A 72,089-nucleotide genomic window follows, 5' to 3' on the forward strand; every position below is an offset into this window, starting at 1 on the left:
AAGGAAAAAAATGTGGATGGTTAGATTGAAATGGATGGTTGAGATTGAAATTAACAAAAAAATTATTTCACTAATCAAATTTCTATACACTAATTAATTTTTCTTTCTCTCTCTAGCCCCTAATTAATCAGTTTTGAGTTTTAGATTTCAAAAGTGTAAATGTAATGTTGTATGAGTTTTACAAGTGTAAATGTGAGGTTTTACGAGTGTAAATATAACATTTTAAGAGTGTAAATTTGATTTTTTGTGACGGAAATTTTGAATTTATATAATTTTAACATTTTACAAATGTAAATGTGAGGTTTTACGAGTGTAAATGTAACATTTTAAGAGTGTAAATTTGCTTTTTTGTGACGGAAATTTTAAATTTATATAATTTTTACATTTTACACGTGTAAATGTGAGGTTTTACGAGTGTAAATGTAACATTTTAAGAGTGTAAATTTGTTTTTTTGTGACGGAACTTTTGAATTTATATAATTTTAACATTTTACAAGTGTAAATGTGAGGTTTTACGAGTGTAAATGTAACATTTTAAGAGTGTAAATTTGATTTTTTGTGACAAGAATTTTGAATTTATATAATTTTAACATTTTACAAGTGTAAATGTGAGGTTTTACGAGTGTAAATGTAACATTTTAAGAGTGTAAATTTGCTTTTTTGTGACGGAAATTTTAAATTTATATAATTTTAACATTTTACAAGTGTAAATGTGAGGTTTTACGAGTGTAAATGTAACATTTTAAGAGTGTAAATTTGTTTTTTTGTGACGGAACTTTTGAATTTATATAATTTTAACATTTTACAAGTGTAAATGTGAGGTTTTACGAGTGTAAATGTAACATTTTAAGAGTGTAAATTTGTTTTTTTGTGACGGAACTTTTGAATTTATATAATTTTAACATTTTACAAGTGTAAATGTGAGGTTTTACGAGTGTAAATGTAACATTTTAAGAGTGTAAATTTGATTTTTTGTGACAAGAATTTTGAATTTATATAATTTTAACATTTTACAAGTGTAAATGTGAGGTTTTACGAGTGTAAATGTAACATTTTAAGAGTGTAAATTTGATTTTTTGTGACGGAAATTTTGAATTTATATAATTTTAACATTTTACAAGTGTAAATGTGAGGTTTTACGAGTGTAAATGTAACATTTTAAGAGTGTAAATTTGCTTTTTTGTGACGGAAATTTTAAATTTATATAATTTTAACATTTTACAAGTGTAAATGTGAGGTTTTACGAGTGTAAATGTAACATTTTAAGAGTGTAAATTTGTTTTTTTGTGACGGAAATTTTGAATTTATATAATTTTAACATTTTACAAGTGTAAATGTGAGGTTTTACGAGTGTAAATGTAACATTTTAAGAGTGTAAATTTGATTTTTTGTGACGGAAATTTTGAATTTATATAATTTTAACATTTTACAAGTGTAAATGTGAGGTTTTACGAGTGTAAATGTAACATTTTAAGAGTGTAAATTTGAGTTTTTGTGACGGAAATTTTGAATTTATATAATTTTAACATTTTACAAGTGTAAATGTGATATTTTACGAGTGTAAATGTAACATTTTAAGAGTGTAAATTTGTTTTTTTTGACGGAAATTTTGAATTTATATAATTTTAACATTTTACAAGTGTAAATGTGATGTTTTACGAGTGTAAATGTAACATTTTAAGAGTGTAAATTTGATTTTTTGTGACGGAAATTTTGAATTTATATAATTTTAACATTTTACAAGTGTAAATTTGATGTTTTACGAGTGTAAATGTAACATTTTAAGAGTGTAAATTTGATTTTTTGTGACGGAAATTTTGAATTTATATAATTTTAACATATTACAAGTGTAAATTTGATGTTTTACGAGTGTAAATGTAACATTTTAAGAGTGTACATTTGATTTTTTGTGACGGAAATTTTGAATTTATATAATTTTAACATATTACAAGTGTAAATGTGATGTTTTCCGAGTGTAAATGTAGTATTTGAAGTGTGTAAATTTGATTTTTTGTAACGGAAATTTTGAATTTATATAATTTTAACATTTTACAAGTGTAAATGTGATGTTTTCCGAGTGTAAATGTAGTATTTTAAGTGTAAATTTGAAGGTTTAAGAGTGTAAATTTGGTCCTTTGAGTGTGACTTTGGTCCTTTATAAGTGTAACTTTGGTCCTTTTACGATTAAAAGTTTAGTCCGACTCCGAACAAACACCACCAACGCCGTCCTCCACCACCAACTCATATCCACGAAAATATGAGTCCAAATATATATAAATTTAACGAGTGTAAATGTTCAGATATACGAGTGTAAATGTAAAGAAATAAGAGTGTAAATGTTAAGAAATATGAGTGTAAATGTACACAAATACAAGTGTAAATGTTAAGATTTATGAGTGTAAATGTAAAGAAATATAAGTGTAAATGTTAAAAAATAACGAGTGTAAATGTACAAATATACGAGTGTAAATGTAAAGAAATATGAGTGTAAATGTAAAGAAATACGAGTGTAATTGTAAAAAAAAAATGAGTGTAAATCTGAAAAATGCGTGTAAATGTAAAGAAATACGAGTGTAAATGTGAATAAATATGTAAGTGTAAATGTAAGGAAATATGAGTGCAAATGTAAAAAATATGTAAGTGTAAATGTAAGGAAATACAAGTGTAAATGTAAGTAATTACGAGTGTAAATGTAAAGTGATACGTGTGTAAATGTAAAGAAATATGAGTGTAAATGTAAAGAAATATGAGTGTAAATGTAAAGAAATATGGGTGTAACATTAAAAAAAATATGAGTATCTATTTTATAGATCTAAGAATAAAAGTAGATCTAAAAATTTTTAAAAAACTTTTCGGATTTTAAAACTGAAAACGAAATCTGAAAACGATAAAACTGACAAAAACGATAAATCATTGAACACGTAAATATGAAAACAAAAAATGACCAAACAAAACCATAGAAAACAAAAAAATGAAAACAAAACCATTGACAACTGACCAAATAAAAACAAAGACTGGCCAAACCAAAACCATGTTAACAAAATAATTGAAAACGTGAAACCATAAATCATGTTATCAAAACCATAAACCATTGAAAACATCTATACATCAACAGCAACAACGTCTACCACCAACCTTTTAAGTAAAAAAAAAAAGAAAAAAAAAAAGAAAATGAAACAACGCACACACTGGAATCAACTTCAAAAAGAAAAAAAAACATAAAAAAACAAAAAACACAGATTTAGAAGAAGAGGTAGGTGACGAAAATCACTTTCAAAAAAAGTAAATACTCAGATTTCAGATCTGGAAGAGGAGGCAGGTGGTTGTGGGTGACGGTTGTGGGTGACAGAAATAGAGGAAGAGGCGCGGCAGAGGAAGAGAGGGTGGCGGTTGTGGGTGACGGAAATAGAAGGGAGGCGGCAGATCTGGTGAGAGGTAGGTGAGGAGGTGCTGTGTGAGGGCGGCAAAGGTGGTGGCAGTTCGTGGGTGGTGGTGTTGTTGGTAGTGGCGGCTGTCGTGGTGTTTGTGGTGGTGGAAAAGTAGGGGTCATTGTTTTTGGGTTGTGAGAATGGCGGCAATGGAGGAGGCGGCCGTCGTGGTGGTGCGTGGATGGTGCGTGGTGGTGTTGTTGTTTGGTCGTGGGCGGGTGGGTGGGTGAGAGGGAAAGAATTTTTTGATTTTTTGAATTTTTGGATTTTTTTGGTTTTCTGAAATTTTTGGTTTTTAGAGAGATGAGAATGATGATATTTGTGTGATAGGAGAGAGAAGTGGGTGGAAAAAGAAAGGTTATATGGTGAAATTAAGGGTTGATTAGTGAGGTAGTGAGAGAGAGTGTCTTACATTAGCATTAATCCCTTCTTTTTGCACTAATCCCTTCCTTTTTTCCCTTCAATCTCAGCCCCTCATCCCATCTTTTCAATGGCCCTAAAGAGGACTTATGGACTCAATGGATTTTGGTGGACTCACTTGATCCTTTCTCTCTCTCTCTCTCTCTCTCTCTCTCTCTCTCTCTCTCTCTCTCTCTCTCTCTCTCTCTCTCTCTCTCTCTATATATATATATATATATATATATATATATATATATATATATATATATATATATATATATATATATATATATATATATATATATATATATACATATAGAGAGGAGTTCTAATGAGTCCTCCTCTCAAATTGAGTCTATAAGTCCCTCTAAGGGCCTTTGGATGGACTCAATGAATGGTTGAGATGCATTTGATTAAGGGCTATTAAAAAGAAAAGGAAAAAAAATATGGATGGTTGGATTGAGATTGGTGGTTGAGATTGAAAATTACCAAAAAAAATTTACCACTAATCAAATTTCTATACACTAATTAATTTTTCTTTCTCTCTCTAGCCCCTAATATATCAGTTTTGAGTTTCAGATTTCAGAAGTGTAAATGTAATGTTGTATGAGTTTTACAAGTGTAAATGTGATGTTTTACGAGTGTAAATATAACATTTTAAGAGTGTAAATTTGATTTTTTGTGACGGAAATTTTGAATTTATATAATTTTAACATTTTACAAGTGTAAATGTGATATTTTACGAGTGTAAATGTAACATTTTAAGAGTGTAAATTTGATTTTTGTGACGGAAATTTTGAATTTATATAATTTTAACATTTTACAAGTGTGAATGTGATGTTTTACGAGTGTAAATGTAACATTTTAAGAGTGTAAATTTGATTTTTTGTGACGGAAATTTTGAATTTATATAATTTTAACATTTTACAAGTGTAAATTTGATGTTTTACGAGTGTAAATGTAACATTTTACGAGTGTAAATTTGATTTTTTGTGACAGAAATTTTGAATTTTTATAATTTTAACATTTTACAAGTGTAAATTTGATGTTTTACGAGTGTAAATGTAACATTTTAAGAGTGTAAATTTGATTTTTGCCGACGGAAATTTTGAATTTTTATAATTTTAACATTTTACAAGTGTAAATTTGATGTTTTACGAGTGTAAATGTAACATTTTAAGAGTGTAAATTTGATTTTTTTTTTTTTTTTGTGACTGAAATTTTGAATTTATATAATTTTAACATTTTACGAGTGTAAATGTGATGTTTTACGAATGTAAATGTAGTATTTTAAGTGTAAATTTGAAGGTTTTAGAATGTAAATTTGGTCCTTTGAGTGTGACTTTGGTTCTTTGTAATTGGAACTTTGGTACTTTATGAATAAAACATTAGTCCGACTACCAACAAACACCACCACCGCCGTCCTCCACCACCAACTCATATCCACAAAAAATACGAGTGCAAATTTATATAATTTTAACGAGTGTAAATGTAAAGAGATACGAGTGTAAATGTAAAGTAATATGAGTGTAAATGTAAAGAAATATGAGTGTAAATGTAAAGAGATACAAGTGTAAATGTAAAGAAATATGAGTGTAAAGGTAAAGAAATATGAGTGTAAATCTGAAAAATGCGTGTAAATGTAAAGAAATATGAGTGTAAATGTAAAGAAGTACGATTGTAAATGTAAAAAAATATGAGTAATAATAAATATATTTATTAGATCTAAGAATAAAAATCATAATAATACGATATACGAATGTAAATGTAAAGAAATATGAGTGTAAATGTAAAGAAATACGAGTGTAAATCTGAAAAATGCGTGTAAATATAAAGAAATATGAGTGTAAATGTACAGAAATACGAGTGTAAATGTAAAGAAATATGAGTATAATAAATATGTTTATTAGATCTAAGAATAAAAATTATGATAATACGATTTTTTTTTCAAAAATCTTCTATATATTTATTAGATCTACGTACGAATGTAAATTTAATAAAATACGAGTGTAAATCTGAAAAATAAATATAACTTTAATAAAATACAAGTGTTTTTTTTATATTTACACTTGTAAATATGAAAAATGAGACCAACACCAAAACTGTCCTCTTTCACCTACCCACACAAAAATGATATTTGTGAGATCTCGAAAAAGAACCAAAGAAAAATGAAAGAGGAACCCACAAGACAATATATTAATCTGAAAAAAAAATAAAACTACTTTAAAACACCAGATCTACAAGTCTACAACAACAACAAACAAAAATAAAATTACTTTAAAAATAAAATATTCTATTAATCTAAAAAAAAAGAAAAAAAAAACCACATTTGAAACAGCCGACGTACAACAACAACAACAAACAATAAGAAATTTTTTTGAAATCTCCAAAAAAAAAAAAAAGAGATGCGAAGGAGGGAGGCGGCGTGAGGGCGGCGAGGTGAGGGCAGCGTGGTGGTATGGCGTGAGTGCGGCCCAGATCTGAAAAAAGGTGAGGAGGCGACCGGGAATGGTGGTCAGTGTGGTTGTGGTGGTTGTGGTGTTGGAGTGGCAGCTGTGGTAGTTATGGTGTTGGAGGTGCTGCTGTGGTGGGGTCGGGAAATGGTGGTGGTTGTGGTTGTTGGAGGAGGTTCGTGGGCTGTGGTGGGGTCGGGAAATGGTGGTGACTGTTGATACCCGTCGTTGTGAGTACCAAAAATAAGATTTATAAAACCTATTAAAACTAACAGAAGCTAGTGGTAACAGGGTCGAACCACAGGGAGGCGAATGTAATTAATAATTGTCTAATTTAGTCTTAGGTAACGAATGTGGGGGTTGAATTTGATTTGGTCTATAGCTAATAGCAATAAAGATTAAACTAAAGAAATATATTAAACCAAATATAAAGAAGGGTACTCGGATGGTCGGTTCACTATAGTTTCGGCGGCAGCAAACTAAGTCGGTCTAAATCAAACACATGAGGCGGGAGAACAAGAGGTCTTCTCGGTCCACTCTTAACAAATAGCATCTTTCGATCTCGCTATAAGTCCCTAATATCACTAATACTGACTTTCGTCCTGAAAAGTGACTGATAATCCAAACTTTACCTATCTTTCGATCTCAGCATAGTTTAGTCATTTTAATTGGTGGTCAATCAACTGTCCCTATCTCTCGATCTAATGGGTCAGTTAAATCCTAAACATTCAACTAGTCGCATGCATTCGATTCGTCAAACATAACAATTAAATCAATTAAAACGAAATAAAACTCACGAGGTCAGTCGATCGACCGGGTAGAGTGGCCGATCGACCAACACGCGATTTAGGCCATGTTAATTCTACGCCGCCTAACCTACAGATCCCCTACATCCTAGCACGATTAAATTAGCTACTCATACTAGGAATGATAACAACAATGAAATTAACGAATTTAGCTACTGAATTCATGATTAAAATAACGAAACAAAAGGCTAGCATAAAACGATAATTATGGTTTCGGGAAACTAACTAACAATTCTATGTCTATGAATGCAAGTAAAGTAATAAACTGGAATAAGAAGAATACCGAACGGAAGAATTTCAGAGAATTAAAGATCCGAAAATCGAGTTGTATTGAATACCCAACAATATTAAGAACACTAATTAACAAAGCTAATGAAAACTGAATAAAACTGAATGATTTTCTGAATGCTTAATCTGTAAACCTAGCTTACGTTATATAGAATACAACGTAGTTCTTATTCCAAAACCTAATGTATCATGGGCTTCAAGTTCCTCGATCTTTTAATTCTCGTCTGATTAGCGGTGTGGTCGATCGACCACGATGTTCAGTCGATCGACTGCTCTTCAGTGTACAGTGGCTTCTGTAAGTCGCGGCATGGTCGATCGACCACAGGCATCGGTCGATCGACTGCTCTAGCTGATAATCCGCTTTTAACTTCTCATGGATTTGTCTTTCGGGCCTCGAAATGCGCACCAAGCTCGTTCCTTAAGTGAATACTTCACGTCAAATGCAATGCAAGATACTCGGGGACGGATTTAGCTTGATTTCCGCTGAATTCTTCACATTTATGCAATAATGTACAAAAACACGAAAGTAGACGGAAATAGGGCAAATGGTAGCTTAAACTACACAAATGAGCTCTAAAATGCGTTTAAAATAGGGTGTAAAACATCATATAAATGACACGCATCAAACTTCCCCAAACCAAACCCTTGCTTGTCCCTAAGCAAGAACAAGACTCAATCAAATGACCTAATGGAATGAGTTCAATCTCAGAGCGAATTGCAAACTGAATAGCCTAAACCAATTTAATGCAATAACCAACAATCAATTAGTAATGTGAATCATGCAACCGAGTTATGAAGTCGTTAAAAACTGCTGAACCGTCAACCATAGAGACTTATCAAATTGGATTCTCACGGGCCGCTCATATCACACATAAGCACAGGTGAATATATAAGAGGATAGAAAGAATTCATTTTGTAAAGACTCTCACCTAACTACGATCTATAAGAACATGCCTGCAGTATAATATGAAATTGATCTCTACAACCGTATATACGCATTCCAACCAAACAAATGACCATGACACATGCCGAGGTAAATATGGATATGTGAGGTAATGGGTAAGAAGAGGCAAAAAAAATATGGGAATGTGGAGGTATAGGTGATCAAGCTAGTACCTAACAGAACCATACGATAACATCCAACTTCTTGCTCAAATCAACAATAAAACGGGTGCTAATTATCAAGCACAAATCTCACAATCTCCATAAAAATCAACTCCCCATAAGATATAAATGCATCATGGGAGCAAAAATCGCCATTTACTAAAGACTTTGAATTATGCGAATTGATTTTTTTCTTCTTTCTCGGGCTGCAGTCGATCGACCAAAATGGCCAGTCAATCGACCGTTTTGAACAGTACATAACTCTTTTTTTTTTTCTTTTCGAATCATTTTTTCACTTCTATTTTTTTTCTTTTCTTTTCATTTTCCCAACGACATCTCAAAATGAGCATTAACTACCAAAAACGTAGTAACAATCCCAAGAACATAAACTACTAGCTTGACGAGGGCAGGCTAAGTGTAAGATGTAGTTAACGGGACAAAAGGCTATTTTTGGCAGTGTGGAGCTTATGGGCAAAATGAAAAAAAAGGTGACCTCTTCCACATGTGTCAACAAACCAGAAACCGAATGCATACAGGTATTAAGCAGATTAAGTTCATATTTATGCGCATTAATGTAACATGTCTCATAAGGAGTAACTACTCACATCCTAGATAAACTGGTCATGAATGTCACCAGTTATAGGCTCTAAATCTCAGAAAATGATGTAGTTTGCCAAAAATCAAAGTCAAGTCTCAAGTCCAGCGAGATAATTAACGAAAACTCGTAGATTATGCATATATGATTCTACTAATAACATGTCAATTAGCAAGGCTTAGGCATAAAACAGCTGCAAATGCAATGTCATCATTGAAATACTACCGTTCCGACTCGACCTACATGCAAAAGTAAACGTGAAATTTTTTGAAATTTTTGAAATTTTTCAATTTTTTTGGATTTTTCTGTATATATATAGGAAATGAAATAAACAATGCAAACTGAAATAAACGTGAAACAGAAATGCAATAAAACATATGAATGCAATGCAAAACCCTTCCCCAAACCAAATCACACAATGTCCCCATTGTGCAAAATCATATAGTGAAATAAAAGGGAAACGGGAATTTGCGAGAAAATAAATAAATAAATATGACAAGAAGTGGAAAATCGGGAACTCACAAGACTTTAAGCGCAGCAAAAGGGAAACCTCCCCAAACCAGCGTGAGCTAGGAGGTTTCAGTAGCCAGCAGTGCTACCAATAAGTACCTGAAAGACAAACAAATACCACGCATAAAACCGAGAAAACAATTTTTGAAGCGGTATAATGTGCAAAGTTACGAAAATGGAAGAAGTCAGAAATGAGTCGGGAAATAAAATAGAGTAGAAAACTCCCTCAATCCCGCAAAACGACCCAACACAGCAGGGGAGAGGTCGTGAACAAGTACAGCAGTGCAGGGCGGTCGATCGACCACATCACTCAGTCGATCGACCAAGGTGAAAGGAACAGTAGCTCCGGAAGCTGCAGACCGATCGATCGACCATACGGACGATCGATCGATCGAAAATCTCTTGTAACTTCTGATTTCTTCGTATTTGCTCAATTACTTGAGCTAATGAGGTCTAAAAACCTGAAAGTGCACAATAACACGCGCCCAAAATCGCGCAAAACCCAAAGTAAAGTCTAAAGTGCTTAAAAACTCCTAAACAAAATAATTAAATGCGAAGTCTCGCGCACACAAAAGCAATAAAAAGTGTCTAAAAGCAATAAAAAAAGTTTGTAAAGCATGTGATCAACTAGTAGTTGATCAAGAACGGCCACGGTATGGCCCACTTGGTCGGCTTCTGGCTATAAGAGGTAGCCTCAACGGTGCTCATCTAATCAGCTGCACCCTTCTCAACTTCAGCATCCACAGAACTCAACGGATCAACATGTCAGACATCTTCCCACTCAATGACCGCTTCGGACTCGTCAGAAGCCAAATCGGACTCCGTTTCTTTGACTGGCTCATCATCGGGCTCCTGATCAGTGCCATAGCTCAGGCATCCTAAGCCACCTCTTTGAACGATCGGCTCCTTCATAGCTGGAGCAACATGCGGCTCTTCATTCCCCAAACCAGCTCCTGCAATGTCTAAAACAACATAATCGTCCTCCTCTTTGCTCCCAATCTGGGGCGGAGGTGTCACAACAGGAGTAGGAATAGAGACAGGCATATCAGGAAGTATAAAATAAGATTTCTTTTCAGAAACCGTATTGCAAGTGACAGGCCACATGGGGTCTTTCTTCCTAGCTGTATGGGCAAAGACAATGGAATGCTTCCCCACTTTGAAGGTCAAGGTCCCTGAACCGACATCAATAATTGCACCAGGAGTGTGCAGAAATGGTCTACCTAGTATGATAGGTATGTGTGCATCTTCGGGCATATCTAGAACCACGAAGTCAACAGGGAAGAAAAACTTCCCTATTTGCACGGGGATGTCCTCTAAGACTCCTATTGGCTGGACCACAGTTCGATCAGCCATCTGTACGGTCATGTTGGTTACTGCAAACCTAGTCAATTTGAGCTTCCTAGCAAGACTCAAGGGCATGACGCTAATACTGGCTCCTAGGTCACATAAAGCTTTCTCAATAGGAAAGGTGCCAATATTACATGGGACTGAGAAACTACCCGGGTCTTCTAGCTTAAGGGGTGCAGTATGGGTCAAATAAGAACATGACTCCTCAGTTAATGCGACAGTATGCACAGTTTCAAGTGACTTCTTTTTAGACAGTAATTGCTTCATAAACTTCATGTAAGCAGGCACTTGATTAACTAATTCAAGGAATGGTACTTGTACGTTTAGACTACGAACAACATTTTCAAATTTATTGAAAGATACCTGTTCCTTCGTCAGCACTAGTCTCTCTGGATAAGGGGCTGTAAGAAGCAACTTAGCCCTCTCCTCTAAATCTATCATGCCGGCATCGGTGGACTTAGGCTGGAAGTCCACTACTTTCTCTTTGTTGTAGCTTGACCCTTCTTCAGACCGTCTCAAATGTGAGCCATTAATTGACATAAGGTCGTACTTCGGAACCGGGACTGACCCATCAGCACTCGGGTCTTGCCCCAATATTTTCGGGACTATAGTACCTCGAAACAAGTGATCCCTCAGATTATTGGGCATTGGAGGACGAAAAGGATCACCTTCAGCAGCAATCTCACTCGATCGACCAGGTTGCTCAGTCGATCGACTGACTTGTACAGGAACAGTAGCTTCTGGTTGTCGCAGACCAGTCGATCGACTGGGTAGGTCAGTCGATCGACTGACATACCTGCTGATCGTCTTTTTCTTTCCTTTGCTCGTTCCAGCTTTGTTTTGACTCGGTTCCGGCTTATCTTTTTCAGGGGCATCCTCAATCATAGCAGGCCCCTGCAGGGTAGACCCGCTCCTCAAAGTGATGGCATTAAGGGTCTCCTTTTGGTCAGTTTGAGTCGGTAAGTGTCCCGGAGCTCGAGTGGTATTCTTGCTAGCCAATTGAGCAATTTGGCTCTCTAGCAGTTTCATCCCGGCCTCTCTAGCTTGGGTCTCCTTTTGCAACATATTCTTCAATTCAGCAAAGTCGGAATTTAGGGTTTGTTGCTGCTGCGGCACATAGGGAGGTTTTTGGTACTATTGTTGCTTATGAGGAGGCACATAAGTCTGCTGCTGCTGCTGTGGAGGTTGAGTCGGATTCAGGACATTCTGGCTACTCCACCTCAAGTTGGGATGGACATTCGGCTCATAGTACGTGTTTGTCTGCCTGTAATGTTGAAAGGCAGCACAAGACTCGAAGAGACTAGGACAATTTTATGAAACATGTCCCTCAGCTCCACATCTTCTACAGACGAAAGGACCGTCTGACACAACATTTACATGGTAAATCCCTCCTTTTGAAGCTCCTCCCAATTCGTACTTGTCAAACCTCGCCGTGAGAGCCTCTAATGCAGCTACAGAAGGGGATTCAGCACTCCTCCTCTGATTGCCTCTGGAATTCCCATAATCAGCTTTATGGGTGGCTAAGTCATCAATGATCTTCCACCCCTTAGTCTCTCACATATTCTCAGCAAATCGGCCATTGGCTGCAGCATCCAAGATAGCCCTCTGATCGTCATACAACCCGTTATAGAACTGATTGCAAAGACTCTATTTTTCGAACCCATGGTGCGGAATGGTTCGCACCAACTTCTTGAAACGGACCCATGCTCCATGAAAGTTCTCATCAGGTCCTTGTTTAAAGCTCGTGATCTGAGCTCTAATGGCATTCGTCTTCGAGGCAGAGAAGTATTTCTTGTAGAATGCCAAGGCCAAAGAATTCCAGTCGGTGATCCCATGAGCAGCTCGAACCAGATCTCTGTACCACTCCCTTGCAGCATCGCGGAGTGAGAATATAAACATAGTCTCCTTTATCTGGTCCTGGGTCACACCGGCCGGCGGGGGTATATAGCAGCAATAATCAATAAATATCTCCATATGCTTGGCTGCATCTTCATTTGCAGCTCCCCCGAACTGGTTTCTCTCGACCAAGTTGATATAGGAAGGCTTCGGTTCGAATTTCCTATCAGCTCCGGGTAATTCGAACCCCTTGTATAGATTTGCAGTTGTCGGCTTAGAATGACTTGCTATAGTTGCTTCTTCAGCCAAGACTGGAATTTCCGGAGATGTGACTGTCTCAGCTGAAGAAGTAGAAGCAGGAGATGTAGGTGGATCTTCTTCGAACAGCTCGTTCTCGTAGTAACTAGACATAGTACTCAGCTCTTCCTCTGTCGGTAATACCCTTGATGATCGTCTCAACTCACGCAAGGATTTCTCAATCTCAGGATTGAACGGTACTAGTCAACCACCCTGTGACCTGCGCATAAGAAGAAACTACAAAAAGAATATAAGAGAAGTTTAAGGAACAGATGTCCCTTAAACTAAGAAAGACTAAATAAAAACAACTAAAAATTAGAACAATTGCTTCCCCGGCAACGGCGCCAAAATTTGATACCCGTCGTTGTGAGTACCAAAAATAAGATTTATAAAACCTATTAAAACTAACAGAAGCTAGTGGTAACAGGGTCGAACCACAGGGAGGCGAATGTAATTAATAATTGTCTAATTTAGTCTAAGGTAACGAATGTGGGGGTTGAATTTGATTTGGTCTATAGCTAATAGCAATAAAGATTAAACTAAAGAAATATATTAAACCAAATATAAAGAAGGGTACTAGGATGGTCGGTTCACTATAGTTTCGGCGGCAGCAAACTAAGTCGGTCTAAATCAAACACATGAGACGGGAGAACAAGAGGTCCTCTCGGTCCACTCTTAACAAATAGCATCTTTCGATCTCGCTATAAGTCCCTAATATCACTAATACTGACTTTCGTCCTGAAAAGTGACTGATAATCTAAACTTTACCTATCTTTCGATCTCAGCATAGTTTAGTCATTTTAATTGGTGGTCAATCAACTGTCCCTATCTCTCGATCTAATGGGTCAGTCAAATCCTAAACATTCAACTAGTCGCATGCATTCGATTTGTCAAACATAACAATTAAATCAATTAAAACGAAATAAAACTCACGAGGTCAGTCGATCGACCGGGTAGAGTGGTCGACTGACCAACACGCGATTTAGGCCATGTTAATTCTACGCCGCCTAACCTACAGATCCCCTACATCCTAGCACGATTAAATTAGCTACTCATACTAGGAATGATAACAACAATGAAATTAACGAATTTAGCTACTGAATTCATGATTAAAATAACGGAACAAAAGGCTAGCATAACAATTCTATGTCTATGAATGCAAGTAAAGTAATAAACTGGAATAAGAAGAATACCGAACGGAAGAATTGCAGAGAATTAAAGATCCGAAAATCGAGTTGTATTGAATACCCAACAATATTAAGAACCCTAATTAACAATGCTAATGAAAACTGAATAAAACTGAATGATTTTCTGAATGCTTAATCTGTAAACCAAGCTTACGTTATATAGAATACAACGTAGTTCTTATTCTAAAACCTAATGTATCATGGGCTTCAAGTTCCTCGATCTTTTAATTCTCGTCTGATTAGCGGTGTGGTCGATCGACCACGATGTTCAGTCGATCGACTGCTCTTCAGTGTACAGTGGCTTCTGTAAGTCGCGGCATGGTCGATCGATCATAGGCATCGGTCGATCGACTGCTCTAGCTGATAATCCACTTTTAACTTCTCATGGATTTGTCTTTCGGGCCTCGAAATGCGCACCAAGCTTGTTCCTTAAGTGAATACTTCACGTCAAATGCAATGTAAGATACTCGGGGACGGATTTAGCTTGATTTCCGCTGAATTCTTCACATTTCTGCAATAATGTACAAAAACACGAAAGTAGACGGAAATAGGGGAAATGGTAGCTTAAACTACACAAATGAGCTCTGAAATGCGTGTAAAATAGGGTGTAAAACATCATATAAATGACACGCATCAGCTGTGGTGGGATTGTTTTTGGCGGTGATTGGTGGGCTGTGGTCGTGGTTTGGTGGAAAGGTGGGTTGCGGGTTTGTGGGTGGTAATGGTTGGTGGGTGGCGGTGGTTGCGGGTTGGTGGGTGGCGAGGCTGCGGGTTGGTGGTGGTGATAACGGGGTGGTTGCGGGTTGGTGGGTGATAATGGTATGGTAGGGTTTTTTTAGTGATTATTTTTTTGGGATTTTTGATTTTTATGGATTTTAGAGAGATGAAGGGAGGTTAATTTTGTGAGATGAGTGAGAAGTGGGTGGAAAAATAAAATATATATAGTGGATTAGTAATTGATTAGTGTGGATTAGTAAGGTAGTGAGAGAGTGGGTTTAATTATCCACTAATCCCTTGCTTTTTGTCTTCAATCTCAACCCTTCATCTCATCTTTTCAATGGTCCTAAAGAGGACTTATGGACTCAATGAAAAAGGGTGGACTCATTAGATCTCATATATATATATATATATATATATATATATATATATATATATATATATATATATATATATATATATATATATATATATATATATATATATATATATATATTAGTTGGGATCTTGTGAGTTTGGTTTCTTATGGTGAGTTTGTGCTTTGAAATCTCAGTCACTAGATTATATTAGAAATGAATGGCCAAGATCTAATCTTACTTGTAATATAAACCACCGTCATTTACTTATTTTCTCTTTTTTGTAGTGTTACTTTTTTTTGCTTTAATTTTTTTCCTCGTGTTATTATGTTGTTATTGTACTTTTTTTTACGACTTTAATTTTTTTTTTCTCTTATGTTTTTCTCTATTTTTCTTATTATGTTACCTTTTTTTCTTTTTCTTTTACAATACCAATTTTTTTTTTTACTTCAATTTTTTTTACTCTTATTGTTTTTTTTACCTCGTGTTATTATGTTGTTATTGTGTTTTTTTTTAATTTGATTTTTTTTTACTACGTGTTATTGTGCTGTTATTGTTACTCCGCTGTTATTTTGAAGTTATTCTGCTGTCACTTTGATTTTTTTACGACTTTTTACCACGTGTTATTGTGCTGTTATTGTTATTCTGGTGTTATTGTGATGTTATTTCGGTGTCACTTTGATTTTTTTACCACTTTTGGTTTTTTTTTACTTTTTCCTACCACATGTTATTGTGCTATTATTCTGATGTTATTGTTATTCTGGTGTTATTGTGATGTTATTCCGGTGTCACTTTGATTTTTTTTACTACTTTTGATTTTTTAACTTTTTTAACCACATGTTATTGTGCTGTTATTCTGGTGCTATTGTGTTGTTATTCTGGTGTTATTGTGATGTTATTCCGGTGTCACTTTGATTTTTTTTAGTACTTTGATTTTTTTACTCTTTTTTTAAACACGTGTTATTGTGCTGTTATTCTGGTGTTATTGTGAAGTTATTTCGGTGTCACTTTGATTTTTTTTACTCTTTTTTTTCCCGTGTTATTGTGTTGTTATTGTAGTGTTATTATAGTGTTTTTACGTTGTTATTGTAGTTTTATTCGTGTGTTATTGTAGTTTTATTCCTGTGTTATTGGAGTATTATTCATTACTCGGATTTAGACCGTGTCCTCAAAAGCGCTTAAACACAAATGCGACAAGCTGATCATTATTCAAATTTAAACAATCTAGAGTCGCTCGCCACTGTCATCACCACTTGGAATAGATCCATAGTTACTCAAAAAGTTCTTTGACCCGAAAATAAATGGCCTTAAACACAGATGTGACCATCTGATCATCACGTCTTCGACTGTATTTCAATTTAAAATTTTAGATATGTCTAACAATAAGAAAATGGCCACCATAAATGACACTTATAATACTAAATTGAACATGTCTTACTTTCAATTCTGGAATATTTGATCCCGTATCGGAACTGCCGTGACAATCTAACTGAGATGCGAGTCAACATGAGATCAACCACCAGTGCTCACCACCACACTCCTCCGCTCAACACCGCTGCTCCCAGTCCATTGTTGAAACCCGACTCGCATCGCCATCACCATACTCCACCACACGTCGCCCGACCTCTTCTACTCTTCTACGCTCAGTAAAAGCAGCAACATTCGAGCAACCCCATATCACCATCGACTTCTCCACCATGTGATTCACCTTGGCTCGATGCCCATATCTCAGGTTGCCCATCTCCGTGTACTACGAGGTGCAAACCACAGTAACATCGACAACCAATAGCCAGCAACCATGTCTCCAGTCAGCTCCGTCGACAGCAACTGGAGCAGGCAACTCTTGCTGAACCCAGATTCGACGCCGAACCCGACTCCGTGCTCGATTGGGGCACCCGATAACCGGAGCTCAGTCACTTAATATCGATTGAAAAGTACGGTGGAGTAATTGGATTTGAGATTTAAAAGAACAGATACGACGATTGTCACAAAAGAAGGTTTGATCGAAATCAAATTTGTTATGAATGGAATTCATATTGATTGGATTCGATAATTAGTTATGTTTTCAGCAGTAGTTTCGTGTTTTGCTATTGGGTTATGTTTAATCATTGATTCTATATTTCTATCTCAGCCAACTATTTATAATTATCCAATGGCTGAGATTTTAAAGCACAAACTCACCATAAGAACCAAACTCAGAAGATCTCGTCTCTCTCTCTCTCTCTCTCTCTCTCTCTCTCTCTCTCTCTCTATATATATATATATATATATATATATATATATATATATATATATATATATATATATATATATATATATAGGGGCGGGATCCCGTGCGAACTAAGTTACGGTGCGAACCGTACGAACTCAATAATAACCGTTGAATTAAGTCAAAATGAAAGGCCTGTGTTGTTTCTCAAACAATCCATAGCCATTCTCTCTCCTTCTCTCTCCTCCCCTTCCCACTCAACAGTTACATACTCGGATACCAATGTATACGCCGCTTGCTGTCGGCACCACGACCACTAACCACGCGCGGCTACTTACTCTTTCATTGTTTCATTTTTTTATCTTGATTGATTTCAATTAATATTATGATTATGGATGTAATTATAAATTAATATTGCATTTGTGTATGTTGATTAACAGAGGAGGATGAGAAGAATTCTCCATTTTCTCAGAGGCACAAAAAGTATGTTTTCAAGTCAAACCGTAGATTTATTTCCATTATGATGAGTTGTGTCTTTGTATTGTTTTTCGGTTGGATTGATTCGTTTTCTATTTGATTGCATGTTGATTTTAGGTTATATATTACCACTTCCGTCTCAATCATTTGTTTACATTTGATTATACTACCCTCTTCAAGAATAAGAAAGGTAAACAAATTATTGGTACGTAGGGAGTATGATTTAACTATAGATTGCCTCGTTCTTCGAATATGTCGATAATGGTGCAAATCTGAAGAATGAGACGGAACACGGAATAGGTTTGTTTGATTCGACTCGGGCTAATTAGAAATTAATGCAGTAGCTTCCGTATGGGTAGGGAGTTTGAGATCGTATAGTTTATCATCTCTAGCTATAAAAGGCTAGTTCAGCAGCTTTAAAATTAGGTTGTTTTAAAGTATGGGGACTAATGTTTCGGAACACCTATAGGTTATAGCTCATGCCAAGCATATTTTTATGCAACAATGGAGAAATATAGTATAGACTATATAGTAATCTGGTAAGAAGGGCAATAATCGTTTTGCAAACTTCACATTCATATTCAACAAGTCACAAAGGAGTGTATCTAATTTGCCAGATATGTGTATCTAGTAAGGTAAATGAGTTTCTATCTAAGTAAAGGTATGTATCTACCAATATGCAATTAAAAAAAATGACCTAGAGATAGAGAGAGAAAATTTTCAATTCTTCTCAGACTGCCGCCATTGAATTCTGTGCATCTTGGCTAAGAATTGTTATTGTAGCAGTTAGGGAGGATGAGTTCCAAGGGGCCTATGGATGCTACCGTCAACGATACTAAACCTAGAGGACCAACTGGAGATGAGAATGGAAAAACTAAAAATATCCATGAACTGGTTGGAATTCCTGAATTGGATATTGAAGATAGTGATCAAGAGGAGGAAGCTGCATCTGGGAGCCAACATGACATGCAGATGGGTGAACCACAGCCTGATACAGAATAGAATGAGGACATACTACAATTGACTGATGAAGATGTTAATGAAGAAATTGAGTATTAGAAGAATGTCGTCATATGCTTTATATTGGGAGCAAACCCTCCATGTGAAGTCATTGAAGGATTTGTAAGGAGGATCTGGACAAGGTATAACATTGATAAAATCTCCTTTTTGCCTGACGGTATGTTCTTAATAAGGTTTAAGACGATGGACATGAAAGACAAAGTACTTAAGTCAGGGCATTACCTTTTTGACAATAAACCCTTAATTGTTAAAGATTGGACAATTGATTCTGAGATAAAAAGAGAAGAAATAAAGGTAGTGCCTGCATGGATCCGATTGCATAAATTGCCCTTAATGTTTTGGGGGAAAGGGTTACCAAAAATTGCAAATCTTATAGGACATTATGTCAAAAAAGATTAGCGACAGAGGAAAAGTACCTTTATGGTCGAGTTGGTTTTGCAAGAGTTATGGTCGAGTTGGCAGTCAATCAACATTTTCCTAAAATGGTTCAATTCAAGGACGAAATGGGAAATATGATTAAGGTTAATGCTGAATATGAATGGAGGCCAATTATCTGCAAGTACTGTCATGGAATTGGACATGAGATGGTGCACTGCAGGTAGAAGAAGCAGGATCAGAAACAAAAGCATGAGCAGAAGAAGGAAAGGGGAATAAGACAGGAATGGAGGCCAGTGCAAAAAATGATTAATGAAAAGGCTGAGCAGAAGGAGTCTCTTAACCAGATAGGGGATGACTCAGTACATGAGATAAATGCACAAGTTATAGATAAGGGCACAGTTACTCCTATTACACAGGTAAAGAACAACACTTGTGATGACAGGACACCAATCAAAAGACTTGTTAAATTGAATAGACAGGATGCAAGGCAAGAAGGATATAGTAGGTCAAATTTTGGAGCCCACTCTTTTATGGAAGCTCTTTCAAATGGGAAGCCTACAACAAATAGAATGAACAAGGAAAGGAGTGGTAGTGCTGGAAAGGGCCAAACTGTTTATGGATAATATAGGATTCTGGAATGTGCGAGGTATGAATAAAGTGGAAAACAAAAATAAATAAATTGGTTTTTGATGAATAAAAATATTGGGCTTTTTAAAAGTAGCTCTCTTAATAAAGCTGTAAATATTTTCAATAATAATTGGAGTATCTCCACTAACACTAGATTTCATAAAGGTGGAAGAATATGGGTTTTATGGCAGCCTGCTAGATATACCATTCATTTCATTGAATATAATGCCCAATTTATTCATATGAAGGTGGAGGTTTTGAGTAGTAAGAAAGGTTTCTACCTTACCTTCATTTATGCTTTTAATGACATCCAGGAGAGGGACCCTCTGTGGCATAAGCTTAAGGGATTTGCTGCAGGGATAAGGGGACCTTGGGCAGTTGGGGGAGACTTTAATTGTGTCCTGGATCACAGTGAGAGATGTGGAGGAAGAACTTGCCAAGCTGAGATTGATCCTTTTAAGAGATGTGTAGAGGATTGTGGTTTGTTGGATATACCAGCTATAGGTTCTCTGTTTACTTAGAACAATAAACAAGCTCCATAGGATAGAACTTATAGCATACTTGACAGATTTATGATAAATCAAGACTGGATTGACCATTATCCTGATATGTATGCAAATTTTCTTACCGAAGGAAGTTATGACCATACCCCTTATATTGTTAGCAGCTCCAAGATCACGAGAGGCCACATTAGTTTCAAATACATCAACATGTGGGGCAGGTCTGGGCAATTTTTACCATGTGTTAAAAAGATCTGGATGACTAATATTGAGGGAACTTCTATGTACCAGATAATAAAAAAGCTAAAAGCACTCAAGCCAGGGCTAAGGGAGTTAAACAAGGATAGATTCTCAGATATTGAGAATAATAATAGCCTACTTCAGATGTATATGCACAAACTGCAGGAGGAACTAGGAGTTAACCCTAATAATCAGGTGAAAATCAAATAAGAGTTTCAGGCCAGACAAGAGATCAAGGACATGATCAAATCTAGGGATTGTTTCCTGGCTCAAAAGGCTATGATTAGATGGATTAATGAGGGGGATGCAAACACTGCCTTCTTCCATGGGGCAATCAAAAGCAGACGGATGAAAAATAAAGTACTCATGGTAGAGGACGTGGATGGGCATGCTTGTGCAACTACAACAGAGATTCGAAGAGCTTTTTTGCATTACTATAACTCCTTGTTAGGAACTAGCAGCCCTACAAAGAGAGTGAGGAAAACTACCATCCAGTGTGGTTAGGTGTGCAATAATGAACATATTAATTCCCTTATGAAAACTGTCACTGATGATGAAGTTAAAAATGCCATTTTTAGCATCCCAGATACAAAATCCCCTGGACCTGATGGATTTACAAGCAAATTTTATAAAGATGCTTGTAGTGTTATTGGAGAAGATGTCATAGCAGCTGTCAAAGATTTTTTTAAGTCCAGGAAACTTCTCAAACAGATCAACTCTACTACTCTCACATTGATTCCTAAGTGTGAGAGACCTCAATCAGTCTCACAATTTAGGCCTAGTGCCTGTTGTAATGTGATTTACAAGGCAATATCTAAGATCCTATGCACTAGACTGGGGTCCATTTTGCCTCACATAGTGGACCAGAACCAGGGGCCTTCATCAAAGGGAGAAGTATTCTTGAAAATATTTTGATATGCCAGGATTTAATAAGACTATACAATAGGCCTGTTGCCTCTGCTAGATGTATGTTCAAAATTGACCTCCAAAAAGCGTATGACACAGTTGAATGGGAGTTTGTGGATCAGCTTCTAGTTGCTTTAAACTTCCCAATCCAGTTCAAAGATATGATTATGAAGTGCATTACTACTGCTACCTTCACTTTGTCTATAAATGGAGAGAATTCTGGATTCTTCCATGGGAAAAGAGGACTCAGGCAAGGAGATCCTTTTTCTCCTCTTATCTTTACATTATGCATGGACTACTTAACTAGGACTATGAAGGTGGCTACTGGCAAAAAAGGTTTCAAATACCATCCCCTATGCAAGGAGCTAAAACTCATTAATCTAATGTTTGCAGATGATGTTCTTATGTTTTTCAAAGGAGATGCCCCGCCTATGTTGCTTATGCTACAAGCCTTTTCTACTTTCTCAAATACCACTGGCCTGAAGGTGAGTGCCTCTAAGTCTAATGCATATTTCAATGGAGTGCAAGAAAGCATAAAATCTGACATCTTGAGGATCTCTGGATTCAAGGAAAGGTCCCTCCCTTTTAAATATATTGGCATGCCTATCCAAACTACTAGACTGAGAAAGAAGGATTGTGAGGTCCTCATTACCAAGATATGCAGTAGGGTTCATGGCATAGGTGGAAGGAAACTGTCATATGCTAGGAGATTAGTATTAGTGCAGTCTGTTTTAGCAACTCTTCACTCATACTGGGCCTCTATTTTCATTCTATCTAAAGGGGTGATTAAACGTATTGAGAGTATTTGTAGGAATTTTCTATGGGAGGGCAATACTGCATATAGTAAGGCTCCTCTTGTGGCATGGAAAAACGTGTGCAAACCAAAAGATCAAGGAGGACTGGGTCTTAAAAGCCAAACTTTGTGGAATAAAGCAGTGGTGGGCAAACTTGTCAATTGGATCATAGAAGGCAAGATAGCCTCTGGGTCAAATGGATTCATCAAGTTTACTTGAAGGCGAAAGAGTGGCTATAATACACTCCTACCTATGAATCCAGTTGGGCATGGAGGAAAATTTGTGCTACCAAAGAGGAATTGGTATCTGCCTTCTCAAATGGAAGATGGTGCTTTCAGACAAGTGGGTATTCGACTTCAGGATGCTATTCATGGCTTTGTGAACAACATCCCAAAGTCAGATGGGCTAGGATGGTCTAGAACAACTGGACTATCCCTAAGCATTCCATCTTTGCTTGGTTAACTGTACAAAAATCCCTTAACACTAAGTCCAAATTGCACAAAATAGGGATTTGTGATGAGGCGAATTGCTGCCTATGTGGGAAGGAAGAAGAGACTCATGAACATCTTTTTGCTACATGTGAATACAGTACACAGATTATAGCCAATTTAAGAACACAGTTAGACTTAAGAATACCTGATTCGAAGTTGCTAGAATGGTGTGGTGGAAGAAGAGGCACTAAATTGTAGAGAGGAATCCAATCGATGGTGATTATGGCAGCTATATATCACATCTGGTACCAAAGGAATAGAGCCCGTGTGGACGGCATCCTTGACAGACCGGAGAAAGTGGTTCATCGGATTATCCAGGACACCAACATTCGGATTGCGGAGAGAGTTAAGCTACCTTTGGCCAACAGAGATCGGAGATGGGTCACCATGAGACGGGTGATACAGATAGTGGGGATTATTTAAGATGGAATTTTACTCTTATAATGTGCTGCAAAGATGGCGGAACCATGCTCGAGTTTATGACCGAACAACGACGGGTTCAGTGCTTGAATGGTGCTGCGTTTGTGCGTGAAAGAATGTAGCAGCCCAGCCTCGTGGTTGTGCATGGTAGTGTAAGGAGTAGCCAGAGCCATATCATGGGGGTTCTCCACGGCGTGGTGGCCAGCACGGTGGTGGCCTGGTGGTGCATTGGTGTCGCGTAAAGAAGAGAGGCAAGAACAGGCTGCCCATGTACATACCCGATCGGGTTTATATCCCTTGCCCATCGGGAACACCTGCAGCAGCCAAGACGACAACAATTTAACGACCCTAAGCCATTTAGCCACGTCCCCGATCGGGGACATCTCTCTTGGATACCGGGGATGCAGCCACCAGGTATAAAGCATGACCTTTCAGCTCCCTTAGTCCGTGGCTTACTGATCCAGCATGTTTCACCATTGTGGAGTTTGCAGATAATGATGCATACGGTTCATTAACGTGGAAGGTTCAAAATGAACGCATAAAGTGGGTTCCAAAACTACCCAAAATATAAATTTAGGCAGCTAATATGTATGATACTGCAATTGGCAACCGTTGTCGTGATTCCGATCGTGATGTTGCGTCTGAGTTCAAAGGGGGCATCCAAGGTGATGGCGGAACAGAATTTGGTTGTGGGGTTAGTTTAGGGATGATGATGGTGGTTGTGCCAGCGGTAGGTGGTGCTGGTGGGTAGTTGAGGATTATGGACAAAAAATGATCACCTTTTCTTATAATTCTAGTAATAATTCATTTGCTACTGCAGAAGTCCTCAAGTAATGCATTGACATTCTAAATATCTCAACCAACACTCTAACTTCACTATATAAATCTGCTCTATACTTTACTTGTATTTACCAGAACCCGAATGATCCACCCTGACCCAAAACATTGCAAATCCAAAGTGACCTAACCCGATTGAACCAGGTCTACACAAGGGTAAGGCTGCCTACACCCGGTCTCCTCCTTGCCCCTTACCCTAGCACTGGGGTAGTAGTATTGTCGGCTTGTTGCTGTATTTGCCAAGTTTGACATCAGTATGGGGAGTATCTCAGTGGGAAGGAGGGCCTGAAACTCGGCTAGTGTTATTATGTGAATCTATCATTTTCTGCCAGATACAATTTATGCTCCATGTGTGATGTTGGAAATTATTATTCAAATTATCATGCTTCTTTAGTTGCAAACATGGAGCTTTTCAAACTCAGTACTAGATACAATAAAAAAAGACGTGTCTATCTAAATTCTTAATTATGAATTTATATATATTTGATTGATTGAAAATCAGTAAATATTTGATTGATTGAACTGATTTTCAATCAGTAAATAAGACTACTTAGGTACTTGAGTAACATAAGGAAATACGAAGAAGTAAAACGATAGGACTTATTATTAGGATGATTTTCTGCGATCGTGACTTTAAACAAGTTAATAATACGACGAGGCTGAAATTATTTATGCGTCAGGTCCTACTTATTTCACATTATAAGTATATAATTATAAATTATTTATGCGTCAGGTCCTACTTATTTCACATTATAAGTATATAATTATTGTATAGATGGTAGGACGTTCAAGTCCATCAGAAATGCTAAGCATGGTACAACATTAGAAAAAAAAAAAGAGTAAGGAAATATAAAAGCTTAATTAAAGTTTAAAACACATGTCACTTAACTCTCCAGCGAGGCATTTGAGTGTATCTAGCAATTTAAAGAAGTGTACCTAGCTAGCGAGATGTATGTATCTAGCAATTTAAACAAGTGTATCTAGCTAGTTAAAGGTGTGTGTATCTAGTGTCTTAAAGGACTTTATCTAGCTAGCTAAAGATATATATCGAGCAACTTAAACGAGTGTATCTAGCCATATAATTGTATGTATCTAGCAATTTAAAGGATTATATCTAGCAATTTAAAGGAGTGTATCTAACAATTTGAAGGTTTGTATCTAGCAACTTAATGAAATCGGTACACAATATGCTCCGAACCCAATTACATGCGGAAGTTTTATTGCCAATTTGATAGTTTGGCCATAATGAAAGTTATAAAATTACAACTTAGTACTAGTGCTAGTGCTACTGCTACTGCTACTGCTACAATTAGTTGATAATTAACACAATCACACAATTACCTCTTCAATTTCTTAGAAAATGATGCATGCGTAAATGTGTAATCAATAAGTCTCCCCATGACGGGTCAAATATCACCCGCATGAGTAGATAAGACAAAAATAGGAGTACCTAGGGAATCACAAATGATTTGTCTTTATCTAGCAGGTGGGTTTTATTTGACCCGTCACAAGCTTGTGACGGATATTGTCCGTCACAAATGAGAATTTGTGAAGTGCAATATACATTACATATAATGAAGGTTATTTAAAGAGTTCCTGCATCGGGATAAAAAGAGGCCACATATAAATTATTAGTTACAGAATACATTTTATAAGATCGTTCATAAAATTTTTCATAGCATTTTAGGATGATTAATTCGTACAGTTAGTCTTGGTGAAGACGGGTCGGAGCAAGTGACGGGTAATGCCACTCACAAAACGAATAGGGAGGACAAGGTGGGGGCACCCCCATGTGCTCCTTTGTCTCCTCTATTTGGGTCATTTGTGAGAGGAAATGGTATCCGTCACTCCAAAGTGACGAATACGTGCCGTCTTCAATGAGATTTTGTGTAATTCGTATGACATGTTGGTGTTGCTCAGGTAGTCAGATATACAAAACAACATACTGGATATATTTACAATGTACTGTAAATTCATAATCCTAGATTCCTAGCAACCGGCTATAACCTATTACCTGGCACTACCACCCCCACCATTAGATGCCCACACCACCACCATCATAGACGCCTCGCCTCCACCATATTTAATGTCTTCGATAAGTTGATGTCGAATGAACGTCGTCACTCTTACCGACAATAAGGTGATGGCACACCGAGCACCATCGCATTGTTACCCTTATTGCAGACACTATAACTTGCTCCCCATGAAGATTTAGAATGCCCCACAAGTACCAAATGAAAGCTACATGAGTTAGCTACCATATCCAAAAAGAATTACCTCAAGAAGTTGTCTGGTTTGAGAGATATGATCGTTTTAGTACTGACAGGTTAGGCTGGACTTGTACTGTACATTTCAGCACGCAGTAGAAATTTGCAGATGGCATAACTCTTGACTCAAGATGAACCATGAGGTGACCCATATACCAAATCCAAGCGAGATGAGGTTTCTATCATCTCCAATTGCAATCACGCAAGAAGATGGCCTGTATCTTGAGTTATTAAACCGTTAGTAAGTTCAGATAAGAAATGTGCGTCATAGCATTCTTCTACAGAGTTTGCTTGCAGCAGCCATAAGTTGAGCTACACATAAACTATGATCATAATTCCACCTCTCAGTTTTAGCTAAGATTCCAAAATTTCCAACCATATAAAGATCATCCAATATTATTGAGTGTAGCTCAAGATATGATGCTAATAAAAGGCTCTCCTATTTTGACCTGTTGTCAGAATGCTCTTTCGAGTATGCATTTGTTACTTCGATGCAACCAAGAGCTTACTACGTCCTTATGGCTTCCGTTGTAAAAAAAAAAGGCATTCATAGATACAAACTACATTCTTAAATTCATCTAGATAAAACTAAACAAACTATATAATTTGAAAACTTCATTATGTCTACTTATGTTTTATAAATGATGGTGGCAAAAACTAGTACCATAATGGCATAGTGTTTATTGCTTAATGTGATTGTGGTAGGAGGTGCTTGTCCTTCTTGAGTACCACATGATTATTGGTGTGAACATTCCTCCTACTGGAGTTGCAGAATAATTGTGGAGGAGAAGAAGATGTACATGGACTGAAAAAGTTGTATACCACTCCGACACGTCGCGCCAAAGCAACCCAACACATGTCGCCGACAACCTCAGTGGTCACCCTAACAGTGAATTTTCGGTCAATGGCTAGGATTAGGACTTAGTGGACTCACCAATGACAAAGTTACGACGCCGGCAACGACCTGCCCATTGTTATCACCCCCATTTTCATCCTCACGCCTATCCTATTTCCTTCACTCACCTAAAATCGATATCTCATCTCTTTAGTTCGATTTAAATTGTAGATCTAAAATAAGGAACAACAAACTTTAAAAACTTATTCTACCATTCAACTAGTCGGAAAATCTTGACCAAAAACTGATTGAAGTCAGGCCGGTTCTTCGCTAATAGTGACATCGCCATTAATTCTTGCTGTTAGACGGTGTTGGTGAGCGAACGACGACGATAAGATAAACTTAGACAGAGAGAGAGAGAGAGAGAGAGAGAGAGAGGGACAGAGGGAAATATAGCGAGACTGTTTCATTGAGTTGTTGCCAGAGTATTCATACTAGAATCGGGAGTCCGGCGCCGGCGATTGGAGCTTGTGGGTACTGGCTTGTGATGACGACATGGCATAAGAGAAAGGATGTCGATCGATGGAGAAATAGGCAGATGATGCCGACAAAATCACCGGAGGGATCTTGGTACGGTGGTCGGAAACTCGACGGCAGCAAGGCGTCAGTTGTGGTGGTCGTAGATGTCAGAAGAGGGGGATATCAGGGAAGTTGGGTTTGGTAATTGGGTTTTGTCGTTTGGGAGTTTATGTGAGATTGAGTATGGGCTTTTGTTTTAATCAGCTTGGTTTTTTAGTTAGTTCTTAAGTTCGCACCGAACTTTCAGTTCGCACGAGATCCTATTTCTATATATATATACTCCCTCCGTCTCAGTCAATTGTTATCTATTCATTTTTACACAAAGACCAATGCATGTGACACAAACTAATAAAATAAAGGAACAATTGCCACTTGTATACATTAGCCACTTATTCAATACTTGCCCAAAATAGAAATAGATAACAAATGAATGATACACCTCAAAATGGAAATAGATAAGAATTCACCGGGACGGAAGGAGTATATATTACTAGGTTGAAACGTTGTGGATGCGCCACGTGGCGTTTCAAACTTAATTACCCTAATTAATTACAACTGATCATTAAATATGAACGTAATAAATGCAACATAAATCTCAACAAATTATTAATTATAGTTTAATAAATGTCATTATAAAATTACATCAAATAATTACGGTCGCTTGATTCTATATTTATTAAAAAAATATTTTGACAAAAATTCTAAAATGTAAATCATTGCGTTTATTGCGAAAAATGTTTTCAATAGAGTATATTGTAACTTTTATTATATTTATTGAAATATTTTGATATGCATAAATGATTAAAGTGAGTGTTTCACAATTCTTTACATCTACGTAAAAAACATTTTGAGAAAATTGTAAAACCTAGACCATTAAATCCATTAAGAAAAATACATTTGGGAGACTCATTGTATTTATTACAAACAAAACTTAAAGTTAACTACTAAAAGATAAGTTTTTATATGGTGGAAATAAGAAAATTATATTGCGTATACCACATGAAATTTTGAGAAGGTTTAAATAATGTAATAACGAGTATGTGTAGATACCTCATTTCTACACCTTCCGCCAACCACCCAGTGATGATTGGGCCGCATGTTTGATACGTAGAACGATTTTATGACAGTCTATAAGTTCATCTACAATTGATAGCTCAAACACTCGAGTCAACCCCTTGATCGTCATCTACGCGCCGATACGGTCGTTTTGACAGTAATTAGAGTTCATTTGGAGTCCGGGTCAAAAACCGCTTCCTTTTATAAAAAAACCGTTTAAATGCCGAGTCGGAATATTCCGGAATGCTCTAGAATTCTCTGGATAGTTATTCTTAATTAAATTAAATATTTTAAGAAAATATCTTTCGTATATTGTGTTTCACGGAATAAGGAAATTTATATGTACCGAAATTCCATAAAAAACGCGAAAATCTTTCTTGCTGAGGAAGAAACCTCTGGGAAAGGATGCAGCAGGTGTTGCACCTCTTCCAAGGGTCGCAGTGGCTGCTGCGCCTCTTCTCCAGCCCTCTTTTCACATTTTTCAAAATATTTTCGTGATTTGTTTCCAAATCCGTGTCATTCCTTAACTCCTCCCTATGTTTAGTATAAATAGAGGCCTCCGGCCTCCATATTTGGCACGCGAGTGTTCCGCCCCTTCTTTCTCTCTCTTTGGATTCTTGACCACGCTATTGCTTTTGATGCCTACGTGCTTAATGAATCGACCACGTAAGCTCGGAACATTCTGAGTCCCAGTCACGTTACATAAACCGACCAATTTGACTAACTACATTTAATCAACCTAATCAATCTATTAAATCCTTTAACAATGGCACTTTCCACGCATATTCGAGTCGAGTAATCACTAAAACGATAACTTTAGTCAATCTCGCGACGCTAACATGTAAGTCTGAGGGTGTAAATCCCATTTATTTATTTATTGTACTTTTTATTTTTTTTATCATCTAGTGTAAGGTCTATATCAAAAGCACGTTAGAAAAACCGTCTTAAAATCAATCTCTTAAAACCGTTTTTATAAAAGCAGCGAAGGTCAGACGTCGAGAAGAAACGCAGCAGCAGCTGTGCCTCTTCCAGAGGCTGCTGCTGCTCCTGCTCTTCTTCTTCTTCTTCTTCTTCTTCCTCGACCTTCTGCAATTTTCTATTTTTCTTATTTCTTTCTTATTTCTTTGTTTTCTTCGTCATGTCGGTATATAAATCATGTTTTAACAACTCCTTTTAATTATAATGCCTAATTCGTCCCTAATCCTGAGTAATTCAATACTTGCGGGTTTTCGCCGTTTTGATTCAAATCGATTCTTCGGGGTTTCGACTTGTTCATGTCGAGGTTCTGGAATCCTAATTTGATACATAAGTTTTATTTCGAGTCCTATTTTTTCTAGTTCCGTTCCTAATCTCAAGTTTCCTTTTTCCGACATCGTATGATCGTAATCATGTAAAACGCTGTAATTTCTCGTTTTAATTCGTTTGATGACTTGCCCAGATGCATATAATCGGTTAAATTACTTCAAATCGAGTATAATATCAGTAATCGATCTTAAATTTAGCAACGAATGATAACAGTGTTGCGGTTCTGAATTCACAGCCATAGCCCTGCTCCAGAACAGACGCAGGAATTGTTGCGTCTCTTCCAGAGGGCGCAACTGTTCTGGTTTGGCTTCTGTTCCTGAACTCTTTCTCGCCTTGATGTAGCTTCTAATTACGGTTAAAATCGACTATTATTCGTATTATCACCTCTAATCTGACGTGTTTTTCGTATTTTAATCCTAATTTTATTTTCCTTTTATTTTCTTTTTAATCCCGCTTCGAGCGTGCTTTTGACGTATATCAAATGAACCTTGTAATTGTAATTATTATTGTAATTAATTTATCGTTATTATTATTATGTATGATTTTATTGTATGGCATTCGCATATAATTAATCTAACTTCCAACTTCGACTAAATTGTTTGTTAAATCACGTGTTAACCGACTTAGTCTAATCTCACATGCTAGGATTAATCTACTGTTTGTTGCATTGCATGCATTACATCGACAACATATCAAGTATGAACAACTTCCCTAATCATTAGTAGAGGCCGCTATCGAGGCGGACGGGATTAGGTGTTCGAATTAAAGAGCTTCCTAATACGTACCCTCACCCCTTACTCAGTTATCTCTGGACATCCGTGTCCATTGGCATCTCGAGAGTCATTCTAGACAAAGAATAATAAGGGTAACGAGTCTTAGTGTTCATGTCACTACTTTGTGTCTTGACATGGCACGAGGTATTCGAACAGTTCCAATTTCCATAAAAATTGGTGGCGACTCCACAAATGCAGGCTTATTCAAACCTTTCACCGGTTTCAATGCCTCACAAATCAGTAACGGCCCATGACGTGCTTTGGCAAACCAAGGATCCGTGGGAGAAGTGCCGCTGCCTAGAAACCAACGCGCGGATGGCCCATGTCCACAGTTTGGTGACTCCGCTGGGGGTGATACACTTACGTATTACCCCGGATGAAACTTGAACAAGGTTACAGAATAGTTTATATGAGACAGTTGTCGATTTTCATTACTCGACCTTCTTCGGTCGTTTCATTCGGCCTTCCTAGGCTTAACCCAACCCATTCGACCAATCGTCCCGTCTGGACGGTCCAAATTCCTATCTGGGCCTAACGATGGATAGCGATTGACGTCAACCGTATTGCAATACATACTCATGTTTGTACCGAGAGCTTTCACTACTCGAGGAAATAGACTACGAACCGAAATTACTCATGTTTGGCACAGACCTCTCCACAGACCAGGGTTTGATTGCTGCAATTGAGTTCACCAAACAGTACGCAGATAATGCTGCAATTGAGTTCACCAAACAGTACGCAGATAATGCTGAAATTCAAGTCAACATTCGCACTCTAGAGGTTCTTAAACAAAATGAGAAAGAAGGTTTCACCGACTTCCTAAGTAGGTGGAGAAAGACTAGAATGCAACTCGTCGAACACCCAGACGAAGCTACTGTTGTTGAAAAGTTTGTGGACAATTTAAGGCCAATCTATGCGAACATCTAAGGTACCAAAACATAAAGTCTATCAAGAATTAACTGTGCTAGGAACATGAATTGAAGACGACATCCGTAAAGGACTCTTGCCCAAAACGATAGGTCGCGGTTATCAAGGCACAACGAGTCGTTCTTATGGATCCACTAGCAAGACCGAGGAGGTCAACCTTGTCGAATCATCTACCAAGAAGAATAACCCGCAAAGGAAGTTCACCAACGTCGGTGACTCGTACACCAATGCTCTAAAAAGATTGATGAAACAAGGCAAACTCCAACCCATATGACCTACACCCGACCCAGAGAAGAAGTCTAGGTTCTGGGATGAGAATTCCTACTGCGAGTACCATAGAGGCAAAAGACATGATACAGAAAATTGCTTCAAATTGAAACATGTCATTCAAGATATGATTGAAGATGGGCGCTTACCTATACCTTCTACAAGCAAGCCTAACAATACTCAGAATCCTCTTGGAATTCTGATGATCACAGATGAGGAATCCACCTTGTATTGTTCAGATCTTATTTCTCCAGCTCAAGATGAGATAAATGCACTAGAAAATGAGGAAAGTTATTCTACCATCTCCCCTAGTATCGCTTAATTTGTCGCATCGGCAAAGAGTGTAAGTAGACAAGTTTCAGAGCTAGAAGCTATAGTGGCATCCCTACGCAATCCAAGCACTATACCTAGGGAATACAGGCCAGTGGTTCCAATCTTATCTTAGGAATCCACAATGCAATAAGTGATTGCAGTGACCGTCAATCTAGTCGAGCAATTAATCAGCCTAGAAGCTGAAATCATAAGTTTGAGAGAGCTCAGTATCCTTCACGGAATATGGGCAGATGACGATGAAGATGTTTACCTCAAAGAACATCCTCTAGTCAAGGCTAGGGAAGATCAAGATATAAACCACCTTACTTGCTCGGGACGTCCATATCAAAATGTCACTCAAGGACAAGCGAGTGGTTCAATTGCTACTAACACCAATTTCGTTACACCAAATGACAACGAGGATACATCTCCCGACCATTTATTGAAGCAACTTCAAAAGACAAAGGCTGATCTTTCAGTCTGGCAACTAGTTGCAAGTTCATTTCCTCATCGCCAGGCTTTACTGCAAGCATTGGCTAAATTGAACGTAGCACACGATTCTACACCCGATGACGTCGTCAACCCAGTCTTCCAAGACTTAGTCAAGCTAAGTAACCCGGTTACTTTCTAAGATGAGGACTTGCCTCCCTTTGGCGTCACTCATAACCTCGATCTATACATCACAGTCACATGCTTGAAGAAAAACGTACCAATGGGCAATGACTTTGGTGGATGATGGCTCCGCAGTCAGTGTCATACCACTAAAAACATCATACAAGTTAGGAATAAAAGAATCAGACTGTACTCCTACTAACCAAGGCGTTCGGGCATACGATGGAACGCGACGTAAAGTAGTGGGGCTAGTTAACCTTACTGTGGCCACTGGGCCAATCGAGCGAAAGGTCAATTTTTAGAGAGTGGACATTGAGGCATCTTTCAATATACTTCTGGGTAGGCCCTCGATTCAGGCTTCCAAAGCAGTGACATCCACTTTGCACAAAAAGATCAAGATCCCTCTAGATGGAAAGATAGTGACGATCACTTCGTCAGCTATCAAGGCCGTAATAGAGAAAATGTCGAGTAACCAAATAGTTATAGATCCAGTGTACAAGCTTGGAGAATTTCAAATCATAAACCTTATAGAGAGCGAGCTGGCTCCCTTATATGTCAACCCATACTCCAACTTAGTGGTCAACCACATGCTCAAATCCCAGGGATACTTCCCAAGAATGCCACTAAACCCTACCAGAGAGAGTACCTTTACACCTTTTAAGGAGGGTAACTCCCAAAAGATACCATTAGGCTTGGGGTACAAGCCCACGAAGGTCGAAACCATCGAAATGCTTATTCAAGTTCAGAATCGCAAACGTAAGGGAATCCAAATGCAACCCTACCTTCCTACACTAAATGGTGACTTCGTCAGAGAAGGGGACTGTGAACATTTACATTGGTTTCCCGAACCTTGGTAATATAGAGGTATTCAACTAGCTGGAATCGAGGTCTTCCACAATTGCTACTTCATTCCTCCAGAAACGGTTCCTACAGTCAAAACTCGTCAGACACCTTGTCTCGACGAACAGGCTGTTAGCCTTCTATATGTAGAGGATCGATTCGTTAAGGCAGCACAGGATGAGATCATTACCATGATACTTCAAGACGACCACTTCAACCCTACAACACTGATCACTGACACTAGTCCAAATCAGCAAAAAGGATAGAGAAAGTCAATTAAGTGGACCAACAATCAAGGAAAACTCTTCAAGGTCACTACTCGAGAAGGAGAGATGTTCAAGGGAGAACCCGAAGATGATGAATTTGAGTCAGAGTCAGAATCAGAGTCGGAGTCGGAACCTAAGTCTAGAGAAGTCGCTAGAGAGTCTCCTCCTGTCGTCACTCCCCACCCTTTTGTTTCTCCTAGCATAGCATCATTTAGTAACAGTAGCTTGGGAATTTTCCAAGCAACTGTCTCTTTACCTCCATTGACTACTGCGCAGATGGCTTCTTTGTTTCAGCTGTTTTCAAACATTAATATGAATAAACCTGATTCTGCTTACTCCTTGTGTTATTCTGAATGCAATTCTGTTTACGATGATAGTGAGGATGATCCTGAACCAGACTCAATCGAATTACCTCCCTATATAATTAAAGAAATACTAGAAGAGGGGAAAAGGGCACCAATAATAGAAAACACCGAACCTATCAACGTAAAAACGGAATTAGAACCCCAAGACCTTAGGATAGGGACGACCCTTGACCCAACTGGAAGGGTCAATTTCATCGAGATACTACACGAGTTCAAAGACGTCTTCTCTTGGTCTTACAAGGACATGCCAGGGATCGACAGGGACATTGCAGAACATCGCATTTCAATTAAGCCATGCTTCAAACCCGTAAAACAGAAGCTTCGTCGGATGAGGACAGAGTGGGCTCTTAAGATTAAAGAAGAAGTCGATAAGCAATTTAAAGCTATATTCATCAAAGTTTCCAAGTATTCAGACTGGGTGGCTAACATAGTCCCCGTACCAAAAATGGATGGGCGAATCCGGGTTTGTGTTGATTTTAGAGACTTGAACAAAGCGAGTCCTAAAGACGACTTCCCTTTACCACACATCGATATATTGGCAGATAATACAACGGATCACACGTTGTTATTCTTCATGGACGGCCATGCAGGGTATAACCAAATTCAAATGGTAGTGGAAGATATGCACAAGACAGCCTTCGTCACTCAATGGGGCACATACTGCTATATGGTTATGCCATTCGGGCTAATCAATGCTGGAGCTACATACCAACGAATTGTAACTACTTTGCTACATGACATGATGCATAAAGAGGTGGAGGTGTACGTGGATGATATGATCGTCAAATCTAAGGATAGGAAAGGGCACATCGATAACCTTCGCAAATTCTTCCCCAGATTGCGCATGTACAACATGAGCTTCAATCCTTAGAAATGTGCATTCGGAGTAACGTCAGGCAAGCTCCTGGGATACGTTGTCAGCCATAGGGGCATAGAAATTGATCCATCCAAGATCAAGGCCTTAATCGAGATGCCACAACCCCAAACAGAAAAGGAGGTTAAAGGATTCCTGGGCAAAGTGCAATACATCAGTCGAGTCATATCGAAACTCACTATGATCTGCGAACCTATCTTCAAAAAGCTCAAGAAAACGGATCATACCATATGGGACGATGATTGTTAAAAGGCATTTGACAAGATAAAGGAGATATTGACCAAGACACCAGTGCTAATGCCTTCTCAACAAGATCAACCTCTTGGTTTATATCTCACAGTCACCGAAACAGCCATGGGGGTTATGCTCGCATAGACTGTTGCAAAGGAAGAAAGAGCTATCTACTACCTTAGGAAGAAGTTCTTAGAGTACGAGAGTAAGTATACACCTCTCGAGAAGACATGCCTCGCTCTTGTGTGGGCAACAAAGAAGCTACGCCATTACATGCTTAGCTACTCGGTCAAAGTGTATTCTAAAATGGATCCCGTCAAATACCTCTTCGAGAAAATCGACCTCAATGGATGCTTGGCAAGATGGACCCTGATACTCTCATAGTTCGATCTCAAATACGTATCTTTAAAACTCATAAAGGGACGTTTCCAGATGAGGATATTCTTCGCAGATAATCCTATCAACGATACGCAAGCAATAAACATGTGGTCGTTTCCAGATGAGGATATTTTACAAACAAGTACGGATTCTCGGGATCTTTACTTTGATGGAGCATCTAATTGAGAGGATTTGTAACACCCACCATTTTAATAAATCTTGTGGACAAGGCCCTCGGGAACTGCGTCCGCGGGATCCACACTAGGCATAATCGACTCGAGGTTCTTTCGAATCGAATTAAGACAAATTAGAGTCGCCACCAAGGTTTTTGGGAACTTGGAACCGTTCAAGTCAACTTTACACCTTTCATCGAAAAGCATAAAGCCAATCGACTACGAGTGATTAAAGATAAAGACTTGTACCCTATATCACTCGATTTGAAAGACTCTCGTAATCCAATGGTATTTAGACGGATCCACAAACCATAGATCTTGAGTAAGGGGTGAGGGTACGTGTTAGGAAGCCCATAAAGACACCTAACCCCGCCCGTCAATAACGGCCTCTACTAAGTCAAGTGTCGGATTTCAAACAAGGTCATAGCTACTACGATATATGAAATGCAAACATCGTTTTAGAACCCTAACATGTGACAACAATTTCTATGTCGTTTTAGATGCAACTTAAACTAACTTTGTCAAAGTTGTAATTTAGCATGTGGGTTGATTGATCTAAGCAACATACAAACGAAAGCAAACAAGGCTTAGGGGGAATGGGGGAGCCGTTGGGATCTACCTATTACAAACCAGGCATTTCATGCCGACACAACGATAAATTAAAGATACAACTCGATCTAAAATACAACGCTATACACACGACGCAATATACGGCCATTCGGCCTAGGAAACCGTGCACAAAAGGGGTGGCCCACGGCTTACATGACACGGCCTTGGGTCACTCCTCGTGATGTGTGCTTTCACCTAATCTTATCGAATTAGACATAGGGCTACACACCAAAGCATGCATTAGCATAAATCGGGCCATGTTGCTTTAAACAACATGCGATTTACTACGCTCTTACATACATTGGGGCACAACCATCTAACCAGACAAGACTAAGGTTTTGGAAGAGGTTTTGACTTGATAAAAGAAAGCTAATTTGAAAATTACAACTCGATGAACAACGATAAATTACAAGCGACAAAATAATAAAGAACAAATAATATAAAACAAACGAAACATGGAAAGGCACGACCACCCTCACGGCCTAAAGCCACGTCCACCCTAGTTCCTAGGTTAGATTCATTAGGTTAGAAAGATGACGGCGAAACGGGATAGGAAACGAGTTAGAAAACGAGTTAGAAACAACGTTGATTGATTGTCGCGCAAAGGTGTATTCTACACGGCCTAAGGGGTCAAATTAGGTCAAGTTTACTAATTAATTTAACTCATCGAGTGTCAATAAGAAGGTGCTAATCACGCACTCTTACACTAGCGAGAAATTAGGTGAAAAGAGAGATGCGTTCAATTTAAGTTACAGAATTGTTAATCGATTTTAATGCTTATATCGAAGCCACCTAATGTGTCTAATCAGGTTATTGAATTGTTCTAATGTCATCTAAATGAGTCATATGTTAACAATCAGAGGTCAAACTAACATGTGAATGGTCCTAGGATGTGTCGAATAGGCCGAAACAAACAAAGGGTCAAAAACGTGGAGCGAAGTTAGAAGTTCGTTTTATTTATGTCCTACCTTGAACACGAGGATATGTAAGTGAGACGGGGGTGTACGACCGACTGATGTAGCGGTTTCTTTCCCATCTCAAGTCAACGCGGGTGTTCATGGTGGTACTTTAACTCATACTCGGACTAAACTAGTTTCATAGTTAATTAAACAATCGATAAACAAAAACGATAAACGAATAAAAAACAAACTATAAAAAACAAATATAAAAAAACGAAATAAAAGGGAGAAAGAGGAGGATTCGATGCACCCTCAACCTACATGTATCGTTGACACCGTCTTGGGTCTTAATCGATGGTAGATTTTATCTCGAGAGGCCGTCGTCGACGAAGAAACAAAGCAAACACGCGTTTTTATCGAATCTGGACAGCAACTTTCAAAAAGCGATTTCTCCCTCGTTTCACGATGAAAATTCGATTTAAAAGATGTTTTGAAAACTAGAAAGAGAGGAGAACAGAGATCTTAAAGCAACCCCTGCTCGTTTTGAGTTATTGGGCACGAAAAACGAGCACAAACAGAACTGGACAGACATGAACAAACCGCGAAAACAGAGTGTATAACACTCTGTTTTTCGAGGGATTTCGTGTACTCTCAAGGGAAATTTTGAAGGAAATGTAGATTCATATACATACTAACATACTCATATATGTTAAATTAATTTGTCATAAAATTAAATACGGATTTTATGCATGCAAACAATATTAAAATAGAGGAGAAATCATGTCCTTACATTGTTGATTTCGGTATTATGGGCACAAAAGAAATCTCCTTTTCTTTTGTTCTTGAGCTTTCCCTAAGATGGAAGAACAAGATCCAAGTGTAGGATCTCTCCTTAGGAATAATACCCAAAGCTAACCCTTAATCTAATTAATATTATTTGATCTAGTATAATATTAATCTTATGAAAAATTTGAACCAAAAATGTTTGGTTTTAAGCTCTCAAAACCGGTTGAGAGAAGAGGAGAGGAAGAGAGATTATTTTTGTCTCACTAAAATAATTTTTGTGATAAGAATGAATAATTATTTTTCACACACTACTCCATATAGTGAATAATAGAAAAATAAGAAAAAGAACCCTTGTTCTTTCCAAGGGAGAACCGGGTAGGGTGGAAAGAAATGGCCTATGCATGGCCTTTGTGCTCTTACACAAAAGGCACTAGGTATGCATGCCTAAATTAGAGTAATTATCATTATGCTTACCACTAACTTAAACAAACACAATATTTGTTTAAACAACCTCCCATTTTCGGCACATATGATAATATGAGATCCATATTATTTTTGTCGAATGTCAATATGTCACATGTCATATGTGACATAAATTTGTTATGTAATTTTTAACATGTTAAAAATCAACGTATTAATAAAAATACGTCACATACAAAAATCGACTTAGTAATTTCATAATTACTTGTGCCAAAATATTTTACCAATTTATAAATCGTATTTATAATCATTCATTCAAATTTAATTGTTTCTGTAAACAATAATTTCATCCGAGTAATGATACAATTCAATTACTCAGACCGTATCTCATTTAATCACATTTCAATTTGATACGTAAATTTTACTTCCAAAATCGTCCGTCAATTTTTCAAGTAATTTAATTAACTCGTAACATTATACGATTAATTAAATGATCAATTAAGAGTATTGCCCTATAGGTATGACCTAGGGGGTCAACTGATCACCACCGTCACACGACAGTAATGTCAAACTCTAGTCAGCCAATCATTACCGATATATGTTGACCAGTTGACAGTAAAAATACTTCCCAATTGTATTCTTTAAAATGAGATTTAATGATGATATTTAAATCATGTGATCGCACTATTGTTGAGGACACATTTCCCAACAATCTCCCACTTGTCCTCGACAAGTGTGCGTCACCAATTCTCTTGTCCTATTACTATCTCCCACTCAATGCAAGGTGTCTTTCAGGTCGTACTTGCAAGTGATCATATCGAGAGTGGTTTCCTCGATCTGGAGAATAACTGATTGACCGGACTTATCTATCATAGATACTTTCCGAGCGTGGCCACGCATTTCCAGTTCATTACTCCTCGAGTGGCCCTGAGATATTGTTATAACCCTGACAAGGGGATGGACAATTCCTATCGCACTCATTCCCTTCGACTAGCCACAGCCATCATAACCCAAAATATGCCCATTTGACCCCATTTACGAAGGTCGTAGTAACACAAATCAAAGTTAATCAAACTGTGCCATCTTAGGTGAATAGTCTTTAGTCAAAAAAATCGACTCATTAGAATACTATAGCGGCTCTCGCCACGACCAGACTATATAAATTTGCTAGAACTCTATAAGCGGTCATAAGGCCCGACAAAGTGTTCCTAACAGTCTGCCTATGTGATCGACTAGTCATCTCACATGACTGTATGGCACTTGAACTTGCCATCAATCGCATCACACTCTAGTCACTTCGAGACGTCACCTTATACAAGTGACTATGGGCGAATACAATGCTAATCCGTGTTCACTTTAACGGGGTTCAATTGTCTCCACAACCCGTTTGGATGTAACAAAGTATAATAAAAGAGTTTTAAAATAAAACTCGAACGACAAATGCGATTATCACACATGAATAGTCAATGCCTGATTACTATTTCATGTTCTATAATCTAATTTGATCTTGTACATAGTTGTTCATTTCAATTCAATTGAAATAACATGACTCATCATGTTTAGCCTTTGAGAAGGCTTTGGTTAGTAGGTTTTATCAACTTCTTGTACCTTACTCAACCTCACTACATACTCGTTTTCCTTTGTAATGTATACATTTGCATTACAAAACTTTCTGAGTACGTGTCGAGATCCAATCAAGACATAGGCCCTCTAGCCTTAGAATAGCTCCCACTTTGTTTTCACGATGTGCGGGACTCATCCTTCTTGCACATCTCATGATTGCAAGTGTACTCAAATTCCGTTATAAATATCTCTCATTGTTCTTTATTACCTAGAACGATTCTAGAAAATCTACTTCTTAATTAACATTGCCACAATGGTATCTTAACCATCCTAATGTGTTTTGATTATGGTTTTGTCGGAAACCATGTGCAATCTCAATTGTCAATTGTCACTTGTGTAACACCCTTACACAATATTGCATCATAAACACTTTGCTTTACTTCCTTAATGCTTCTGCAAGCACTTAAGGGTAATCTTTATAGCTTACTTGGTAAATATTACTTAAATTCGATTTTTGAATACAATTCATCATACTCAAAGCATATGAAGTGTTTATACATCATTTCTTTTTAATTGATTCGGCAGCGGAAGCAAATGAAATCAATCAAATATGTTCAATTTAATTGAACTAGTCATGGATCTTATCAACATAAGACTTCTTACTGACGCTAATATCATGTGGATTTATCTTCATAAATCGGATATTCAAGATGTATTATAATACTCCAAAAGTCTTAAATCATTCGCAATGATCAATATGTCATCCACATATCGGACTAATTAAAATTTCCGTAACTCCCACTAAACTCCATGTATAAACACAACTTCTCGACTTATCGAGAAATGTTTTATCACATGATCAAAATGTTGATTCCAACTCATTGATGTCCTACTTAAGACCCTCTCTTAAGTTTCACATTATCTTAGGATTGCAAGAATCTACAAAACTCATGACATGTATTGAATACATTTCTTCTTTTGAAGAAGTGGGTTTTAGATTCACTTGCTTCGTATTTCATAACCTCATAATGAAACACAATCCCTAAGAAGATCCAAATAGACTTAAGCATTTCAGTTTGTGCAAAACCCTTTGCAACCAATCTTGCTTTGAAATATCTCTTTATTAGTGCAAAACCCTTTGTCACTAATCAAGCCTTTTATTTCGGATTCTCATGGCTCTAAGCCTTGTATTGAGTTGTGACTTAAACACTCTTATGTAAGTCATTCGTTCATTACTTTCTAGAAGTAATTAACTTGAATCAAACAATTTCTTTTGTAAGTTATAAGCTCTTTACTTTCTTAAAAGTAGCATGTATTCATCATTTTTAGCAAGTGACGAATTTAACCTCCTAGGTTTTTGAAGAAACAATGTCTTACACAAAACGTCTCATGTAGCCAAGAAAGACCAGTTTCTTGCGACATAACATTCTCTGTGGCATTCTTTGTGGCTCTTGAATAATTTCTCCCACTCTGTCTTCTAAAATAAACTTGTATTTTAGAAAGACAGCTTCATGAGCCGCAAACCCGTCGTGCTCGTGATAATTGCAAGGGAAAAATGAGCATTTGTTTCTTGTGAAAAACTTACAACCATGGTACCCTTACCATTTCATATCTCATATGATTCGATTTAGTGGAAAAATAATTTAGACAAAATGATAAAATCCCCAAAAGGATCAAGTAACTCAAAGTAACTTGATCGAAGTCCAAACCTTATCGAATAGCGTTTGAATTCTTATCCAATCATACATTATCCAATAATGCGTGTTAAGAGAGATTAATTTGTGATACTATATCACAATTCATTTGGCTTATATCAAAGTCTTCACTTTGATAATCCCATCATAACTAAATCGTGATTCCTTGAACTCTTTGAAATTCTTCAAAGATTTCTCTATTTACCTTATTAAGTGAACATATTAGTGTCAACTTAAATCGTTGGTAAAAGAAAATGATCAACCTATTTTGGATCAATGATTTACAATCTCGATCTCCTTTTCAACCAAAAGGCACGAGACATCTTGCTTTGAATACAAGATACGCATATACCATTAACAATCTAATGGTTTCAAGAGTACTCGATAACTCTTTGCGTTCATCATTCCAAAATTTTAAGGTTTAATCTTGGGTTACCAATTTTGAGTCTTGCATCATCTTCATGATATATTATTCTAGTTTGGTTTAGAATATAATCACCTTGATAATGGGCTAGCCATACATCAAATCGTGGTGTATAGGGTCACAAAAGTGAAACCTCTTTTGTATCTTAACAAGTTTATATTCTTATTTAGAGTTTATGCACTTAATAGTCATAATTAAGTATAACTTTAAATCCAAAACTAGATTGAGTACACAATTACTCTATCTCTCGACATTATTGTTGCTAGTCGTCATATTCTAATCATCTTATGTATCAAGTACAACGATGTAAACCACCACCGGTTTCTAATATTGACGAAGTAGTACTAGCAAAATTTATGTTTAATCAAATAAACATTTAAAGAAGAAGGTCTCATTAGATGTCCCACAACTAACTTGTTGATACTTCAACAATTTGGGGTAGTTTCCTTTCTCGTGTCCAACATTTAAGACAATGGAAACTTTATCGCTATTCTCAACAACTTTACTTTTAACATTACCTTGTATCAATTCCATTATAATCCTTACTTCTTTGAACCTCGTCCTCATCTTAACGGTTTAAGAGAATGCTCCCACTTATTTCAATGAGTCTTTGCTTTGAGAAGCAAAATTGAATTCATGAAGATCACTCTTCATTTGTTCGTTTTAGTCTTAAAACTTTCATTGAAGTGGTTGCGATATTTTGGTCAATTACGAATTCTGGACAAAACTAATTACCAAAACAATTTATCGCTTCAAGGTACTTAATTCATTTAAGTACATAAAAAACAATCCATTGTAAGTAGACGTGTTAGCCTAGAATCAAAAACCTGTTTGATAATGACTAACTTTAATCTATACTCTTTACAAGAGATCCTTAGCAATGGTTCATATGAGGTTTTAGAAGCAAATTCATATTTGTCTTTAGTTATGATGTTTTAACGGAGATTTGAGTGAAAAATCGAAATGATATCGTATATGAATTGTGGTAAAGAAATAGAACAATATGATAACGGAATAGTAGAAAACACAACATTTATCGTTTTATTAATACTTGTAAATAACAAGTAAAGCATTTACATAGTGACCTCTACCCAACTATGATAAATGATTCCAAGACCCAAATTCATATTAACTTGGGCACGGTGTGGCCGATGAAACCCTTATCAATATAACTCGGTGGATTAACGCTTTAATCGATTCTACTTTTAGAACTCTTGGTCGATAATATTACATTAACATTTATCTATAGCCCAAAACATATTCAACAAGGGGACGATGTGTGATGTGACCATAATTAGCGCACATTTAGTCCCCTAATTGAGCCTATTTTGCATACTATTATAGCATTTCATGGCCATTTTATCCGTCAAAACCTTCCTATTTGCTTTTCTATCGCATTTCATGTGTTTTGTAGAAAAGAAGATAATAAGGCGGAAATTCCCGTCTTTCGTGCATATTTGGAAGCTTATTGATGACACTAGATGGACTAGTATGAAGAGGAAGCAAAGACTAAAGACCAATCTCGCAAGAATAAAATGGAAATGAGCAAAAAGGGAAGAAAAGAAGAAGAACCACTGCTGAAGAACAATCCGAGCGGATTGTCTCAAATCCGCCCGTCTCCACTAAACAATCCGAGCGTCCTGTTCTGAATCCGCTCGAATTCCTCCACCCGAATCCGCCCGGATTCTCTTGAATCCGCTCGGATTCCTTTACCAGATTCCGCCCGTCCAGTCCCCAATACGCACGGATTTCTTCTCAGTACGATTTCGTCTTCCCCAAGCTACAAAGAAAGAAGGCCTTCCTTCAAAAGATACCGGATTCTCCTTGCTCAATCTAAAAAGTGTAATTACTAGTTTAGCCCTTAGTTAACCTAATGCATCCCACCTAATTTCCACTATAAATACCCCATCTTTGTAATTAATCAAGGATTATTACACAAGTTTTTAGAGTAGAAAATCCTTCTTTAGATTAGATTAGGAGTAGATTAGAATAAATTACTCTTTAATCTTTCCACAAACTACACATTAATCCCTCCTTAATTATTGTTCAAGTTTATTATTCAAGTTTATTATTGGGTAATTGAAGATTATTGGGTTTATTGGGAGATTGACAACCTTCCATCAATCATCAAGTTTCTTCTATTATTCTTTGCATTATTGTTTTGGAATCCCCATAGGTATAACTCTCTTAATCCTTGTTTTAATTATTGTTAATCTTTCTTACTTGTTCATCATGTTTTACCTTGTTAATATGATTGACAACCTTGTTAGCATGTTAAACTTGATAATGAGTGAGTAGTCTTTTAGCTAGGATTAGTGGGTAATTAGGGGAAACCAACATGGGATTGATTCATGCTTAATCTAATATGTTCACATGATTAAATTGCTTGCTTGTTGTGATGTCAACTTTATGCACATGTTATGTTTGATGAAATGCTAAGCCTATGAATCCTTGCATTTACAACCATCTTTTATCTACTCAACTTGACTTGTAAGATATAAACCAACTCGAGTCTTGTTAGACCATGCATAGAAGTTGATTAGGAGGAAAGTAAGTCGACTTGTAGGTGTTGTACAATCTAATCGATTCGGCTCCGGGACCCAACTCTTCCTAAGAACCGTAAGATATAACCCAACTCGGTTCCTCCACAACATTAATTGCTTGCATATAATTGTAAACATGTTTGTATGATCAAAACCATGAATCCCCTATGACCCCATGACATCCTAGCACTTTTAATCATTCGTTTACATCCTTCCTTTTATTGCTTGTTTTACCTTATTGTTTGCATTAATCTAGAACACAACTACAAACCCAAACAAATCGTGACACTAGCATAAATTGAGATAGATAGACTTAGAACCCAAAGCACACCGTCCCATGGATCGACCTCGACTTACCGCTAACTAGTAGTTTGTTGAGTATTATAAATGTGTTTGATTGAGAGCCCCAATGACATTCTCATCAGTGTGGCCGATGAAACCCTTATCGAAAAACTTTTGTTGAGTTCAATCCAAATTTCGAATAAATGTGTCCATGATCCAAACCCACATTAACTTGGGCACGGTGTGGCCGATAAAACCCTCATCAACATGAATTCGGTGGATAGACATTTATCACCCACTTCCCCTACGTAACAAGGTTTGTACCCCGGTGTGGCCGAGTGCACTCCCTCACGAAATAGGTTTTCATGGTTTCTACTATTTGGTAAGGCTAAGTCTCAATTGTTTATTTTAGCGAGAGGTCATGTCAATTTATTATCTATCACGTTTTAAGTGAACTAAAGCGGTGAACTACGATAATTTTAATTGACACGGTCGATAAACTCGATAAAATAAGGATGCATGTTTTAGTTATGGCGATTTAGCGATGCATGTGACATAAAATAAAATGCAAGCATAAAGATAAATAAATCCTAGTATGGCCTTTCCTAAAATAGAAAAACTATTTATCTATTACATATTCGGAAACCAACTCCATTGGTCCCTTGAACTTCGGTTGTGACACGCATCTCGAGGCAACACCGTCTTTATGTATCGCCTTTCTTGAAGAAATCCGTCTTTGGGAACTCCGGAATGAATAAAATTACATAACAAATTACATAATTTCCTATTATACATTTGTGACTAAAATAAAATAAATCTATTAAATTACAAAACGGTGATACGAGATCACAATAAAAATTACAACCGAATCGATATTCCCATACATTTCGGGAAATACCAATTAAAATCTAAGGCCATACTAAGTAAAATTACATAATTCAAAATTACATAAATTAAAAATATGACAATCATAAAGAAAATGCTGCATTATAATATGTATGAACATGCTCAATTTTATGCTAAATCGCCTTTAATTAGCCAATATCGTATATTACTCGGTTTTTACGGATTTGCGTGATTTCAACATTTTTATAATCACAAAAATACATAAACTCATATTTATGCATAAGTTAATTACCCTAACCTCTTAGGACTCAAAATATAGTCTTCACTAATAATTTGACCATAATTAACCCATATTTTATAAAATTGTTCATAAATGGACTAAAAATTACAAAATAAGCTATTAAACTTCAAATAAATCAAAAAATTTCAAATAAATTCAAAATTTGAAATTTAAACTCATGAACATTCTGGAAAAATTCCATGACACTCATAATGTTCAAAATCTTAGGTTAAAAATTTCGAAATTTTTACCGGAAAAACAATGTTGCGGTTTATCGATTTTTAATAAAATAATCATAAAAACATGGAAAAATTATTTTCACTAACTTTTCAATTTTTGGATCTGAAAAAGATAATAAAATGCAACATTAGACGTTTTTCCTAAGTCATAGATTATGTTTTATTAATTTTCACTAATAATGTCACTATTTATGCTATTTTTCTTCAAAAATTCATAAATCATGCAAAAAGACTTCTTTATAGCCAATTATTTTACACACATCTTGTAAAATTGCATGTGACAAAATATTAATTTTCTATGACCAGATTCGAAATTTAACTCATATTAACCTATTTTTCACTTAAATCCGAATTTAATAATGAAAAATTCATTTTTCGAGCATAACAAGTCCAAAAATTATGAAAATTTACAGGTTATCTCAAAATAATATATGTGACAACATATCCAAAAACCAAGTGAAAATTCGAAGTATAGCTAATTTTAGACCAAAAATGACATTTTTACTCATAAAATCACATTTAAATGTCATTATAGTGAAATATGAACAATAAAAATCGGTAAAATTAACCAAAATATCCTAAAACATTTTAGGACCAGAAATATTAACATGCATGGATTGATTTCGTGATATCTCATAATAACACAAATTTTACAAGTTTTATTTGTTATTCTTATAACTCGGAAAAACTTTTAACCGATTTGCATGCAAACAACCGTGGCTCTAGATACCGATTGAAGGAAATGTAGATTCATATACATACTAACATACTCATATATGTTAAATTAATTTGTCATAAAATTAAATACGGATTTTATGCATGCAAACAATATTAAAATAGAGGAGAAATCATGTCCTTACATTGTTGATTTCGGTATTATGGGCACAAAAGAAATCTCCTTTTCTTTTGTTCTTGAGCTTTCCGTAAGATGGAAGAACAAGATCCAAGTGTAGGATCTCTCCTTAGGAATAATACCCAAAGCTAACCCTTAATCTAATTAATATTATTTGATCTAGTATAATATTAATCTTATGAAAAATTTGAACCAAAAATGTTTGGTTTTAAGCTCTCAAAACCGGTTGAGAGAAGAGGAGAGGAAGAGAGATTATTTTTGTCTCACTAAAATAATTTTTGTGATAAGAATGAATAATTATTTTTCACACACTACTCCATATAGTGAATAATAGAAAAATAAGAAAAAGAACCCTTGTTCTTTCCAAGGAGAACCTAGGGTAGGGTGGAAGGAAATGGCCTATGCATGGCCTTTGTGCTCTTACACAAAAGGCACTAGGTATGCATGCCTAAATTAGAGTAATTATCATTATGCTTACCACTAACTTAAACAAACACAATATTTGTTTAAACAACCTCCCATTTTCGGCACATATGATAATATGAGATCCATATTATTTTTGTCAAATGTCAATATGTCACATGTCATATGTGACATAAATTTGTTATGTAATTTTTAACATGTTAAAAATCAACGTATTAATAAAAATACGTCACATACAAAAATCGACTTAGTAATTTCATAATTACTTGTGCCAAAATATTTTACCAATTTATAAATCGTATTTATAATCATTCATTCAAATTTAATTGTTTCTGTAAACAATAATTTCATCCGAGTAATGATACAATTCAATTACTCAGACCGCATCTCATTTAATCACATTTCAATTTGATACGTAAATTTTACTTCCAAAATCGTCCGTCAATTTTTCAAGTAATTTAATTAACTCGTAACATTATACGATTAATTAAATGATCAATTAAGAGTATTGCCCTATAGGTATGACCTAGGGGGTCAACTGATCACCACCGTCACACGACAGTAATGTCAAACTCTAGTCAGCTAATCATTACCGATATATGTTGACCAGTTGACAGTAAAAATACTTCCCAATTGTATTCTTTAAAATGAGATTTAATGATGATATTTAAATCATGTGATCGCACTATTGTTGAGGACACATTTCCCAACAAATTTGGCTCGTAAATCTTTGTCTAATGTGTAGATGGATGTTATATGGTTAATTAGGAACAAGAAACTCGAGTTTTGATGGAGGTTTGATGGAGGAACGAATTGTTTTTCGAAGAGGACACACAAACTGTTTCAGTTTGTATGTCGGTTTTGTTTAGGGTTTTTGGGAGGCAATTAGGGTTTGTTTCTGGAGTTTAAAGCTTGTAAGTGATGGTTGTATGTATGTAGAACTTATAGGAATGAATGTATGGTGGAGGGTGGGTATTTATAGGGAGTTAAAGTAGGGTAAAAGAGAGGAGAGGCAGACGGGCTCGGCTTAGCATAGCTGCTGTCCAGCAGCTTTTGGGGGGTTTTCTAGGGTTCGTATGGGGGGTTTTCTTGGTGATTAAGGTAAGGTAATATGGGTAGGATATTAGGATATGGGTTAGGGTTAATGGGCACGGGTTTTGGTAGTATTTGGAGCGGGTTTTGGGCTCGGGATTGAGCTGCAAAACAGGGGGGGCTGTTTCGTGTTTTGCGGGCTGGTTGGGGTGATTTGGGGCATGGTTTGGGCCGTGGTTATGGGGTTCGAACTGGGGTTGGATGGGTAGTGATCTAGGTTGGTTAGTGTACTCGATATTCGTGCCAACTCGTAAAGAAAACGGGCTCAAAAACCGAGCTAAAATCGAGCTCAAAAACACATGGTTGAAACGAGTTTTCTTCGCTTTTAAAATCGATTTTCCAAAACAATTAACACATTAAAATAAATGATTTTTCAAATCAAATATACTCATAAAATGATTTTTCAAATCAAATATTTATTTTATTTTCAATAAAATAAACTTAAGAAAATAAATTCAAAATAAAATAAAATAAATTGAAATCACCTAAAAAACTTTAATTTAAATATCATTTAAATTAAAATACTCCGTCGACAACGCTCATTCTACATCGTAAAATGAACCCAAATAAATGACGATGACAACTAAAAAATACATGTGTCCTATCATCATCGGGTGTTTGTCGGGTTCTCTATAAATTCCAATATCGACGGATACGGGTATCTACAGAGCCCCCACTTTGACTGAGGCTTGGACAAGGCGAAAGTCAAAGTATACCCCAGGTCCCTCTCGACCTGAGGATTCCGCGGGTCGTTTATAGTCCATTAGACTTGCGTATATAAGCTAGCCAGCCATAAGAAGAGATCATACCTGAAACTTCGTTGGCGATTGACTCTTGCTTCTGTTGTATCAAATTATCGTCGTTGGTCGTCGACCCATAAATTGCATATATGGTGGATTGAGCCTTATCCTTAGGCGCCTACGTATCCGTTTCTGACGGAATCAAACCCGCGTCGTAGTTCGGCCCGCCGACACATGCCCAAAGTTTATCATCTGTGGCGTATGTCCAAAATTCGTCATCTGTGACATTTGCCCAAAATTTATCATCTTGGCACTTGTCCAGAATGGGACGGGACTTTCCAAGGAGGTTGCCCGCTTTCATCATTTGCTTTCGGACTACGGAATTCTTCCATTTCATACTCTTGTATTGAATTGAATTATGAGTGGATGTCATCCTTTTCATCTTGATAATGGTCTCTGAAGCCAACGGCTTGAGCCCTGATTTGCAATGGCTCTAAAGTCGAAGACTTTAGAGCCCCCAGTTGAAGCATATCCTGCTATATTTGAAACACAAAAACGTACTAGCAATAATCATCACATAAGCACATCTGGATCATCGATCTTAAAATTGGATTATTTGAAAGATTGGGTCATCGACCCGAAAATTGAATTTGAAAATTTTGAAAAACTGGGCCATCGACCCGAAGTTTGAATTTGACATCACTTGGAATGTTGGGCCATCGGCCCTTCAAAAATTGAATCTTGAATTTTGAATTTCGAAGGATTGGATCATCGACCCACAAAGATTTCACTACTTGGATCATCTATCCACAATTCGCAAAAAGTTTTTGGAATTTTAAAATTTTGAATTTTTTTTTGAAATCGAACCTTGATGGGTGAGCATGAAATACGACTCAGACACTCTGTATGACTCGTAAACCACGTGGGCGTAGCCCGCTACCGTAAAACAAAAAAGGAAAATAAAACCGTAAGTGTGCACGGGTTTTAATTCGATTATTGACTTGTTGGGGGTAGAAATGTAAATTGGCCATTCCGGCGCCGAAAGATGGCAAATGGGAATCACAAGGTCGTCGAACTTGGGATGGAGATATCGTATGGCATGGGCGTGCTCCCGAGGGCACATGGGAATCAAGATCACTTGGCATTGACAAGGTGGATTAAACTCACGGAGCAGCAACGTTGGCTTCGCCCAGACACTAAACACAGACTGATTTTATGAGAACACTTAGACATCACACATGACTTTTGTTGGGAACATTCTGTCACTCTTCTCCTCGCCTCCTTTCTTTTCAGCGAGTTTCATCATTTCTTGCCACCGCCTTCTTTCTTTTCAGCGGGCTTTTACTATTTGTTCTTCCACGCCTTCTTTCTTTTCAGCGGGTTTTTCATATTTTCTATTCCCAACACAAACCCACATCTATGTGACTCAACATCTTAGCCTACACCGTTAGATAAAGCTCATTCCGAGACTTGACACTACTTATCTGAACCTATATCCTTATCCTAGCCTACATCGAGTGCTAAGACCGACTCAAACAAAGGTGGCTTCATTTGGACTTGGTTAAGACCCGTAAGAAACCGACAAGATGACAACTTGGATGATGGGTGGATTGAATCCCTTTTTCTGAAGGACTGCCTACGTATTCGCGTGGAGCGAAATCAAATCCGACGTAGTTCGATCAAGGTGCATAAACATGGCATTTTAATTGTGTGTACACACTCAAAGGTTTCACCTAAGGTATCATGTCGTATCCCATTCTAGCCTATAAGGTACCGTTAAATCCCGTGTTTGGGGTTAGGTGTAAAAGGCTTGGATCTTTTGGGATGTGGAGCTTGGTAATAACAAGTTGGAATGGTTAACCATCATTCTGAAAGTTTGTTTTGTGGTGCTAAGGCCAAGGGCTATGGCTGCTGATGTGGTTGGAATGGGTGTCTCGGGTTTGATGAACCCGCGTACAAATGGGTTGGGAATCGATGTGGGTTCAAATCTCCATATCTGGACCCTAAAGGCTGGGTGTAACGACACGAGCGGAATGATTCTCAAAATTCCTGACTATCCCCTTGTAACTGTCTCAGGAAGGACTTAGAGGGTAAAGAGGTCACTACTTACGCTTTTGGGCTTCGCCCATTGAACCTCAACTATGACTTGAATTCTAGCTTCCGTAACTTCGACATTCAACCAAAAAGCATTCCGCAATAACTTCAACATCTTTTTTCTTTCATTTTTTTTCATTTTTCATTTTTCATTTTTTTTCATTTTCCAATTTTTCTCTTTTTCTCATTTTTTCATTCTTTTTCATCTTTTTTTTTTCTCTCTTTGAAAATGATCTTCTATTCATTCTCTTAGTCATAAATGGATACACCTTGAAAACTGGGCTTCGCCAACTAATTTGGGTAAGAACTAACAATTCCTTGTTAGAACGGGTTGATATCTTCTCTCTTCGAGATTGGATGATTTTGTTGGGGAAAGGCTTGCCTTCCGTCATCGATAGGGGAAACAAGGAGCTAGTTAGGGTTCATCATAGAATCATCTAAAAGCTTGTCATAAACATTGGTTCAGATGGAGGTTTTCTACCACCAGACATGGAATAGGTAAAGGAATCATACACGGGATCCTAGTGTACCTTACATTTTCAAACAGGACATATTTCTACCCCAGGGATTCGTTTGAGTGTGTTGTGCGTTTAATCATGCTTTCAGAATGATTGAGGATTGAAAACAAGAAGCGAAACTGGAACTTTTTATTGGAAAGACAAAAGCTTAACAGACTCGAAGAAACGATTCCTAGGACACACCCTAAGTAATCGCGGAACAAACGACTCAAATTCAAAAAAAGAAAGTTCTAGACTCGACTCGACTAAGATAAGAAAACAGATCCCGACTCATAATTTTCAAATCTGGTCTTGAGCTTTCTCTTGTTCAGCTGTCAGCTTAGATGCTCGGTTCTTGTCCTTGATCCCTTTGATGGTCGGCCTCCATCCTGAGGTAGTCCTCTGAGGATCTACGCCAGTGATGAAGGTTGGTGAATCGAATTGTCCTTTATTAACTTCTTTAACAAGAGGAGTACATTCTAGAGCAAGACTTCCGACTTGAATTTCATTCTTCGGGCTTCGCAAAAAATCAGAGCAATCCACAAATATTTTATGGATAAGATGGGAATAATCGACATTGTCTTCGACAGAAACAAAATTGGCGTGATCGCCAAATGGATTGGTGATGTTATTGGGTTTAACAGTTAGGATCGGGAGTGTTCCATTCTCAATCATGTCTTGGATTTCGTGCTTCAGTCGATAGCACCTTTCAGTATCATGGCCTTTCCCTTGATGAAAGGCACAATAGGCATTTGGTTTATACCATTTACCTTGTTGCTCAGCGGGAGGGTCCGGAGTTGGACCAATAGGCTTCAGCTTTCCTTGGGCTATGAGCCTTTGGAGAGCATATGTATAAGTGCATCCGATATCGGTGAATGCCCTTAGAGCTTGGCGCTGCGGTTTTTTCGATTGCCCTTCTAAGAGATTGATGGCTTCATCAATATGGGTGGTTGTTGGGGCCTTGGCCTTAGACGATGAGGCCCCTTGGTACCCTTTCGGCGTTTCAGCCTCTGCCATTCTGACATCATCTTCTACCTTTATCCCGATTCTTATCAATTCTTTGAAAGAGCCAAAATTCAGTATTTTGAGCATTGCGGTAATAATAGGTCGTAGATTCTTTGCGAACTTATCTACCATTTCAACTTCGTCAGGCTTCTTGGCTAACTTCACGCTTTCAGCGCGCCATCTTGCAAGGAATTCAGTAAAGCCTTCTTTATCTTTCTGGGTCATAACCTCTAGCGTTCTTATATTGGTTCGAATCTCGACATTGTCAGCATAGTGCTTACAAAACTCCACCGTGATATCTTCGAAAGTAGGGAAGTTCTTAAGGTCCAGATTGTAGAACCACGCCTTCGGGTGTTCATCCAGAGATTGGGCAAAGATTTCAGAGAGCATGTCAGCAGGTACTCCCTTCGGTGCTAAGTACCCCTTATAGGCCTTAACATGGTGGGTGGATCTTCGGTGCCCTTGAACTTTGGGATGTCGGTGAGTACCATGTTCGTAGGCAACTTATCCCGAATGGGGCATAGGCCCTAGCATTCTCATAGTGAATGTTCTTCCCACAGGAGAGTTTCAAACGGTCTTGATGAACTTGAACCGTTTCTCCGGATCGATCGGAGGTGGGGTAGATGGAGGGGAATCTTCACCCACTTAGATTCTATTGCATCCATTCGGGTCATCATGAGGTTCACGGCCTCGTCGGTTTGTTAATGAGCATCTTCCATTGCTTGAAGTCGGGTTTTTGGCGGCCTTTCTACAAGAAAACCCCGAACCGAGTCAATATTCAAATGTAAGAGCCCCTGCACACTTAAGGACACGACCTCTACTTGACTCAAACAAAGACTCGACTTGAGATTGACTAAACAAAGGTTCGACTCACGGTTGGATCTAGACCTTGGTTCATTTTAGACTCGACAAAACGACATGACTCAAACTGTCATAAATCGGTTATAAACCGGACTCGGTGTGACTAAACCCGTGATTGGACTAACATAGCCCATAGGTTCGGGTGAAACGCCCTAAATGGCCTAGCTTGGACGTTTTTGTGGACTATCCTAGACCAAAAGGTCGACCAACATGACTCAAGGCCCAAGAGGTGAGCTTGGGTGACCCCACAAGGTCGTGTTCTAGACTCTTAGAACGAAACACACCCGGCCTAACACGGCCATGACCCGGGCACGACTTGACGCATTTCATGCTTGATTGAGGTTCGAGAGGCATTTTGGATTGATTTTGAAATAACGAAAGATTGATTCGAAAATGAGATTTGAAATGGGCAAAGACATCATAGGCTATAAAAGCTCATTTTGGGCGAAAATTCTAGTCCTATTTGGCGCAAAGCATTCGCGTTTTTAAAACCATGCTAGTTTGAAAGTAAGTTGTTCAAAAGTTCGGTTTTGAAAAGGACATGGGAAATTTCGAAAAGACTCGGGAAAACAATTTGCACATTGTCATTCTCATGTTATAAGGATGTATGCTCCTAGACATCTCTAAGTCTCGGCAAGTCTTCTACAAGAAGGTCTATGCCCTCCATCCTTTTGCGGTTTTATAGAGCAAGGTGTCTTAAGGTAGAGTACCTAGAAGATCGTCCCCACCATCAAGAACCACGCGAGGTGAAGTGGAAGCGAGCAATGTGCAGCTTCCTAGCATAGTGGGACGTCGCCCCCCACGCATCACGAAGAAACGCTGGGACGGCCCGGGCAAGTCCTTAAGGGTTTATGCATGAATCGTAGCACTATGAGTAATGTTTTACTTTCCAACACTTTCTTTTCAAGTTTCACCTCGAAGGAAAAGACCCTAGAAACAAAGTGTAACTAGTCCTCTAATCCCCAGCGGAGTCGCCAAACTGTGGACAAGGCCCTCGGGAACTGCGTCCGCGGGATCCACACTAGGCATAATCGACTCGAGGTTCTTTCGAATCGAATTAAGACAAATTAGAGTCGCCACCAAGTTTTTTGGGAACTTGGAACCGTTCAAGTCAACTTTACACCTTTCATCGAAAAGCATAAAGCCAATCGACTACGAGTGATTAAAGATAAAGACTTGTACCCTATATCACTCGATTTGAATGACTCTCGTAATCCAATGGTATTTAGACGGATCAACAAACCATAGATCTTGAGTAAGGGATGAGGGTACGTGTTAGGAAGCTCATAAAGACACCTAACCCCGCCCGTCAATAACGGCCTCTACTAAGTCAAGTGTCGGATTTCAAACAAGGTCTTAGCTACTACGATATATGAAATGCAAACATCGTTTTAGAACCCTAACATGTGACAACAATTTCTATGTCGTTTTAGATGCAACTTAAACTAACTTTGTCAAAGTTGTAATTTAGCATGTGGGTTGATTGATCTAAGCAACATACAAACGAAAGCAAACAAGGCTTAGGGGGAATGGGGGAGCCGTTGGGATCTACCTATTACAAACCAGGCATTTCATGCCGACACAACGATAAATTAAAGATACAACTCGATCTAAAATACAACGCTATACACACGACGCAAAATACGGCCATTCGGCCTAGGAAACCGTGCACAAAAGGGGTGGCCCACGGCTTACATGACACGGCCTTGGGTCACTCCTCGTGATGTGTGCTTTCACCTAATCTTATCGAATTAGACATAGGGCTACACACCAAAGCATGCATTAGCATAAATCGGGCCATGTTGCTTTAAACAACATGCGATTTACTACGCTCTTACATACATTGGGGCACAACCATCTAACCAGACAAGACTAAGGTTTTGGAAGAGGTTTTGACTTGATAAAAGAAAGCTAATTTGAAAATTACAACTCGATGAACAACGATAAATTACAAGCGACAAAATAATAAAGAACAAATAATATAAAACAAACGAAACAAGGAAAGGCACGGCCACCCTCACGGCCTAAAGCCACGTCCACCCTAGTTCCTAGGTTAGATTCATTAGGTTAGAAAGATGACGGCGAAACGGGATAGGAAACGAGTTAGAAAACGAGTTAGAAACAACGTTGATTGATTGTCGCGCAAAGGTGTATTCTACACGGCCTAAGGGGTCAAATTAGGTCAAGTTTACTAATTAATTTAACTCAGCGAGTGTCAATAAGAAGGTGCTAATCACGCACTCTTACACTAGCGAGAAATTAGGTGAAAAGAGAGATGCGTTCAATTTAAGTTACAGAATTGTTAACCGATTTTAATGCTTATATCGAAGCCACCTAATGTGTCTAATCAGGTTATTGAATTGTTCTAATGTCATCTAAATGAGTCATATGTTAACAATCAGAGGTCAAACTAACATGTGAATGGTCCTAGGATGTGTCGAATTGGCCGAAACAAACAAAGGGTCAAAAACGAGGAGCGAAGTTAGAAGTTCGTTTTATTTATGTCCTACCTTGAACACGAGGATATGTAAGTGAGACGGGGGTGTACGACCGACTGATGTAGCGGTTTCTTTCCCATCTCAAGTCAACGCGGGTGTTCATGGTGGTACTTTAACTCATACTCGGACTAAACTAGTTTCATAGTTAATTAAACAATCGATAAACAAAAACGATAAACGAATAAAAAACAAACTATAAAAAACAAATATAAAAAATCGAAATAAAAGGGAGAAAGAGGAGGATTCGATGCACCCTCAACCTACATGTATCGTTGACACCGTCTTGGGTCGTAATTGATTGTAGATTTTATCTTGAGAGGCCGTCGTCGACGAAGAAACAAAGCAAACACGCGTTTTTATCGAATCTGGACAGCAACTTTCAAACAGCGATTTCTCCCTCGTTTCACGATGAAAATTCGATTTAAAAGATGTTCTGAAAACTAGAAAGAGAGGAGAACAGAGATCTTAAAGCAACCCCTGCTCGTTTTGAGTTATTGGGCACGAAAAACGAGCACAAACAGAACTGGACAGACAGGAACAAACCGCGAAAACAGAGTGTATAACACTCTGTTTTTCGAGGGATTTCGTGTACTCTCAAGGGCAATTTGGCTCGTAAATCTTTGTCTAATGTGTAGATGGATGTTATATGGTTAATTAGGAACAAGAAACTCGAGTTTTGATGGAGGTTTGATGGAGGAACGAATTGTTTTTCGAAGAGGACACACAAACTATTTCAGTTTGTATGTCGGTTTTGTTTAGGGTTTTTGGGAGGCAATTAGGTTTTGTTTCTGGAGTTTAAAGCTTATAAGTGATGGTTGTATGTATGTAGAACTTAGAGTAATGAATGTATGGTGGAGGGTGGGTATTTATAGGGAGTTAAAGTAGGGTAAAAGAGAGGATAGGCAGACGGGCTCGGCTGAGCATAGCTGCTGTCCAGCAGCTTTTGGGGGGTTTTCTAGGGTTCGTATGGGGGGTTTTCTTGGTGATTAAGGTAAGGTAATATGGGTAGGATATTAGGATATGGGTTAGGGTTAATGGGCACGGGTTTTGGTAGTATTTGGAGCGGGTTTTGGGCTCGGGATTGAGCTGTAAAACAGGGGGGGCTGTTTCGTGTTTTGCGGGCTGGTTGGGGGTGATTTGGGGCATGGTTTGGGCCGTGGTTATGGGGTTCGAACTGGGGTTGGATGAGTAGTGGTCTAGGTTGGTTAGTGTACTCGATATTCGTGCCAACTCATAAAGAAAACGGGCTCAAAAACCGAGCTAAAATCGAGCTCAAAAACACATGGTTGAAACGAGTTTTCTTCGCTTTTAAAATCGATTTTCCAAAACAATTAACACATTAAAATAAATGATTTTTCAAATCAAATATACTCATAAAATGATTTTTCAAATCAAATATTTATTTTATTTTCAATAAAATAAACTTAAGAAAATAAATTCAAAATAAAATAAAATAAATTGAAATCACCTAAAAAACTTTAATTTAAATATCATTTAAATTAAAATACTCCGTCGACAACGCTCATTCTACATCGTAAAACGAACCCAAATAAATGACGATGACAACTAAAAAATACATGTGTCCTATCATCATCGAGTGTTTGTCGGGTTCTCTATAAATTCCAATATCGACGGATACGGGTATCTACAAATCTCATTAATTTGATTTTCATTAAAGAGGTTTACTTTTATTTCTTTTTATACTAATTTTGGTTTAATGTTTTATTTAACACCATTTTTATTAATTTTAGTCCTATTTTATAAATGTACTGACTTTTAATTATATGTCACATTTTTATAAAATGGGAAAACGATTCTGGTTCATCACCTTTTTGGACAGTGTTAGTAGTAATTTTAATACAAAGCATTTTATACACTTTGTATTTATTAAAACTTATGAGATAATATTTGCATCATCCCTTTTATTTATTCTTATTTAAAATATTTATTCTTATTTAAAATGGGAAGATATTTTTTGGTTGATTAAACAACCATTTTGGCCAATCAACTTAAAACTTTTAAGAAGCTTTATTTCTTATTTTAGTCTCTTATAAACCCTACCTTTTATGTAGATTCATTAGGGTTTCATTTAAAAAAAAAAACAAAAAAATCAAAACTTAAACCTTCGGCCGTTGTTTAAAAAAAAATTACGTACGTGCTTGCCTTCTTACTTCTTTATTTTCGTTTTACAAATTATTCTACGTACGTGCTTGCCTTCTTACTTCTTTATTTGGATCGACCTTTTCTCATAATCCGTTCATCCTATTATAGTGATTCTGTTCGGTTTTAATTATGTTAAAAATACAAAATCAAATTTTAAATGATAGATTGTTTGGATCGACCTTTTCTCATTATTTTTCTGGGTTAAATGATAGATTATAAGATACCATGAATTTTCGTGGTAATTATTTTAGAGTTTTAGTATTTATTTCGTAATTTAAAGTATTGATGCAGTTTCTACGATTATAGTGATTCTGTTCGGTTTTAATTATGTTAAAAATACAAAATCAAATTTTAAATTCACGAAATTTTAATATGTGGCAGAGAAATGGAGTATTAGGTTGTGTATAAAATATTAGGTCTTCAATCATTAATTTCGATTTATGATGTATTTTACAAGTTTGATGAAAACCGTTGTTAAATCAGTCAAATATGTTCGTCTGTTTGTAAAAATCATATCATCTGTTTTTTTTTTCGAATTTGCAAAAGTGTAAATAATAGGCTCCAGTTATTTTAAAGTTTAGAGTCTGCATAAAAAATTTCATAAGATTTAAACTTACGGTTTGGTCAGAATAAATTACTTGTGAACAGCTCGCCTGTAAAACGCGTCTCTGACTTTTCTCAAAGACTCATTTTTAAAATATATTTTTCTTTTGATAAAGTAGCTAATCTTTTTCTCAAATAAGATTTATAATGTTTACTTATGTTTAAAATTATGCCTTGCCTTCAAATATTTTCTAAAAGTGGATTTATGAATTGAAACATTATGGGTGACGTTTTCTGACAGTTTTTAGAAATGAATTTTCAGACCCCTGATACTTTCGTAATTTAAAGTTGGTCAAAAAAAATAAAAGTTGTAGCTAAAAGCTACAGGAAACAATGAAAATTGGCCATGCGTCATTTCGATTTTTTTGTAATTAATTATGAATTTTACAATACTGTTGTTCAGTTTTATAAACTAATGTAGAACTCCGTCTCATTAATGCCTAAGTAATAAGTCTTTACTAAAGTACCTTAAGTCAAAGGATGGTCTTTAAAGTTTAATTTCAGTAACTTAATTTATTTAATGTCCTTAAATAAATTTTATACTTTTGGATTTAAGTTTAAGTTTTCTAATTCGAAAAATAAAATAAAAGTGTAGTTCACTTACGAACCATTTGAATAATATACTATATCACTTGGGATATTTTTAAGTTTGGAATAATGAAAGTAAAGGTAAAGAATAATAAAATAAGGCATACGGTTTTACTAAAACAGCTATATGGTTGGGTATCCTGCGGGCGGTACAGATCGTCGTAGAGTCATGTACATGTACTTAGATTAGGACTTCGCACTGCGTAGTAAGTCGTGTCCTATTATAGTTTGTTGTCTAGTTAGCGAGCTTGGAGTTGGTCATCTTAGCGTGACACTGGGTTCCCGAAACTAGTAAAGATGTTGCGGTGTCAAAAGTATAGCTAAAGTGGATATCAAGCCTGAACTAAATTATTTCCATTCTATCTTTTGAATATTTTGCTTTTAACAATGCAGCACGTTGGTTAACGTGATTTGGTAATCATATTTTGTTACTTATGTTTTATAACATTTCAGTTTACTTTGATATATTATTTGCATCTCTAACATTTATATCATGTCATATGGCTGGGAGAACGTCGAGTTACTCCCCAGTGATTGTGGCTGTTATGTTTATAACATGACAGGTGTTAGCTTTGCTGGGGATTTCTGTGTGAGCTAGCGAGTAGTTTGCAGATCCTACTCTGTTCTTTCTGCTTTCTTTTATGGTTTTAGTCTTGAACACTTTTGGAGGTTTTCTTTATTTTCGTCCTTTTATAAACGTGGCATTTGTTTAGACTTAACCATTTAATTTTATCCTTGAGAATTTTATACATTCTCAATTTATAACAATTAGAACCTTTATCTTTGTGTATTTAATCCCATTCGACAGTGTTTCCGCCACTGTTTTGCACTAGATTTTATAGGGGATTATAGTTGGTATCAGAGCATCATTGCTCCCGACGCTCACAAATTGATCTTTAGGAAAATGCCCAATAAATGATTTGACTAAATAAATGATTTAGTAAGAGGTGGGTAGAAATCAATAAGGACTTGGATGTTAGTCTATGTGTTCTTGTAAAATCAATGACTAGCATTAAATCAATGTTTTATTTGTCCGATGAAGAAGATGAACGAAGGTGGACATGGACGTGGTGTTTTCCCGGACCAGAACGTGATCATTATGGTGTTATTGAACCTGCTCCACAACCTAGCTGACCGAGGGGAGAACTTGATGCCACAAGGAAGGGACAATGGTAGTTCTAGCCCAGATTCAGTCTTGCTCAAGCTGCAGACTAGTTGGCCAAGAGTAGAATCAAGTTTCGCGATGATGCAGTAGACCAAGATATGATTACACCGTGGATCTGTTAGATGAAGCGACCCAAGACTCGTGTGTTTCTTTCTCTACCAGAAGATGGAGCGACCTAGTGAGCCCTCTTGCAACTCTAGAGCCTTAAAAATTCCCTCTGGTCTCAGACCTTGTTAGTCTATGATCATCTTTATTCTTCCTTTACTTTTTTAGCCTTAGCTACTTCCTATATCCTTATTATAAATTTTTATCTCCTATTCTGATGAATAATCCTTCTTTGTAATTCCTCCACCTTGGTATCTATTCTCTTGAGATTCATTGGTTAGACTGACCCTCCCTTGGTGAGCTTTGATGGAAGTTAAGTGTGTTTGAGGTTTAGTAAAGTCTTGTTACTTATGGTTTGAGGATAGTAACTTTTATATTTAAAGCCTAATCTTGTAAGAGATTTCATTCCATAAGGATTAACTTGAATGGTGGCCAGTGGATTATGGGTTTAGGATTTTAGCTTAGATGTTGGCTTTGGATTACAAGCAGCTTGCATATTTTGGTCTAGATGTGATTAAGGTTTTTATAGTAACCATGTATCATTATTGGTTGACCTAGATTAATCTCAGTTTTGATTCTTATGGATTTAGATTGTTGAGTTCTGATGTAAGGTTATAACCTTGGAACTTTTGGTTGTGTGACTTAACTTTATTTGGGTTGTTTAGTGTTAACCTTGGAAATAAGGAGTGTCTTAGCTCAACTGCAGTTTGGATTGATTATATTGATTTGAAGAATTAAGAACCCGAAGTTGGGAATTATGTATACCTATCATATCTTAATGTCTTAACCTTAGTATTGGTATTCTCGGAGGAATATTTTGGTCTGAATTACCTTAAAGGAAATTATTGTTTGATGACCTTATATGATCGAAATTGTTGCTTGGTTGAGTTCTTAACCCCCTAGCTGTTGTAGTGTTATGATTGGGAATTTAATGAACTTCTAAAAGCCTTTGATGGACTTCTAAGAGAGCTTTATCTTCTTTAGATTGTACTTGTGGATGTTAGAGGCCTTGTTGCTTTTAGTTCAGAGGAATTCTCATCAGAGCTTTGTTAGACGATGTTTTCAGTTTGTTGTTTTGAGGAGTCTTATGGATTTGATAACTTGAGGGATTTAGTTATTCGGTTTGATGTTGAACTATTTGATGGATTCTTACCATATGCTATTCTGAGAGGTTGCGCAAGTATATAAGGTTTTGGATGAATGTTGTCCCAATTGATAATTTTGGAGATATAGATTAGGAAGTTTGGTAACTTTGAACTTGAACTTAGTTGCCTGGTGTTACTAAGCTTGGAATTGATTTCGATGGAAATAGGAAAGTTGGAGTTTCATAGAGGAGTTGTACCAAGAATCTCGAGATGTTTATCCCCTTTCATAATCCTTGAGAGAGTTATATATGACTCTTAAATCTTTCTCTCCCTTGCTTTAGTTTCAAAACTTTTGTCTTGATTTACCGTTGACCTTTTTCCTCGGATATTTCCATTTTATACAAGAGTTTCAGCTTTTACAAAGTTTGGTTCTCGGAAATTTTAAATTTTGAGTTATGATTTAAAAACTTTAATTTCATAGTTAGTGTTACTCTGGATTAGTGTCTAAACTTGGTTTTGTTTCAAAATATTTTAAAACTCCTTTGGAAATATACCGGAATTGTTTCAAATAAAGTTATTTAATGCATCAAAAAATAAAAAACATTCAAATGTTATGTTGTATATACAAATTTGATTTCTCGTTAACCTTTTTCTTTGAGAAATTTCATTTTACACAAAATATTTTGACTTTATAAAAATATTTTGATTATCTTGGAAATTTTGAATTATAACTAGCTTCAAAGTTTTGAACTTCTCTTTATCTTTTAGTTTTGGGTTCATTTAAATTTGATTTTGTTTCGAAATGACTTGAAATTCGTTTGAAAATACTTCCGAATTTTGTTTTTCAACACTTTGATGCCTTGATAAACTTTCAAAAGTGGTGTTGTATTTTCAAAATTTTATTTGTTCAAAGGTTTTAAGTAAAATTGGCACATTTACTTTTGAATTTCGACATTGGTGGATGCTAGGACTTGTCATTAAAGACGTCTAATGACCGGTTCAGTACTTGCTGATGCATGGTTATAAGATTTGATTTTTCCAATGTTGACTTACCCTTATCTTGGACGACAGAATCCTGGTTCGCGACAGTATTCCCTCGTTCCATGAGATGAGACAAGTGATTTTTAATAGTTCAATTTTGAAAACTGGTTTAAAAATTGTATGACCTCAACGATGATTTTTCGAATTTAAGTGTAAACTGAAATGATTTTAAAAAAAAAAAATCTTGTTCTTTAAATTTTGTTTTCTACTTTTATGTTTCGAAGACGAAACATTCTTTTAGTGGGGGAGATTGTAACACCCACCATTTTAATAAATCTCATTTATTTGATTTTCATTAAAGAGGTTTATTTTTATTTCTTTTTATACTAATTTTGGTTTAATGTTTTATTTAACACCATTTTTATTAATTTTAGTCCTATTTTATAAATGTACTGACTTTTAATTATATGTCACATTTTTATAAAATGGGAAAACGATTCTGGTTCATCACCTTTTTGGACAGTGTTAATAGTAATTTTAATACAAAGCATTTTATACACTTTGTATTTATTAAAACTTATGAGATAATATTTGCATCATCCCTTTTATTTATTCTTATTTAATATATTTATTCTTATTTAAAATGTGAAGATATTTTTTGGTTGTTTAAACAACCATTTTGGCCAATCAACTTAAAACTTTTAAAAAGCTTTATTTCTTTTTTTAGTCTCTTATAAACCCTACCTTTTGTGTAAATTTATTAGGGTTTCATTCAAAAAAAAAACAAAAAAAATCAAAACTTAAACCTTCTGACACCTAAAATTACGTACGTACTTGTCTTCTTGCTTCTTTATTTTAGTTTTAAAAATTATTCTATGTACGTGCTTGTCTTCTTGCTTCTTTATTTGGATCGACCTTCTCTCATCATCCGTTCATCCTATTCTAAGGGTTTTTAGAGGAGATATTGAAGGCTAGTATATGTGGATTCGGATTCGCAACAAGGTAACTATGACGTTACTCGGTATTACATCGATTTAATTGTTGTAGTTGTATGTATTATTGCATTTTTTCGTTTTATAAAGATTTATTCATTAATAAAATTTTCGAACCCTATGATTTCTGATCCCTTAATGTTTATAAATTATTTTGACTATGTATATATTTTATTTTGTCAATAGGAATTTATTTGGTTGATTTGCAAGTTTTATGATTAAACCGATTAATATGATATAAGGATGGTATAAATTCGTTTTTATGATTTTCAGGAGGTGTAAATTATTTTTCTTGGTTAAATGATAGATTTTAAGATACCATGAATTTTCGTGGTAATTATTTTGGAGTTTTAGTATTTAGTTCGTAATTTAAAGTATTGATGCAGTTTCTGCGATTATAGCGATTCTGTTCGGTTTTAATTATGTTAAAAATACTAAATCAAATTGTAAATTCACGAAATTTTAATATGTGGCAGACAAATGGAGTATTAGGTTGTGTATAAAATTTTAGGTCTTCAATCATTATTTTCGATTTATGATGTATTTTACAAGTTTGATGAAAACCGTTGTTAAATCAGTCAAATATGTTCGTCTGTTTGTAAAAATCATATCACCTGTTTTTATTTCGAATTTGCAAAAGTGTAAAGAATAGACTCCTGTTATTTTAAAGTGTAGAGTCTGCATAAAAAATTTCATAAGATTTAAACTTACGGTTTGGTCAGAATAAATTACTTGTGAACAACTCGCCTGTAAAACGCGTTTCTAACTTTTCTCAAAGATTCATTTTTAAAATATATTTTTTTTTTGATACAGTAGCTAATCTTTTTTCTCAAAAAAGTTTTATAATGTTTACTTATGTTTAAAATTATGCCTTGCCTTAAAATATTTTCTAAAAGTGGATTTATGAACTGAAATATTATGGGTGACGTTTTCTGACAATTTTTAGAAATGACATTTTTTAGACCCCTGATACTTTCGTAATTTAAAGTTGGTCAAAAAAATGAAAGTTGTAGCTAAAAGCTACAGGAAACCATGAAAATTGGCCTTGCGTCATTTCGATTTTTCTGTAATTAATTATGAATTTTACAATACTGCTGTTCAGTTTTATAAACTAATGTAGAACTCCGTCTCATTAAAGCATAAGTAATAAGTCTTTACTAAAGTACCTTAAGTCAAAGGATGGTCTTTAAAGTTTAATTTCAGTAACTTAATTTATTTAAAGTCCTTAAAATAAATTTTATACTTTTGGATTTAAGTTTAAGTTTTCTAATTCGAAAAATAAAATAAAAGTGTAGTTCACTTACGAACCATTTGAATAATATACTATATCACTTGGGATATTTTTAAGTTTGGAATAATGAAAGTAAAGGCAAAGAATAATAAACTAAGGCATACGGTTTTACTAAAACAGCTATATGGTTGGGTATCCTGCGGGCGGTACAAATCGTCGTAGAGTCATGTACATGTACTTAGACTAGGACTTCACACTACGTGGTAAGTCGTGTCCTATTATAGTTTGTTGTCTAGTTAGCGAGCTTGGAGTTGGTCGTCTTAGCGTGACACTGGGTTCCCGAAACTAGTAAAGATGTTGTGGTGTCAAAAGTATAGCTAAAGTGAATATCTAGCCTGAACTATATTATTTCCATTCTATCATTTGAAAATTTTGCTTTTAAGCATCCAGCACGTTGGTTAACGTGATTTGGTAATCATATTTTGTTACTTATGTTTTATAACATTTCAATTTACTTTGATATATTATTTGCATCTGTAACATTTATATCATGTCATATGACTGGGAGAACGTCGGGTTACTCCCCTTCGATTGTAATTTGTTATGTTTATAACATGACAGGTGTTAGCTTTGCTAGGGATTTATGTGTGAGCTAGCGAGTAGTTTGCAGATCCTACTCTGTTCTTTCTACTTTCTTGTATGGTTTTAGTCTTGAACACTTTTGGAGGTTTTCTTTATTTTCGCCGTTTTATAAATGTGGCATTTGTTTAGACTTAACCATTTAATTTTATCCTTGAGAATTTTATTCATTCTCAATTTATAACAGTTAGAACCTTTATATTTGTGTATTTAATCTCATTCGACAGTGTGTGGACAGCGGGCCGCCCACGGGGGCGCTTGGGAGGAAAGAGAAACAAGCGTTTGCATTTTGTATGGAGTCGCCACCAATTTTTATGGGAAATTGGAACCGTTCGAATACCTCGTGTCATGTCAGGACACAAAGTAGAGACTTGAACACTAAGCAATCGTTACCCTTAGCATTCTATGTCTAGAATGACTCTCGTGGATGCCAATGAACACGGGTGCTCACGGAGATCTGGAGTAAGGGGTGAGGGTACGTATTAGGAAGCTCTTTTGATCGAACACCTAATCCCGCCCGCCTCGATAGCGGCCTCTACTAATGATTAGGGAAGTTATTCGTACTTGATATATTGTCGATTATATGCATGCAATGCAACATCCATTAGATTAATCTTAGCATGTGAAGAATTAACTAAGTTGGTTGACACATAGTTTAGCATACAATTTGGTCGAAGTTGGATTTAATGCTCATTTACATTTGAAAGCATACAAGTGATATGAAATACGATGAATACAATAATTATAAATTACAATAATGGAAATTACAATAATTACAACGGATTAGGTGATTTATGTCGAAAATACCTTTAAAACGGATAATTTGAGAAAATGAACAAAAGAATAAAATTACGAATAAAACAGAAGGTGATAATACGATTAGTAGTTAGTTAATTACGTAAACTAATTAATCTAGGTCAAGGCAGAACGGAGTTCAGAGACAGAATTCAACCGAATAAAGCAGCGAGAGCTGCGTCCTTTGAATAGGCGCAGACAATTGCGTCATTTCTGACCAATTTTGTGAAGTTTTAATTGCGTGTTGTTAATACTCGTTGGTAAATTTAATGATGAATTAGTTTGTTTACTCGGATGAAAGTGATTAACAGATTATTTAACATATGAATGGGTCGTGAAAACAGTAAAATATGGATGAGACGGATGCAAACGAATTAATTACAAGATGAAATAATGACAGAAGTGAAAAATATTAATGAGTCCAACAAATTAATTCAATTAATTAAGTTAGATGCGATGGACTAATGACGAATATGCGATGAACACAACAAAAGACAGATGAAAACTATATCAAAGACGAATTCCAGAAACCCAATATTAATGAATTGAATCTCTGCAACCCGGATTGAATTTAATGACGAAAACCCGCAAATATTGGATTATTAGGGATTTAAGTCGGGTTTATGATGGATAAAACATGTTAATGATGAAGATTAATATACATGTGAATTAATATGTTATTATGACGAAAGAATAAACAAAAGGAAACAAATAAAAGAATTTGGGACGAACAACAGAGGACGATCGAAGAAGAAAGGAAGCGAGGCTGGCGGCCCTCACGAAGAGGCGCGGCGAGAAGCTGCGCTCCTTCGAGAGAGCGCGGCGATTCTTTGCGTCCTTTCTCGACGGTTATCTACTGGAAATCCGTAAAAAGAGGTTTTAAAGCATAGTTTTAGAAATCGGTTTTAATGGTATTTTCGACGTAAACCTTACAATTGATACAATAATTAAAATACAATAAATAAAGAAGGATTATACACCCTCAGACTTAGATGTTTGACGAAACGAGAAGGACTAAGATATCGATTAGTGATGCTCGACGCGAATGCAAAGAAAGTGCCCTCGTAAGAGGAAAACGATTAGTTTAATTAAGTTGATTGATGTGGAGTTGGTCAAATTGGTCGGTCATGCAACGAGGAGGCTGGTACTCAGAAGGATCCGAGCTTACGTGGTCGAAAGTTCAAGCACGTAGACGCCAAAAGTAAGAACAAAGTCTAGAATGCAAAGGGAGAAGTGAAGGGCGGACACTCGCGTGAGAAATATGAGGAGCGAAGGCTCCTATTTATACTAATCACGTGAAGGAATTAGGGTTTCGGAGACTCTTTGGAAGTGAATCTCGGAAAGATATGAAAAAGATACGAGAAACATGCAGAAAAGGGCCTGGGAAGAGGCGCAGCAGCCATTTGCGTCCCTTGGAAGAGGCGCAAAGACTCTTGCGTCTATTCCCAGGAGGTTTCCTCCTGCTGAAGAAAGATTTCCGCGTTTGAGTTATGGTAGGACGGAAATAATTCGATCTTCCTTAATATCTTATATGAATATTATGGGATTTTATTTGCCAAAAGATAAAATTTATGAAATATGGAATAGAAATATCCGGAACATTCCAGAACATTCCGACTCGGGATTTAACGGTTATCAGAAAATGGAGACGGTTTTAGGCCCGGACTCCGAATGTACTCTAATTACTGCCAAAACGACCGTATCGGGACGTAGATGACAACTAAGAGGTAGACATTAATATTTGAACAATCACTTGACGATAATCTTCGAATCACAAATCGTTCGCGTATCAAACATGCGGCCCAATCATCACCGGGTGGTTTGCGGGAGGTGCGAAATGAGGTATCTCTGAGCCCCACTTTGACCGAGGCTTGGACAAGGCGAAAGTCAAAGTATAGCCATCAGTTCAATCGAAGATTACAACACGACGACTATGGCGACGCGAGGCGGTTCAAGGGTCGAACCAAGGACTGTCGTCGGGAACATTTTAGAGTCTGTCGACTATCGGGGAGGGTCGTTTAAAGTCCATTAGACTACGTAAGGAGGCTCGCCAGCCATAAGAAGAGACCATACGTGAGACTTCTTCCTGAGATGCTTCTGGAGGTGCGTAGGAGCTAAGGTTAAGCGTAGGAGCTAAGGTTAAGACCTAAAGGATATGTAAAGGATTGTGCTAGGGTGTGGGACCCTAAAGGAAAGCATCGACGGGAAGGAGGCCTAAAGTAAGTTCAACTTAAGGGGAACTAAAGCTTGGGTATAGGGACTCTATTGGTTTGGGAACTTGAAGGCTTGTGAACCTAAAGGAATTGGGATCCTAAGATTAAGAAAGTCCTAATTTCGGGTCTACGAACCTAAGAAAGAAGGCTTCGGGTTTGGGAACTTCTGGAGAACGACACCTTTGTCGCACTCTGCGGGGAAACAAGAAATATTGTGAGTAGCATGACACAGGCGGGAACTGCTGAGAGGAAAACTGCTTTGGGTAGTCTTTGGGAAATAATTGCGAGTAGCAGGACAACGGCGGGAACTGCTGAGGGGAAATCTGCTTAGGTAGATCGTCAATTCTTGCGTCTTGAGAGAGACAGTACATCCGCTTACTCTCGCTGGAGACACGCTTGGGAGATATTCTTCTTGTCATGAGAGGGAAAGTATATCCGCTTACTCTCGCTGGAGACATAACGAAGGTGTGTCGAATTCTGTGAAGGGATAACTGCTCGTTGCGACAAGCAAAAGGTCTTGAACGGGATGAATAATGATGTGCGGTAGTCTGCTGCGGGCCTGGAAATGCGGGCCGGAACGAAAGAAAATCGCCAAACGGACCAAAAGAATAAGAATAGCATCGGGGAAGAGGCGCACCAAAGATGGGCCCACAAATAACGAACTCATAACGAATTTTTGAAAATTCGTATGGAGGGAACAAAAGGAAGAGGCGCAGCAAGAGCTGCGTCTCTTGGAAGAGGCGCAGCGCCTGCTGCGTCTATTCCCCAAATTGATTTTTCTGCGTAAAAACGCGAAAATCAGGAGGTTTATGCTCATTTGCTCGAAACACAATTTCACACATTTCTCTCTCAAATCTTCACCATTTCCGCCAAGGTTTGATTCAAAAGCTTGCATTAATCATGACTAATCGAGGTATGTGTCTCAATCTTGCATTAATCGTCTACATTTGTCCAATTTTGAGCCGAAAAATCTAGGGTTTATGACCCTTTTGATCGAAAATTTGGGGCTTTTTCCCCCAAACGCATTTGCCTTGTCAAATTGACATTAGAAATGGATAGTAGGTAATATTAGGAACATAACCATGCATTTGTTTCGAATTTTCATCAAGTTTTGAGCCTTTGAGTGAATTTTGAGACGGTTTTACAGCTAAACCCTAAATTGCTTCGAAAATAGCCTTAGGAATGTCCATTTGCGACAAAACTTTATATTTGGGATCCCAGAATTTTGGTTTGTGACAGCTTTTCCAGGACACTTTTCTGGGGCATAGTTGCTATTATAGCGAAATGCTGCCGGAATTTCGACCCGAACCCGGAACTAGGCTTCAAATTAGACTTGACTTGACCCAAAACGCCACATGAGTGATCGGATTGGTGGAAATATGGCCAAGGATGGCGAGAAAAGAGCGATTTCAGGGCTTTCGAAGGCTTGAAAATCCCTTAACCAAGGCTCGTCGTCACGTGACGCGGCCCAAATTAATATTGAAGGTGATGAGGCTTCTACCTCTGGGAGAGCTCCCATGGAGATTGACGCTGCCACTGTCGAGGAGGCTTTGGAGCAGTCCTTCACCGCTGCGGTGATGGCTGCTGGAGACGAGGCTCACGAGGAGGAGGCCGTTGAGGAGGAGGAGGCCCCGACACGGGCCAACGTCGAACGAGGAGGTCGTCAGCTGAGAGGGGCTCCCGCGTGGGCTGAGACTTGGGAGAGTAGGCACCTGGTGTGGGCTGCAGAGGGTCACCTGTCCTACAGGACGGTGAAGAGTCTGGTAAATAGGAATTCACTACTCATTACCCATCCTCTTTCATTTTTTATCCAAATTTCTTTCAAATTTCCTTTAAAACTAAAGATAGCTTTGTTTCAAATCACAATAGGAGGCCGGGAACATCAGGTCGTTCTCGGGTTACACGACGGCGATGGAGCATTACGAGCGGTTGTCGGCGGAGGAGAGGTCCATGATCGAGCGCGGAGCGTTCGGTCCTTTGGTTCAGGTTTGGAGAGATATCGCGAAGAGGAAGTTGCGGGCTAACCTTAGCCTGGTCCGCGCTTTCTTGGACCGATTCTGGGATACGACTTCCACGTTTCACATGCCTTTTGGTGAGGTGGGAGTCACTTTGGAGGATTACGGCATGATTTGGTCAGTGCCGTGTGGGACCGAGGAGGTGGTGTGGCCGGAGGCGCCATGAGGGCGGATTCGGCCGAGGCGAGGAGATTGATCGGCTGGAACTTGTCGCCGAAGGCTATTCTGATCTTCGGGTTTGATACCCGATTCTTATGTTCGAGACTACTTTGCGGGAAGACCCGTGGCCGGTGACGATTGATGGGAGGGAGACGGCTCCTCCTCCTTGTACAGCCGAGCGAGGGGGCTCGTCGTAGCTTTGGTGGTTTTGTCTTCGATATACCTCGGAGACAAGGGCGAGAGGTGTCGACGAAGCTTCTTCCCTTTCTTTCGACCGAGTTCCCTAGGACGTTGGGACGGGTCATTGCTGGTTTTGCGGTCCTCATCCGCTTCATGAGGGCCATGGTTCGTCCGGAGTTGATGGAGAAGGGGACTTCTCCTGGTGCCGTGTCGGACTGGACTCTTGTTGGAGGTATGAACCTTCC

At 37.2% G+C, this 72,089-nt stretch overlaps 1 protein-coding gene and 1 non-coding gene across 2 annotated transcripts; both read left to right on the plus strand.

The window, feature by feature from the left end:
* Nucleotides 1-12,587: 12,587 nt before the first annotated feature.
* Nucleotides 12,588-12,694, plus strand: LOC141640333 (small nucleolar RNA R71). The gene has a single exon (XR_012542964.1). It is a non-coding gene; the product is annotated as a small nucleolar RNA R71 (small nucleolar RNA).
* Nucleotides 12,695-20,606: 7,912 nt separating this feature from the next.
* Nucleotides 20,607-21,278, plus strand: LOC141640290 (uncharacterized). The gene is made up of 2 exons (XM_074449140.1): nucleotides 20,607-20,969; nucleotides 21,051-21,278. The coding sequence occupies exons 1-2, from the start codon at nucleotides 20,607-20,609 to the stop codon at nucleotides 21,276-21,278; spliced, it is 591 nt and encodes a 196-aa protein (XP_074305241.1).
* Nucleotides 21,279-72,089: the final 50,811 nt, after the last annotated feature.

This window comes from Silene latifolia, unplaced genomic scaffold (genome assembly GCF_048544455.1).
Source record: "Silene latifolia isolate original U9 population unplaced genomic scaffold, ASM4854445v1 scaffold_75, whole genome shotgun sequence".
Taxonomy (NCBI): Eukaryota; Viridiplantae; Streptophyta; class Magnoliopsida; order Caryophyllales; family Caryophyllaceae; genus Silene; species Silene latifolia.

Coding starts and splice junctions, on each gene's coding strand:
- LOC141640290 (XM_074449140.1), top strand. CDS start 20,607: ATGATAAATCAAGACTGGATTGACCATTATCCTGATATGTATGCAAAT. Junction 20,970..21,050: donor GAGTTAACCCTAATAATCAG/GTGAAAATCAAA, acceptor CTGGCTCAAAAG/GCTATGATTAGATGGATTAA.